The sequence below is a fragment of the Apium graveolens genome, chromosome 3 (assembly GCF_009905375.1).
Source record: "Apium graveolens cultivar Ventura chromosome 3, ASM990537v1, whole genome shotgun sequence".
Classification (NCBI taxonomy): Eukaryota; Viridiplantae; Streptophyta; class Magnoliopsida; order Apiales; family Apiaceae; genus Apium; species Apium graveolens.
Window position 1 is genome coordinate 20594712 of NC_133649.1, and position 72089 is coordinate 20666800.

The following is a 72089-nucleotide window of genomic DNA, read 5'->3' on the forward strand; positions in this document are numbered from 1 at the left end:
AAATGAAGAAAGTAAACACAGAAACTGCACCAGAAGAATTATCTATGGAATTTCAAAAGTTGGAATTGGAAGTCAGAGTTTATAATCCAAAAGGAGCAAGAATAGATAGTATGACCTTTTAGTCAAAGTTGTTAAGGGAAAGATAAGGAGATGTTAAGAAAAGATAACGGATCACGATGTAAGCAGTTAGTAAGAGGAAATTTATGTGCCCAGGAGAACGATCACGATACCCCCGGGTTTTCTTCCAGCACTTGGATCCTACAAGTAGAAGGACTAAGAAATGAGATCCCACAGGGAATTCACAATATAAAGTATTTAATTTATTGAAGAAATGCCAAGATATGCGGAAATTTAAAGAAAAATAGTGATAACCAGGTATAAGAAGGAAATTTCAAGATGGATTAGGAAGTGTTGGATATGTCAAAGAATTAAGGCGAAGTATTGGAGGCCTAGTGGATAAGGTAGACCCAGGGAGTGGTTTTACAAGAAGTGAATCGTGAAGGGTACTAGTGATGTTCATGGAGAAAAGGAATAAAATTATAAGAGTATGTACTGATTATCGGGAGTTTAGCAAAACAATGAATAAGAAGAAGTGAGACCCTATAAAGAATTAATTACATATGAGACCTAATTCAAGAAGTGTGTTATGTATCGAGAATTAACTTAAGATCCGACCTGAGGACATAACAGAGATTACGATTAAAATAAGTTACAAGCATTGCAAGCTCTGGTGATATTATGTGAAATAACAAGTGTATCAGTTGTCTATAAGGAATTAAGGGACATGGTATATAAGGAGTACTTGGATAAGTAAATTGTATCTATTGATAACATCCTCAGCTATTCAAAGAATAAGAAAGTTTGTGTGGAATGCCCAAAGATTTTTCCCCAAAGATTAGAAGGAGAGAAACTATACATTGAGCTCTCAAGTATGAAATTTTGACCGAGGTTAACAAAAGATTCCGGTTAATCCATTAACAACTACCTAAACAAAGCTGAATGGTAACAGATGCCTTGTACAGAATGAAGGGATTGGATGTAATTAAGATCACTGAGGAGTTAATAAACGAATTGGAAAGAGTGGAATCTGAAGTTTATATATGAGATTACTTTTCAGCCTTAACTGATGAAAATAAATAGGAGATGTTTAAATGTTTGGAAACCAAGTTGAAAATGTGCACCGCTTACCATCCTTAAGCGAAGAGTCAAAGTGAGGAAGCGATTCAGGAAAAACAAGATATGTGGAGAGGTTGAGTTTTAAGGAAAATTGGGATGATTATTTATCATCAATGTTAGCTTTAGAGTGCTACTTTACCAAGCCTTAGGTGGACGCAAGTGTAGGTCCCCACTTTATTGAGATAAAATGGGAGAAAGGAAGTTGTCAAATTCTACGTTAATTCAGCACACCAAGGGCGTAGTGATATTGATTGAAACAGTTTGGGATAATCAAAGCACGAAGGCGGATTTGTATCGAGAGAGTGTATGGGTATAGAAATAGGACTAGTAGTGTTAGTAAAAGTTTTACCTTGAAAAAGGTTGGATAGATCCGAATAGAGAGGACAAGTTGAATCCTAAGTTTAGTGAACCATTTGAGGTATTGATAAATATAGATAAAGTTGTTCATGATTTGATGTTACCGTCACAATAGTATGTACATATAATGTATTTTTCCTGTCAAGGTTAGGGCGATAAGTATCTGATTCGAATCAAGTGATTGATCAGGAGCCAATGGGCTCATGTCCAAGTTTGTTTTGCATATAGTGATCGATCTAAATTCTTAATCGTTAAAGGCAAGTCATTGGAAATAAGTGTATATCTATAGTAAGTACGTTTGAAATCCTCGAGTAGAAGAGTCTACTTGGAAACTAGAGTCAGATATGCTTGACAAATATCCTCACTTATTTAGTTAAACCAGATTCTGAGGACAGAATCTTTTTAAGGGGGGAAGGATATAACGACTCGTGTATTTTTGAATTATTTAAATATGTAATAGTGGAAGTATTAATTAAATAAAATATGTGTCTTGGTTTTGGTAGCAGTATGTTGATATATACTATTTTTCTGTGATTTATTTGTGTAAAGGATTGGAATGTGTAGTTAAAGATTGAGTTATATTACTCTGTTTTATTTTTAAAGGTGATTTTATTAGAGTTTTAAACCCGTAAATATTTAGATTGTCTCTAAAATTAGTTTCATGATTTTAAAATTTCAATCATTATATTTGGGATTTTATAAAATTTAGAAATCAATATTTTATCAATTATTTAACCCTGTATGATTTTCTGATTGCATTTAATTGTAAAATCTGTATTTAATTCCAAAATTCTTCAAAAATTATGAAACTCATATTTATTTAAGTTTGGAGTATTCCGAGAATTTTAAAATTTTTGGGAATTTTTTAGATTAATCTCACCCGCGCGTTGTTTCATTTATTCGATAAAAGCGGGTATAAATTGCATTTCAGAAATTATTTTAAAATTTCAAAATTTATGTTTTTATAAACTTCGGGATATTTGTAACATTTTAAGACTATTTTCGTGATTTTTTTGATTTTGTTTTAAGTGCAACCCGGTTCGTTAATTGCGAAATGCGGGTATGAGTTGCGTTACAAAAGTATTTTAAAAATTATGAAAATTTTATTTTATTACTTTCGGGATTTTTAGAAAATTTTAAGACTGTTTTTATGAGTTTCTGAAACCATTTTAAGTGTGCTTTGGTTTGTTAAAATGCAAATAGCGGGGCAGAATCGGGCCGCGCGGGGGTACGTGTCAATTCATTTGACACGCGTCTAATTCTCAGAATTTGTAAATATGTGGCAATTGCAGGGAAAAAGGAAAAAAACTAAACTGAAAATACCAACCCTGTTCTTATTCATCGATATCAATCTCTATACTCTCGATCTCCTGATTCTCTCCATTTATCATATCTCTCATGTCTCTTCTCTCTCTCTTTCATCCCTCTATTTCCGTTTTCCCCCTCTGTTGCCCAGTCGCCGTCGCATTCATCTTTTCCGGTTCGTTTTCCGGTGATTGTTCCGGTCTTGTTCCTACTTGTTGGTCTATCTATATATATGGGTGTGTTTTATTTGTGTGATGGTGTGTCTGATGTGCATCGATTTTTTTTCCGGCTTGTTGTTTAGTTCCCGGCTTGTTTCCGGTTACTGTTGCGATGTTGTTGATTTGGAAGTTTGTTGTGTTATTATGAATGTTTCGAACCATTATTTCAGGTTATCGGAATTATTTATGTGATTTTTGAGGAAATTCGATGAGGCTTTCGTGATTATTGAATTAAATGTTCTGTTTTACAGCAATATCGGTGAAATTGGTAAGGGGACACCCGAAATAATCGGGCACCGACGAATTTTGCCGCCGTCAACGGTGATTTTCGATGAGTTGACGGTGGACTGTGATGAATTAATTCTGAGTCCTATAATTATAAAACAATATTTAATATTTGATTCGTACTATTATTTTCGAATTGTAAATAGTCGGATATAATTATTAAGGTCCGAACTGGAATGCGAATAATAGTAATAATAAAGTAGTTGAATCGGTGATTGGGATTTGTGACGTGGATTCGGTTATGGTATCGGTTGAAGTAATTATTGGATTGTTTGTTGTTGAATTGACGTCGATTGATGTTTCGACGGGTAGTCCGATAAACAAAGGAGATGCTGCCCGATTTTCGGGAAATCAACTATGGAAATGTGGGAGCGTATCCGGTAATTACTGGGACGTCGAGTGAATATATATAATTATACATTAAACTTGATTGTATGTTGTGGTAAATGTTCTGTCCAAAACTCAATAACCCTAATTTCATACAATGACAAGTATACGTATTTTCTGAAAACGAACACTGAACCGATTTTGAGAACGTGAACCCTAGTTGTGGTTTGTCTTATTATAATATGAATAATTACGAGTCGGAATATGCTATCGTATGGGTGGGTGGTTAGCGAGGATATGTCAAGCATAACTGGGTATCTAACATAGAGTATTTCGACCCAGTAGGTTCTAGTCGGAAAACCGAAAGTGGACAATGGACTAAAGATAACCTAGTGGTCAGTCGACGAGACGAGCTCAGTAGAATTTCAACAGAAAAACCTGAGTGTCGAAGTCGAATCCAATGGGATCTAGTGGTTGGACGTTAAAGCCTGAGCGATAGAGTCGGCTCAGAATTGATCAGTAATAATTATAAAGCCCTGTAACACTACTAAAAATATGGCATCAGACATCGGTTCAGAATCGATGTTAAAAATAATCTGAACCGATGTCTTCGCGTGTGATCTTAAATGTCATCAGCCTTTTACATCGGTTAACATCCGATGTCTATTACACTGCTATACATCGGTTTTAAGATTAATTATGATGTCTTTGCGACAAATTTTAGCTTATATTACAGTATTTTTATGTGAATATGAGTATATTATGAGGTATTTATCCATTAAAACATGAAACCTACAAGTTCTAAAAGCCATTTATTAAAATTCTTTCGAACAAACCGATATGAAATGCTAAACCAGACATCGGTTAGTTTAAGTGACCGATGTGAATAGCTGGATCAGACATCGGTTAGTTTAGATAACCGATGTGAAATGTTAGATCAGACATAGGTGAGTTTAGCACACCGATGTGAAATGCTGGATAAGACATGGGTTTCTTTTTCGGAAGTGATGTTAAATCTTGTTGTTTAACATCAGCATGTTTCTCTAACCGATGTTATAGACTCTTATAAACATCATTTATGTTGTAGTAACTGATGTTATATATTCATATAGACATCGGTTCCCATCAACTGATCTATAAACATCAGTTCACAATAACTAATTGATATTAAATTCACTCTTTTTAAATAATATTTTTGCATATTTATTTATACAACCCAAAATTGAAACCATGCAAAAAAAAATCCAACCCAAAAATCAAATCATGACCAAAAAATATGTTATATCTTAGCTATTACTAATATTTCATTTATTTAATACAAAAATATCCAAACTTGTAAACAATATGTATATGGTTACAATAAACAATCTATTTTCCTACTGGGATCATTTCTCTCGTTGCTACAAAAATTACAAAAAGAAGTGTTCAGATGGGTATATAATTACTAGGCTCCCATTCCAACGAAAGGCATAATATATACTGATTAACTTGTATCAACCTGACCAAGCAGCAGTTCGTCTGAAACACACCCAGCAGAGCAGATGTCCAGATGTCTATGGCTGTAGTGTACTCTGTTGCACCAAATATAAGTTCTGGTGCACGATAGTATTTAGAGTAATGTAAGAAATATTTGGGTCTCCTTTTACCTGCATAATTTGACATGGAAATTAATAAATATTTAGCAAAGAAGAAATAAATTTATCCTAACTGGATTTATCAACACTAACTAGAACTTTTGCACTTCCAAAGTTCTTTTTAAAAATGCATATACATAAAAAGGAAATGAGAATGTGTATAAAAGTGGAACATCTTAGATATTAAAATAGAGGGAATGGATAAATATACATAAAGTTATGCAGAGGGAAGGTCATCCTGGTGGAGGGGTATGAGGAAGCATACAACTGTGACATTGTTATCTTTATAGATTTATGTATTACCTGTAATCACCTATCTTCCATCCTATCACAAGAAACAAATTGGAGTTTCCTAGAAGTTGCAGTTTCTTTTGGACCAATTTTAGATTAGGGGGTTGACATACCCAAGTTTAGATCAAGATTGTAATTACTGCCTGCTATAGAAAACAGAGAATGTATCGTCGTTCATCCATGTTAATCAATACTCAGATTGCAGTGAGTTTGCTAGATAAGGAAAAACAAGGATGTTTTTGATGATACTCAGTTGAGGACGAGTGTAAAAATTTCTATAATCTGAAAGATTACCTTGCAGCTTCAACTTCACTGTCAAATAGTCCAAGATAGATATACCTCAGTAGAAGAAATCTTGGTCTCAATCATATCCTCTTCTTACTGGAAGCATAGATTCAAGATTACTAAACATTATTATCAAACAATGCTTATAGGTGGTGTAGTAATCAATGTCCAGGAGTGCCAAGGTGGTTTAAATAATGTGAGATATATAACAATTTCTCACTTCTTGCCATGAAATTAGCCCATTCGAGCTTCCCATCTACCACATTTGTAGCCTCTTGCGAAATCTGTATTTTGGCGTCAGAGTATATGTATAAATTCTTATTTGCCTAGACTCTTCATCTGCAAATAGATGAAATAAGAGTCCAATATCTTACTCATTAAGTGATAAAAGGAACAAAAATTAAACTCTAAATAAAGTGCTAGTGGTATTAGTCTATTACCTCAATGAAAAACTTAAAGATATTGATATGCATTGTGCAACTAACCTGTTTCATATCATCATCATAATCGCTAAGGTTAAAATTGATGTCTGCATCAACACCCCGGAATTTTATTGCAGCACGATCATAAGCTCTAAACATTTAACACGGACAACCACTATTAGTTAACTCAAAAATAACAAAAACTAAGCAAATAAGATCACATAAAAAGGAACCATGGTTAACTAGTTGATAAATAAAAAAGATTACCTAGCCACAGAATGAGCAGTGTCAAATCCACCTAACATTCAAACATACATCAGTGTCTTCTAAAAATAAAAAACTAACAATGAAAATTAAAATCGGCTTGCCTCTTTCTTTTCTGATGGTTTCTCAATGTTGTACCTTCATACACCACTTCACAATACCACTGTAAATCTAAAAGAACCAAAAGAACATGAAGAAGATCCATGCCTTTGTATCATTCTTTATTTTTTAACACCTAAACTTAATAGCAGAACATAATAGAATAAACAAAACTGAACATACAAATATAAATATACACCGACAGATCTATATAAATACACAATGGATATAAATAAAGCCAAAAGAGAAAGAGATATGTTACTGATTGAGGGTTGGTTTAAAGCTCCAAAGCTTTAGACCTATAAACAAAAGCTTCATTAAAATCAAAAAGTAAAATTTTGAAACAAAGTTAAAATTTACATAATCAAATCAAACATTTGCTTTCTCGGCTCAATTTTAAGCTACTAAATTAAATAAGACCACCAATTTCTAGCCCGATTTGTAACGGAAAACTCCTTCACTTTCTTCAAACCATCGTCAATCGCTTTCATCGTGACCAGAATCTAACCTTCACCAATCGATTTTACATAAATCGAAGCTTCCACCAAGATCTAGATAGGGAGACGGAAGAGAGAGGAGAAAGAGATAGTAATAGAGAATACAAAGGTAGAGTGGAGAAAGAGAGAGACAAATCTCGATTCAGTGATTTCGTATTAGGTTTAAATTGGGTTTTACAAGAAAGGAGCGGTAAGAAAGGAGACAGAGAAAGACAGAGAGGGGGAGAGAGAGGGGGAGAGAGAGGAGAGCTGAAGGAGATGAAGCTCGATATTTGAGAGAGAGAATCAGGGTTTTTGAGATAGAGCGGAGGTTTGAGAGAGAATTGCAATCGTGGTCTGAGAGATAGAGCAAAGAGAGAGAGCCGCGAGTTTGAGAGAGAGAGAGAGCCCTGATGTATGAGTAACTAGTGAAGATATTTTTGGAAAGGGGGGAATTAAAATGTGTTAAGGGGGAAATAAATTTTTTGGCAAAAGGGGGGAAATTTTGAGTAGAAAAACAGGGGAAAATGATGAGTTATTTGGTATTTTTTAAAAATTGGTTATAAACAACGGTTAGTATAAAAAACCGATGTCAAAGTGAAAAATGTTTATTTGACATTTTTTGAAAATTGGACACAGACAATAGCTAGTATACATAAACGATGTCAATACTTGGATTTAACATCGCTTTACGAGAAACCGATGTTAAAAGAATTTTTAACATCGGGTGCATTACGTGCCGATGTCTAAGTACCGATGTCGTATGCACTATTTCTAGTAATGTAAGGCAGGTACTCCCGAACTTTTCTTCAAGATATATTGCAAATATTTTCGAACTATTTCATAACATGTTGCTATTATTCAAAATAACTCATGTTTTATATTCCAAGTGCTTTAAACTATTTACCCTTGAACCCTGATTTTTTTTATCTTGAGTCGTTAGCCTTATTCTTTGTAAACCATCCTTTGTTGATCCTCAGATACCACATCACACAAATATGATACTACTCCCCAAATGTATAACTACCAAACACCAAACGCTGGAACAAAATTGTTTGAAAACACAGAAACTTTTATACTCCAGCCATTATTTATAACATCAAAGAACTATACCTTGAAAAATCATTATTTGTCTCATACTTGATCCTTTTACAGACTGAAAATCTGTTTCTTATACATACCCTGATATCCCCTTGAGATATCCATGAGTTTCCTTACGTTCTTATTCAAGTGTTTAACCATCATTGATTATGATCTGGTTTTATCGAATTATATTATTTATCATATTGAACTGCTTTAGAATTGGATATTTTTTATATATATGTGGACCAGATTCGTGGTCAGACCAAATCAATGGTCAAATTAGGACAATGTGTGCCTTGGATCCAGTAATTAGAGCAGTGATGTGTGCTTTGCTCGAGGTTAGTGTGTGACTGATCAGCAGCTTAACCTTGGTTTTAAAACTTAAAATGAATATCCAATTCTAACGATTGCTTAACAATAAACTTGATTCTTCTGAATCATTACATATGAACATTGATTAACCTCAGTTATCACTATTATGACTTGCTGAGCTAGTTAGCTCACCCTTGCGATTCTTTTTATACATTTTACAGTTGAAAATGATATGGATGATAGTAGAGTTTCCCAGTCCAAAGTGCGGGCTAAGGTTCCAGTTTGAGTTGGATTGAGCTAGAAAGGAGCTTCATATAGTAGAAAGATAGTAAGATTGTAAGAATAATTTTGATATCAGTTGTAAATTAAATTAGTTGGGATTTGGTACGTTGTAATAAAAGTTAAGGTTGTGGCTTATTTTCATACTTTAACCTGTTGCGATCCGTATTTATGTAAAGCAGGGTCATTGCAAATAATATTTCTTATACATGTTTATATATTGTGTGTGTTGTGTACCCCAAACTTCTGACCCGGGTTTGGAGGGCGCCACATTAAGGCCTAGTGTTACACAAAATTCCAATTATGTGTGACAATACTAGTGCTATATCTATTGTGGCTAATCCAGTTAATCATTCTAGGACAAAGCACATTAATGTAAGGTGCCATTTTATTAGAGAACATGCTATAAATGGTACCATTGAGCTCATTTTTTTCCAACTGAAAAATAATTAGCTGACATTTTTACTAAACCTTTGGATGAAGCAACTTTCACTAGAGTTGTAGGTGAAATTAGAATGTTAAATTCTTCATCCTAAGGCAAGAACTCAGCTAATGTGTTGCAGCAAATTAATTTCTAGTAAATCAAAATTAATTTGATTTTATTAGAAATTAACTAAAATATGAATTATAGATATTTCGTAAATCTCTGCATATTTATTTTTCAAAAATAAAAATTTAGCTTGGAATTTTTCAATTCTAAGAAAACTGTCAAAATGTTACTTTATATCTTCAATATGTAAAATAAACACAAGACAAAATTAAAATAATCAAGAGCATATAGAGAACTGAGTTCTCGATAAGTCTAATTGACTTATCAACAAGTTATTTTAAGACTTCTCGAGTGAGTTCTCGACAAGTCAATTTCCTGACTTCTCGAGGGACTTCTCGATAAGCTCTATTATAACTTATCAATAAGTCATTGTAGAGTTCTCTATAGGTGTTAATTCATAGAGTTCCCTACAAAGTACATTTAGACTTAAAAATAATTCAGAACTGAAATAATTTAAAATTCAATAAATAATTTTGGTAAAAATGCTCTTGATAAATTCATTTGGATTTATTAAAATAAAACTTAGAAATAATTCAGTCCATTTTAGGAAGGAACTCCTAGACACTCTCGTCTTGATCCTTTATGACAGACTTTATGACAGATATGGGCTAAGTATTAAAATGACTTCTCGATATGTAATTCCTTTTTCAAAATGACTTCTCGATAAGTTTACTCCAAACGTCTATTTTTGAGTCCTCGATTAGTCATCCGCTTTTCCTATAAATATTCAGACATCTCGATACACATATACTTACACCTTCAAGAACTCTAAGTGACCTCATTTTTTCAATTCAAAACCGATTTCTCTCATTTCAAGTTCTTTCTAACCAATTTTTCTTACCCATTCACTCTTACTTAGCAACAATCACACTTAATATTGTTAGAGCTACAATCCCAGAGAAAGGAATCAACTATCTCGCTTTTACTGATGCTAATCAAGCCCCTGGCAGTTTCAAGGGGTTTTTGAAATATTTGTCTGAATCCTATCTTGCAGGTGCTTTAACTACTAACCCGGTCATGTACTTGGATGTTCTGCATGAATTTTGGACAACAACTGTGGTGAGAACTGTTATGAATGACAACTCTGTGTCTTTGGTGGTAACTTGCACAATTAGAGGCCAACAGATAGAGTTCAATGATAAAGATGTGAATTCAGCTTTGGGTCTTCCAACTGCAAATCTAGTGGAGATGCCAACACAAGATGAGTTAGCTGAGTTCATAGATTTCATCAATTATGATGGAAGAATCAACCTGGTCAGTTTGAACAGAACAAACCTAAGCAAGGAATGGTCCTTTGTGTTTGATTCTACAGTAAGGGCCTTCACATGCAGGAAGACAAGATATGACAACATCCCAAGTGTGGTGCAGAAGCTGGTGTTCTCAATAGCCCACAACAGATACTTGAATGTTGGTCTATTGATCCTGAAAGAACTTCCCAGCAGGATAACTATGCCCCAATCTGCTAGAGGTAAGGAAATTTTATTTTCTAGATTTATTATGTCTACTTTGAATCATAAAGTATCAGACATATATTTGTTGAATGGTATAGACAGCTCTAAAATAGGCAATTATAAGCAAGTGTCCAAAATTATATTTGGTTCACTTACTACAAAGAATAAGGTAAATGTGAGTCTGAAAATCACTCCATTCATGATGGAGAGGTTTAAGACTTACCCTTACCTTATGTCTGACATGAGATCAAATGCACAATCTAGTATACAGCTATGGTCCCTGAACCTGTAGAAGCTCAAATACATGAAAACCAACAGGGCTTTCCCAAGCTGAGACCACTTCTTCAAAACTAATAGCAGCTAGGAAACCAACCACTTCATCATCTCAAAAGGGTGAAGTAAATAAAAAGAAGAGAACGGAGATAACCCTTACTGTAATGAATGAGAGTGGTGAGGTTCTAATACAACCTGAGTCACCCTTGGTCAGAAAAACAAAGAAGGCTAAACGAACTGAGTGTACCACTCAAGACACCTATGTATCCTCCCAAAAGGATGCAGTTGTAAAAATGGGGTTAAAATATATTCTAGAGACATCCTCTCAAAAGGATGTTTCTATTGAAAATAGCATTCTCCTCAATGCATCTTGTAATGAGTCTGCACCTGCACTAGATCCAATTCTAGAGTATGAAAGAGGAAATAAGGATGACACACACAATGAGAGCACATCTTTTGAAGCTCCCTTATTCACTCAGGGGGAGCTGCCAACACTCACTCATGATCAAACTCTACTTATCTCACAAATTTCTTCTTCTCATAATGTGCTTGAATCTAATTCTCAAGTACAACCCCATTCAAGTGACTTGGTTCAAGAAATCTTGATCACCACCCGGACACCTCATTCAGATGGTGAGAGGCTACTAGTTGGGGTAGACCTTGATGACACCATCAAAACCATGGAGGATTCATCAGTTTTTACTAAAGACCCTATGGAGATCACAAATGCACCTTCATATGCAAATACGCCTTCACAGGATGTAAGGTTTGAGGGTTGTACTCCTGAGGAGGAGCGATCTAAATCCTCTCCAATTCAATTGGAGGTTCTTATTTCAGGAACAACTCCTCTCAAAACCCTGGCTGAAATTTCTCTGACGATTGAAGCTGAGAGTACAATCGCCAATGATCCTGTCATATAGGAGGCAAGAATAACACATTTAAGTGACAGTGTGGTGCAAGACACACAAGGGTTTGAAGTTGTTGCAAATGGCAGTAGCACATTCAAATCCCTACCAATTCAAATGGAGGTTCCCACAACTGGTGAGGTACAACACCTTGTCATAACCAAAGTGCAAACTGCGAGTTCAACTGTGACTCCTGTCACAGGTGTTCCTGGCTCCTCACATATCCAAACACCTGAACCCTCAACTTCTCAACCAACTCATATAGTCTCTAACTGGCTACAAGAAGATACACCTCAATCTAGTCATGAAGATTTCAGGGTTGATCAACTAGCAGGACTTGCACAGATCTCTCAACAACTCCTAATTTTAGATATGTCTAACCAGGATTACCAGGCCATAATGCTCTCATATCAAATAGATGTCCAAGAATAAAAAGATAAAAATTATTAATGAAGCTGAACAAGATGGCAACTGTGATGCTTGGCTGAACAAGGACTAAAATCTGGAGATGGAGGCTGTTTTATCTAAATTCAGGGAGGATTATCTAACCATTTTGGGAAGCAATGCTAAAGCCTTAACTCCTGTTGAAGGTTATGATGTAATCAATGAAGTTTCCAAAGCCCAACTCAAAAATTTCCATCTCTTTGGAAGAGCTCCAACTTACAGTCTTCCAATGAATCACTCACAGCTCAAGTGCATGCTCTCACCTCATTGGTGCAGAGTCAATAGACATATATTCAAACCTTAGTAGACTCCCACAAGTACTTACAAATACAAAATGTTGTGGCTTTGGGAGCTATCATGGGCAAGCTTAACATATCACTTCCTGCACTTCCAGAAGCCGTGAGGCCTAAAATTCCTACTCCCCTTCTCATGCCTGCCAACAAGACTAAGGGGGAGATAGAGGCTAGGCTATTAAGATCATCTACTCAAACTATCCAAGCTACTGAAAAGAGCAAATCTCAAGAAATTGATATTGAAATAGAGAGGCTTATTAGAGCAACTGGGGACCTAGTCTGAGCAGGGAATTTGATGAATTGCTCAAGGCTCTCAGGGCTTCTCTCAATAATAATTTCTTCACCTATAAAAAGGCCTTGGACAGGATAATAAATTCTATAAGGGTGATATTAGTGACAAAGGATAGTTTTCAGGAGAAAATAATTGTGATCAACATAAATGACTCAGGGGTAGACATGCGTATGCAGGTGTCCCTTAACTATCTTTCAAGAAGGGCATCTGAGTTGGACATTCTGATTAACAAAGTCAAAAGAGTGATTCCTGAAGACACTCTCTTGTTAAATGAATTGAAAAATACTCAAGTGGCTGCTTTTCCAGAAACATATTTACAGCCAAGCAAGGGAGTGACATACATTTGTCCTATCACCAAATATTGCAAACACTTTCAGATCCCTAAGCAATGTGTCATGGCCAACAAAAAGCTAATCATGATTTTGGAGACTGAGTTAAAAGTAAAGCAAAATAAGACTGTTGAAGATGAAGAAATGATTAAGCTGTTGGGGAGATATCTGAGAAATCCTGAAGCCAACTTGCCTAAAACTCAAATCAATAATGATAACTTGGATGATGATGAGCAGAAGAAAGATGATCAAAAACCTTCTGACTCAAATCCAAGTCAATCCTCTAAGGCAGCTGGAAGTAAAGATAAGAAGAAGGAGGAGAAAAAGAGAGGTGAGGAGAGAAGAAAAAATAAGAATGAAGACAATTCAGGACCACACCAACAACCCTAAAAATCCAAATTAACCAAGCTCAACCCTCTATGCCAACAAACTCAAACGTCAAACCACCTTAAACCTCTAAGCCTAAATATGTGTACAAACAGATTGCTAACTCCTTTCTAAAAATACCAATCACCTCAAGCCAAATATTTCTCAAGAAAATTACAAAGCTACCTTATGTCAAGCCATCACTCAAAGTTCATTACAAGTCTATTAGGAAGAAACCTAAGAAAGTTCAAGTTACTGAGAGGGCCATCTGGAACTATTTCAAGCAAAGTGATTTTCTACCTCTAAATTGGTGCAACTCAAATGAAGACTACTTTCAACAACTAGCTGAGAAAATAGTCAGAGTTTGGGTAGTAACACTAAGAGAATTAAGAATCTAATATGAGGATGGGTCTTTCACATTTCTTGTCTGCAACTTAATGGATACATTTTCACCCACAAAAATCAAAAGAGTGATAAGTCTACTAAAGGACAAGAACACTGCAACCAGGGCATGGAGATTTATTTTAGCTGAATGGTTGATTGTGAGGGAGGAAAGGAGAGTAAGAAACAAGGCTGAATATGAGAAGAGGAAGATAAAGTATGATGAGAAAATTGAGGTGTACATTAAAAGATCAGAACAACTTAAGGCAAAAGGGATGAGCAAAATCTCCAAAGATGGAAGATTTCTAAATGTCAAAGATGGCACATTTTCAAAGTTTAGGATTGATTTGCTGAGTGACTATCAAAATCTTGACAGACTCAAACTTGTGGAAGCTCTAAGAGGGACACCAATAGTAGAGGAACTTAAAATTCTTGTATATTTAAAAAAGAGAAGATATGTGTGCCTGTTTAACTCATGAAATCATCTGAATGTATAAATTTTGTATTTGTGTCAATATTTATGTATTAGTTTAATTTTCCATTTTAGCTTGGGGTTAGTCTTGTTAATAAGCATGAATTTATGATAAACAATCTTCTCAGAAATTGGGGGAGATTGTTGTGCAAGACCAGTCTTGCTTTAAGGAGGACTGATCTATATAATGATGGAGGTGAAGTAGGCACTCCAAGTATAATCTTTGAATTTGATAAACAGATGAGGTGGAGCAGGCACTCTAAGTATAATATAATGATGGAGAAAATGTTAATGTAGCTTTAGATCCCGATGAGAATCTTGATGAGCTTTTCTTTCCTGAAGACATGCCTAAACATGAAAAACAAAAGAGATTAGCTAAGCTTGATATTAAGAAAAGTAGAAAGTTTTCTGATGCAGAATGGAATTCTAACTGGAAGGATGTTTCTTATCCTATCTCTGTTGTTAATGCTTCTCAACATCTGGAGAGAGCAGAGCATTGTAAATTCTGATATTCTGACACATATCAAGGCTTCTACATTATTGATCAAATTAGTTCTACATACTCAGTATTAGTCTAATACTCAACTTGGTTAACTCAAGGAATTCTTTCGTGAAACCAAGCTGACCACAACCAAGGAAATCCAGAAGCAATTAGAACCCATCATTGCTAGACAGGACAAAATGGAAGCCAACCAAGTTAAGTTGGAAACTACTCAAGCTAAAATGTCCAGTCAATTGGACAAGGTACAGAAGTCTATGGAGCTCATTGTTTCCCTCCTACTTGGTTATGAAGCCAAAGAGGGGGAGAAAGTGTTGAAATCTAAATGCAAGCAGCTCCAGTTAAAATATGTTGATGACAAGGATGGTCCTGGTGGTAATGGTAAAAAGAATGAGCTTGTTTTAAGGAAACAAGGTGGAGATCTGATTAGTTCTAGTGGTACATCTAAAACCACTAGTCAATTAAGACCAAGTGGAGAAAGGAGGAGATCTGGAAGAAAAGTCTCAAAGAGAGTGCAAAGTCAAGAACTGACAGTGGCTAAATCTCAAACTCTAAAAATCACAAATGTTGATGAAGACCAAGGCATTCCGGAGATAGAAGCTGGTGTTGAAGCAAGTCGGTATCTACACACTCTAAAAGTAGAAGAGAAGGGAAAAACTCTATTCTACAAGGATCCAAAGATTCAAACATTTGATTCTAAGGCAAGTAGAAGAATATTTGAAAGAGAAAATCCTGGAGTTGACATGGAACAGCTTAGGCTTTTAGAGGAAGAATACAAATCTTTGAAGTCAGCAAATACTGATGTTGTCTTACCTTATAAAGTATTCTTTGTAGCAGACCTACAAAAGGTGTGGTAATCAAGAAGGTCAGTCAAACTGATCCTGAAGGGATTTTAAGGTCTCAAGCAATTTTAAATGCTGATAGGAGTTATAAGGGGAAGGAGAAGATTAGTGAGAAGTCAAAGCAGAAGCCTAAAACTAAATCCAAGAAGAAATCAGCATCTAAGGTTTCAAATCTCAAATACTGATAGATTCAATCTATTCAGTAGTAGCAGCTCATGATCATGCTGATGATCAAAAGACTCTAGAAGATGAAGCTAATCAACTCTACAAAAGAAGAAAGATGATTCCTGGGGCTGATTGGGCTGAGAAATTGAAGTTGATAACAATCTCTGACAATGCTCAAATTATAGAAGAAACAAATGTTGAAGCTCAACCAGTCACAACCTCTGTTACTACTCAAGTTGTTGACATTTGAATTAAAATACAAGCTGAAGTCATAAATCCTGATTTAGAGGACTTAAACTCTGATATGCCAGAATTAACCTTTGAAGAAAAGAAGAAGCTACTATGGAGAAGCAAGACATCTGCACTAATAAGAGATTCTTCTGAGACTATAAATAAGATCTATAGTGGAAACTCCCAGTCTAGAAGAGCTGGTAGAAGAAGTAGCTTGGGTCTTCCAAATGATTAGACTTATATTTCCGATGCTTTGATTCTAAGGAACCCTGGAAATCTGACAGAGATTGGTGATAATACAAAGCTTGAAGATTTGAAAAAAATTAAATCAGTTCAGATTATAAATGATCTAGTTTGTGAAAAGCTGATCTATTTTCTGGAATCTGGAAGAAGGTTAAGGTTCACTCAAGAGCATCCGAAGAATGAACCATGGCAGGAATTGAAATTAATCACTACTTTACTCAAGGTAACCAACTCTATTACTGCTAGATGATCTGAATTTTTGAAGAACTTAGTATACATGAAGCATAGAGGAATGGCATACAAGTCTAATTATATTCCAAAATATAGTCATGAATATGGACATATTGTTGATATGCCTGTTGGAGGAGCCAAAGTGGTTAAGTCTCTAGGAAGAGAAGTTCATTATTTTAATCATGATGGAAAGAAGATTATATTTCTAGAGCTGGATAATTTGGCACTTGGAGAATCAAATCTACATGACCTCAGAGCTGTTGTGTATCAGAATGATGAATCTACAGAGGAGCTTAAGGATATCAAACATCAAATGTAAATGTATGTAAATGTTCTTGAAAGTCAACTATTCAAGAAATTCTTTGATGAAGCTACTGATTGTACTGAAGTTTAAGACTGAAGATAAAGTTTGGAAGCACTGATTGTAAGATAGATTATTTGTTTGTATTTCTGTATTTAGATAGTTTTGACATCTTCAATTTAGAACTTGTCCATATTTCATAATGCACAAATTGGGGGAGATTGTTAGAATAAATTGATGATATCGGCTTAAAAAGTATCAGAGTTTATTATCAGCATTTGATATCAGAGTTTAGCAGAAGGTGATGTCATCGACATATGTCATCAGTATTTGCTGATCAGTAAATGACATCAGTATTTAGTCACTACAGCTAAAGATCAGGAGATATCAAAGATGGAAAGGATTTGCAGAATACAAGCCAGTGAAGGACTTTACTTCTAGTAGCAATCAAATTAAGGATATGTTTTATGATTCTTTATTGTAATAGAATATGATCCTTATTTGATTGTGTAGTTGTGCAGTATATAAGCACATATAAGGTTAACACTTTATGTGTCACGTATTGATATATTTTTTGTGTAACCTAAAAACTCTCAAGGATATATGTTCATCATTTGAGAGATTAGTTTGTAAGCAGTTTTTATCAATCAATGGAAAACTGTTTATCCTGTTGAGTGATTATTTCGATTTATCTGCATAAACTGTATTCACCCCTCTCTATAGTTGTATTAAGTACCTAACAAAATGTATCCACATATACATACATCTTTTTTCATATTCTTTCTGAAAAGTGTCCTTCTTCTTCGCTTGATTGATTACACATTACAATTTTTACGTTGGAAAACCGTTAACACACCACCATTATAAAATTATATATGTTAATGGTATGTACATAGAAGAAAATATGTGAGATTTATTGTTAAGAAGGGATGTAAGAGGAAAAGGAGAAAGTATACATAAATATAGCACATTACACATTTGTTAAAAGGGTAACTAATTGGATAAAGTTAATCACCAATACTGAATATGGTTATTCTCGTTACTGTTAATTAAAAATCCAATACTTTTATCATTTTTTCATTCTGAATAGAGAAAAAGACAGAATCATAATTCGTAAATTGATTGAATTATACTGTATAGAATGTGACGGTTATTAAATTATGATTTAAGGTTACATGGTTACATACACATATTTTGTGTACGATTCGACTTTTTATGATTAAGATTATTGAATTAAAATAAATAGGTCCTTAAAATATTTCTTGTGCAGAAAGTAGTAGTATATAATATGTTAGTGGTTAAAAGAAGGAAGAGGTCTCCGTATTTTTCTTCTAATTATCAAAATTACGGGCCTAAAATTTCTTGTAATTTGATTCATTATCAATAATATATCCCTTTCGGTTTAAAAAAAATTGTATAGTCTGTGACTGATTTCCAATTAAAATATTCATGTATTAATAAATATTTTTAATTCGAAAATTTTATAATATACATAATATTAAAACACATAATTCACGTATTTAACTATAAATTATATAGTACCTTAGCTAAATGAATAGAAGAAGAATTTAAAAAGAAAAATTTTCAACAAAATATGATTAATGATCCAAGTTAAGGAATGATTTAAAATAATTTATAATTTTCTGATTACTTAACTGCATAATTTGAATATATTATATTAAAATAGTAGTTATTTTTATAACAAAATTATGATTTATTTTCAATATTTTTACAAAAAGTATGCTAAATAAGTAGAAATCAATGAATTAAAGATTTTTAGAATTTTAAACTTATTTAACAAACAAATTTGTAGTTAATAAAATAAATAGATATAAATTTATACCTAAATATAAAAGTTAAATCAAACTAAAACTAAATACTTATCCTTGAGTAACTTTTCTAACCTAAAACATATTTCCAAAATCTTTCCTAGGTAGATTTGGATACGAGTCTATGCATGCCTATATATAATGCAACTACGGTCTGTAATTTCTTGTTAACGTCTTCTTAGAGGCACCAAACAGTGTTCGCAGTCGAGTTTCTCTTGAAACGCCGTAAGTTAACCTAGTTTACCGTGAGCAGGTATTATGGTCAATATTTGGTTTGTACCCGGCTTTAAATTCGATCCGTCCGACAAACAGTTGTTGGATTGCTATCTGAAAGCCAAAGTTTTTGGTAAAAAACTTCCTATTGATTGCATTAAGGAGAAGGAAATTTACGGTCCAAGAGCCAATCCATGGGAGATTTTCAATGACTCATCAATTCAATGGATTACGGGAAAGCACGAGCTCGAAAAGGTTGTTTATATATTTGCTAGTTTGACAAAGATAGCAGCTAATAAGGAATCATCTGGTGTACAAGGGAATGAACATAATGTTAGGAAAGCTGGTTGCGGCTTGTGGCATGATGAAACAGGTCGTAGCCCGATCATGGAGGGTAAAAAACTTATTGGGCATAAGAGGATGTTAGTTTTTCAGATTAATGATATTAATGGTTTAGGTGATGGAGTTTGTTTGAATAAGGTTGGTTACTGGAAGATGCACGAGTACTTTTTACCCGGTTTTGAGAATTATGTGGTTTGTCGTATTACTTTTGATGGATCAAAAAAGACCAAGGTTATCAAAGCTGGTTCAGGAACACGTGGTAGTGGTACTAAGTCTAAAGCTGAAGCCAACACGAAAAACGCTACTTCTATCTGTACTACTAAGGATGACAGGGGAGAAGCCGTGTTGATTCAGAGTTCGCATATATTTAGAGGATCCGGAAAGGAGGTCCCCCCAAATCATGATTCAAAAATAGTCAATAGTAACTATACAGTTGAAGGTGGAAGAGACTTTAGTTCTGGATTAAGTTATGAGAATCAGAGATGTTATGAAAAGAATATGCTGGCCTCCATGAATTCTGTTTGTTGCTTTGATTCTGATGGTCAGGGTTTAAATCTAAACAAAGGCTTGCCACGATATGATGATGGGATCAGAGTTGAAGGACAACAATGTCAGGGATTTGCAGGTAACGATGATCAGAGACTCAGCTCTGAAGAAGAAGCCCAACCAGTGAAACGTACGAGCGGGGATTTTGGAAACCAGCTGGGGACAGCATCATCAGATTTCAACAGTGGGCCTGATGATGATGTATATTTGGACTTGGCTGATTTATTTGATGGTTATGACTTCTGGTCGGATATGGATAATATTTTGCAGAATGATGTATCTATGGACTTGGGGAATTTGGTTGATTCAGAAAAGGAAATAGAGAAATTTCTTGGGCAAGTTGACAACAATGTGTTGGAGAAGCAGCAAGAGCAGCAGCAGCCTATGCAAAACATGAGTTGCATGTTGGGGAAAAGGGAATCATTTGAAGCTCCAGAAAATTATTCAGGACCTAGTAAAAAGTCTCGCATCTGATTATTACTTGAGGTGGCTGGACGAATATGTACGTGCTGAAGAGCCTAATGATTTTCAAACTTGTGTACTGATTAATTCTCTCACTAGATTATGTACTTAATTTAGCCTGTTTTATATTTTATGACTAATTTGTTTATTTGCTTTCTAAATCAAGGGTACAAGACATTGTTACAATAAAGTTCTTGTATTATAAATATGAAGTTCTTGTATCATATGAAGTTAGATTTTGTTGTTTTAATTTCCGAGTTCTTATATTCTTGGTACAATTTTTTTATGAAACTATCAATTATTTCAGTAAAATAACTTGTGTAGATTCAGCTTGTAAAGTTACATAATTTCGAACACAGATAACTTGTCTAGAATTTAGCATGTTAAGTTACATAATCTCGAGACATCTAGCAAAACTGTATTTTTAACAATAGAGTTATCCTAATTAACTTTGAGCTCCAGAATACATATTGCAGCCTTGAGATATTTAGTTAATCATTTTAGTTCAAATATATAACTTATATTTTCTGATATAGAAGAACTTTTGATTCTCCTACATACTAAACCTCCATGGCTTCATACATCAGTTAAATACGAGTAGGAAGGTCTAGGAAATTTTGATAAATTTTTAGTAACAAAGATCCTTACTCTGAACAAATTAAACAGGATAGATAGATTACTTGAACACATTACACAAGTCCAGTGCATATGAAGAACTCAGCATGGCCTGAAGACACGGATAGGTCATTAATAGAACCACCGTCAGGTGGTCTGCTCTCCACATGTGAGTCACGGTAGACAAAGGTATGTATATATGAAGATTGTACCTTTTAATCGACTGCATTACTCAATGCTACTGGAGTACTGGTACTCCAATATTTTTATGCTTTTATGCGATTTCTGCTCTTACCTATTCTTGTTAGAACTAACTCATAGTTTTGATAGTTGCGTGAAGCTATAACCATTGCAGAATATTGTGCTTATTTGACTGTTGTTGGCAGCTTAAGAGCATTTATACATTCGTTGTTTTTAGAAACCATTATTTTTAGAAACTTCAATAGTAAAACACTTGTGTGTTTAGTTATTCGACCAGCAATCTATTTACTGATTGAAACATTTATTTTTGTGAGAAGAGTAGTCTTTGGACTAAAGCAAAAGATATGAAATTGAAACTAACGATGGGAACTTGTTTTTAGAACTGGGCAGCCCTTATTATTACGTGTTTCTAAAACCGGGCACCAGTTCATCAACACCATGTTGATTTATTATTATGATGATTATTATTTTTCTGGAAATTTGCAATAAGCTAAAAGTTATAGAAACTTTAACCAAGACTCAGCTGAAAAAAAACCCAAAAGGAAAATAAATTCGAACACTTGGCACTTAAGGAACATATATTACAATTTACTTGAAACTTCAAAAGAATACAACTCCAAGAATCAAGAATTCAACATGTAGATCAGGGGCTACAAGGCCATTAGCTAATTAACATTCTACATAACATGCTTATAGAAACGCAAATAAAACAGAAGTTTAAGCCATCTTCAATATCCTGTTGTTCATCATCACCGAGTTAAACTCCTGCTCCATCATCAACTCCGCAGCCTTTTTCAATTGTCGACAAGCCATAACAACAGCATCAGCGATGACAACAGCATCATCGGATTCGAAAAAGCTAGCAGGCTTCAAAACAGGACCAAGAAGCAGAAGAGTAGAACAAGGCTTGACTCCAAGTTGAGATATAGACAAATCATTACCATCTTCATCAAAATAATCTCTCATTCGCATTGAAGGATTACGAATAATCTCTTGATAGTCGAGACCATAATCCAGCCCAAGATACAACTGCTGAATCATGGGTACAATTACCCACTTCTTTCCAATCTCCTGTTTGAGTGCTGGTAATGTTGTACAAGTTGTATCAACATCCAGTTTCAAAAGCACATCATCCCACAATGTTTTGATGAAGACCATGATTGTTACCTTGAACAGAATATCTAAAATATGAAGATGAAAAAAAGAAAGGGTTTGCAGAGAGCAAGTGATAATCTGATGATGAGATAGTGATAATTCACTTTGTTAACTTGTGCTTATGCACCCATTATATAGGCATGACCTCTGTATCCTAAATCTAGTCGAATTTGTAATCGTCCTAAACCTCGGTCTGATAGGATAGGATTTATAATAGCTTACCGCTGATGCTTGGGCGATGCTTGGGCCCCAAGCTTACGAATATAAAAAAGTTAAAAACAACACCCGCCCGCGGCCCGTGTCACTTATTAATTAATTAAGGAGAAATTAATAAAAATACTATTTTTTCTAAATTTGTTTTATGATTTTATAATTTTTTAAAATAATTAAAAAATACGACTCACAACAAAAAACAACCACATATGCAACTTTTTTGAAAAAGTGTTGAATTTTTTTTGGTTGAATTTGAGTTCGTGTCGAGTTGCATTCAAGTTTGCAATGGGTTTAAAAATCGTATTTTTGTAAAAAAAAAATAAAAATCGTATTTTTGCAAATTAAAACATAAAAAAAATCATAATTTTGTAATTTTAAAAAAATACTTTATTTTTTGAAAAACCTCTTAATGAATCAGTGTAAGGGTGTGTTTGGTGTTGTTCCGTGAGTTTAATACATAACTATATTTTTTTTATAGTTACAAACACTAAGCCTCAGGTTCGAACTCGAGACATCTATTAGGGAGGTCAAGAACTGGAACCACTGTATCAACTCACGCACAATTGAATAACTATATTTAGTTTTATAGTTCTAATATATGTTTAAAAAAAACTCAACTCTAGTGCACAACTATAACCAAACTTGCTGCATCATCAAATAATTAATAATAAAATTCAAGATGATTCACTTTAAATTAATAATAGAGCTATAGAACCGCTAAGGGTAAAACCTGATATAGAACCAAGAGACTCTGATCCGGTCGAGGTGGTTTTCGGTTTAGCTGCTTAATGCCTAACCATTGAGTGCTCATGAACACCTACGTGTATATCGGAAATTATCCATTGAGTGCCTAACCGTTGAATGCTTAGGAGCAACATATAAGAAATTTCTTAAAATCTGGTTCGGTTCCATTATCACACTTTGGTGAATATGTGTCTAGTGTAGTGCAGGGAGGTTCATAAAACTTATCTCTAGCCTGTTGCAAGACAACAATATCATTTTTATGGTCAAATAACTTGAAGTACCGTGTAGTTAGCTATTATTGCAGCTTCTCATATCAGATTTTTTTTCTCTTCAAGTGTAGTATTCTAACATTTCCAACAACTTTTATAATTTACGGTAGGCCAGATAAATCCAGAATCCTCCGGAGTGAAGTATTCAATGAACTTCTAGGAGGTAGACTCCACCTGAAATTAAACCAAAAATTAAAAAAAAACTCAACTATAGTGCACAACTATAGCCAAACTTGTTGCATAATCAAATAATTAATAATAAAATTCAAGATGATTTACTTTAAATTAATAATAGAGCTATAGAACCACTAAGGGTAAAACCTGATATAGAACCAATAGTTTAGCTGCTTAATACTTAACCATTGAGTGCTCATGAACACCCACGTGTATATCGGAAATTACCCATTGAGTGCCTAACCGTTGAGTGCTTAGTAGCAACATATAAGAAATTTCTTGAAATCTAGTTCGGTTCCATTATCACACTTTGGTGAATATGTGTCTAGTGTAGTCCAGCAAGGTTTATAAAACTTATCTCTAGCCTGTTGCAAAACAAAAATATCATTTTTATGGTCAAATAACTTGAAGTACCGTGTAGTTAGCTATTATTGCAGCTTCTCATATCAGATTTTTTTCTCTTCAAGTGTAGTATTCTAACATTTCCAACAACTTTTATAATTTACGGTAGTCCAGATAGACCCGGAATCCTCCGGAGTGAAGTATTCAATGAACTTTTAGGAGGTAGACTCCACCTGAAATTAAACTAAATTGCATTGGCAAAAAGTTCATTACAGGGGCAATTATCAAATGCAAACTACATTCATTATTTAATATGCACAATAATTCCATCAACCATAGTTAATTAAGGATAACAAATGACAAAAAATCGTCACTGAAAAATAACAACTTAGATTAATTGCAAAGTCACTAACTCTGAAAATTTTATATATTAAATAAAATTTCACCAAAGCATAAAAGACAAAGAAAAGATAACAAGTTTTGTCCAAGGGATGAGGCATCTTGAACAATGAGCCATATCAAATGAATTTGAGGGAAAAGGAAAACGATGTGTGAAAGCAGTTTCTAGAATCGCAGGAATTCCGCGTTGCAGAATAAATTCCCTCAAACTCATCAAAAGCATGACTTGTGAATATCTGGTCAATCATTATCTGCACATTTGATAAAAATATGAGTTAACATTTGTTGCACTATACTATAAATCCAATCCTACAAACTCCCAAAATCAGGTACAACATAAAAAACAAAACAAATATATCCTGGATATATAATTTAACGCAAATATTTTGAGGAACATGTACTCATATGAAATATACAATGATAAAGTATAAACTACCTCATGCAGCTGAAAACCAAGCTAAGAAAACATCCAAAATTATATTAGGCTAACAGTTTGTTTTAAGAGAGTGCTTTAAATATGATAATATTTTAAAAGAACGCGTATCAATATATCATGCCTTGCCACACTGACATTTTCAAGTTTAGAAATAGTAATACTAACAGTTCTTCGACGTTCTTTTTTCTTTGTTGCAGCATGATTATCCAATATGCGAGCATACATATGTGTTTGATTGTTAGAGTAAAGAGTCTGAAAATTTAATAGCCTTAAAAATGACTATTCGAAGTGATATTGCTCCTGATAAAAATATTGGAATTTGATTTGCATGTTGAATTACATTAACAAAATTTATTATTTAGCAATCAAAGCAAATGAACATTTAAAATAAACATAATTGTAAACTTAAGTATAGTGATAACATATTATTGAATTTTGTTTCAACTGGTTATCTATTCGTACAAATTTGGTCAATCGAGCAATAAACTTAAATAAGATAAATACTACAAAAAATAATAAATCTTTTTTTATTTATACATAACTGTAATTTTCACACTATACTACTACGACCTTATTCAACAAATAAGCCAACGTAGTTCATGTGCATCAATAATCAACTAAAAGACTATAAAGAAAAAAACGATGATACTTGAATAAGGAGGTTAGGTATCACTACGTCATAGATTGGATTCTGCAACCTTTCACAGTGGGGTTGCAAAGAAAAGTGTAATAGTAGCCTTCAAAACTAATGTCTACCGCAACCCCTCTTTTTTTATGTTGCGGTAGAGTCAAAATGTGTTATCAAAATGACATATTTAAAGATGATTTTTTTGAATTTAACTAATTAGTAATTTTTACATAGAAATGAAATAATAATTGAAATATATATTTTATTTATTTTTAGAAGTTAATAATATTAGTGCAGTGATTTAAAATTTTATAATGATAAATTGAACGCTTTATAAAACTTAACAAGTCACTGGTAGATTTATTTACAATATTTTTATATTTTGAATTTCTTCATTTTTCATAAAGAAATATTGAATACAATATTAATTAGAGTAGTTATATTTGAAATACATATTTTATTTATTTTTCAAAAATAATAATATTTGTGTAATTGAAAGTTTAAAAACCTATCGAGTCATTAGTGATTTTATTTACAATGTTTATATATTTTTGACTTTCTTCATTTTTCATAAAAATATTTAAAATTATATTTATTTAAATAAAATATAAATTAATAATATAAATTTCAACAAAAAATTAGACCGGGCTATTTATTTTGATTAGAACTTGGGCCCAGAGATGAAATTGGGGGCGGGATGTGAAAAATGGGAAGTCGATGGTTAAAATTTTAACCCAAAAAAAAGAGGGCATCAAATTAGTGTTAAATGAAGCATAACTTTGACCCTCCTCCTTCCTCTCCCTCGACGTCTCTCTCAGTGTTTAGATATTCGTTTTTCTCTCTTTATTGTTAATATAGTTTAGATATGGATGTTTCCAAGAGGACTTCTTTGTTGAGGATGTGTTCCCGTGGTCCAAGAGGATACAAAATGGGTGTTTTTCTATCTTTGCTGCTTCTAATCAATTGAAATTGTATTTACCTTTTATTCTTCGAGACGATTGCGAGTGGGTAGTATTCTTGATCTCTGATAAAATATACATGTATATCAATTGATGTATATTGTCTTTTGCTGCAAATTGTTGTTGGTGGTCATGGCTGCTAGGAGGCTCTCCTCTTTTTTGCTATCTCGTTCTTTGTCTCTTTCATCTGCAACGCTTTTTTGGCCTTTAGTTACGGTTTCTTGGGGTTGCGGAATCCAATCTATGGCGTAGTATATAAGACGTTGATCTATTCCTCTGGATGGCGATGCCAGATGCTGCAACTCAGCAGATTGAAGACACCGTGCCATGACCGCATCTCCAGCATCAATCAAAGGCCATGCATTGGGAAAGGACCCACCAGCCATACTGGGTGATAATGCAGAGCAGTTTCTGCAATATTTCTCTATTGCAATCGTTGTTGGGCAGCCAAACTTTCAATATATCTATTCAAGCAATCTTACAAACTCCCAAAATCAGGTACAACATAAAAAAACAAAACAAACACAAACATTATGAATTATAAAAACCCGAAAAACTCACAATGTCAAAACCTTTAATTCCAAAGCAACACACGAGAATGAAAAAATACAGGTCTGTTTCCACTATGTTCAGTACATTCACAGTCCAATCCAATACTCTGTAATTTAATCCGAATTGAATCGATTAAATTGTACCATAATCTTCCAATCAATGAAACAAACAATAACATCAAACAGTGCAAGTTATACATCAAATATATAAAATGACATAACAAACACACACATTTATATACAAACAAATAATACAACAATGTAAAGGAAAATGTAGGGGAGAATGAAAAAACAGATACAGAAATTAATTATGACGACAAATGGATCTAATTATTACATAACTAAAGAAAAATGGTGGAATAAAAGCCATAAATTATGATTAACAAAAAGATGAAACGGTTGGTGAAATTGCCTGGAGTGATGACTTACCAGATCTCACTTGTAGAGAACAAAAATGAAAAACATGATTTGTCAATCAAGGGTAAGGTTTAGATGTAGTGGTTCCCATGTTTTTGGGAAAACTGGCTATTTGAAATTCAAGTTTACGTGCAGATCGGCGGTTAACATCGTTCCTTATTGTGGTAGTTAAGATCATTTGCTAAAATATAAAATCGGGTAGACCCGATAGTGCAAGTAAAAATAGCTTGAATATAGTTACGTGGGTTGACCCGTGTAAAAATTGGATGATCCATTTAATAGCAAAAAGGCAGTAAATGACATGATTTAGAATGTTGTGCAAAAGAGATATAAGGGTATTTTCAGTAATTTGCAAATGCTAGTGCTAGTAAAAATTAGGAATATATTGATATTGATACGAACTCGTATTGGAGATGTAACAATAGCAATTTCCCGTCTCCCGGCCAAAATAAAATGCAATAATCTTCGGTATATAATGAAAAAAGAGAGAAATTATTAAAAATACTATATTTTTTAAAAATTTATTTGCGATTTTACTACCTTTTGAAATATTTTACAAAAATACGGTTTAAAACAAAAAAACAACCATATATACAATTTATCTTACGTTTTTGAAAAATAACTTAAACTTTTTTATTGTATTCGAGATTGTATTTGAGGTTGCGTCAAGTTGTAAAATCATATTTTACAAAAAAATGAAAAATCGTATATTTACAAATAAAAACTTAAAAAGTCGTATATTTGAAAATAAAATTTCAAAAAGATACATTTTTCTCAAAAAAATCTCTAACAAAAACTATTCCGTAAAAAAGAATTAAAAAGACGCACGTAATTCTAGCAGAGATGCATAAAAAGTCCATCGGGCCGGGATTTATACGGGCTTTAAAATACCCAGTTTTTTTTAAAAGCGGATCGGACCGGGCTTTTTTAAAAATCGTGTCGGGCCAGGCTACCTAAGAAAGATCAGGCCCGTTTTAGGCCTGTGGGCCGGGCCGGATCGGGTCGAAACAAGTTTTATTCGGGCTTTTTATCTATATAATAAAAAATCTTTTTTATATTTTATAACTCGAACTATGAGTAGTTTAAATACCGGAGAAAATAATATCTTGATATATCAGATATAGTAGTTTATACACCAAAATAAATTATTATTTTTTAATATAATATATAAATAATCATATATATCTTAATTGCTTCCAGTATCATAACATAATAATTTATAAATTATAAAAAGTATTGCATATTTTCAAATTTTATATAAGAAAATCAATTTTTTAATCGGGCTTTTCAAAATACGAGTTTTTATCTGGGCCGAACCGGGCTCTTATCCGAGCTTTTTTTGATCCGGGTTTTGTTAAATTCGGGTTTTTATCCAAATTTTTTGGGTTTCTGGCCGGGCCAAATTTTTGAGAAAAAAAGGCCTATTTAAGACCTGCGGGTCGGACTTAACCAGACCAGGTTTTTTTCAAAATTGGGATTTTTGGGCTTTTTTCTAGATCGGATCAGATCGGATTTTGGAATTTAGATTTTTTTGAACCTTTGACCGTCGTACCCCACAGGGTAAAGTGGCTATTTGGTCACTGTAGTCACTAGTAACTTGTAAGTGAGTCACCAAGTTAAAAAAAGCTCTCAGTTGCATCATGAACTTGTAATTAACTTGCAATCACATCACTGAAGTTCAGAATACTTGCACCGCCGTTAAAAATGTATTGACCTTTAACGGAGACCGTTAAATTATGTAACATCATCTTTAAATTTTCAAATTCATGTGTTAATTTTTTATTAGGTAACTTACTGGGAAAAAAATTGAATATTGAAAATATAACAAACGTTTTTTTTCAAATTCATAACCGATATCAATTATAACTATCAAAAAAATTGAATTTTGAAATAAAATATTTTAAATGTTTTATCAATTCTAAATTTATTTATATTTTAATTACACAGAAAATATCAACACTATTAATGGAGGAAAAAATTATCGGGAAAAACATGTTATCTAAATTATATTATAAATGGTATAAATTTGTAAATCAGTTTTTAAAATGGGACTTAATAATTAAAAATACTTAAATTTAATATATTTTAAAACCAAATTTAGTTGATGACCAGATTGAAAATTGAGATGAACTTAGAGGATGACACGTCATTTTTTCGTTAGGGAATTTAACGTGATGAATTTGTAAGTTTTAAAATAATTCATGATTTTGACCGAAAACTTTTTTAACTTGGTAATTCAGTTGTAAGTTAATACTGATTCCAGTGAGCAAATGACTATTTTACCCGGGTTAAAATAGAGACGAAGAAATCAGACTTCCAATTTCCAAACCTTCCCACCGCTTCCAAGTCTCAACTCGCTCAACTCGGGGCCAAGTAATAGACGGGAAGAAATGAGGCGGTCATTAGTACTCATATATTCACTTTTATCTCGCCGGAGATTATCAGAATCAAGAAGAAGCTTATTCTTTTTCCCCACAAGCCTAGCTTTAGTTACATCTCTAGCCATCATTTTCTACATCTCTTCTACTTCTAATCTTTTCACTAATCAACACCCTCCTCTTCTTCTCAAACACACCATTTCTTCTTCTCTTAATTTCCCACCTACCAACTCTTTACTTACAGCTCCTCTCACTAACATTTCTTCTGATGCTGTTAATTTACAAGAAAGCCCTCACCTTTTCACTACCCAACTCAATTTTGATTCAACAGGTACTTTTCTTTTTCCATTTGCTATTTTTTTTTATATTTGACATTGATTTGTGTAGTTATGATGTGTACAATATTTTTATCTGTAGCAAGTTTGAATTTTTTTAACATGGGATGCAGTATTTACATGTATCAGTGTACTTAATTAGTAACTGTGTCGAAAAATTATTGTTTTATACTTGTGTACTAGCTCAAGATTTGTTTTGGTCCTTTTGGATCAAAGTTTTCTTTTTTGTCATAAGTGTGTCGGGAAACAATATTGAATGTGAATTTAGTGAAGGAAGCATATTATCATTGCAGGAATTTACATTTTTATTGATGAATCTTACATAGTTTAGTACTTGGTCAATTTATCAATTTAGTGGATGTTACTTCAGATATAAAGCTGCTTTTGGGTCTTTAAGACTTTTTAGGTCAGTTATTCGCAAGTGCTTAGCTTATTTGTCAAATACACTATATCCACATGGTTAATGTGATGTTTGTAAAGAGTAATATTCTTTTTTGGGCAAGAATAACGAGTATGTAAAGAGTAATTAGTTCATTATAATCATGTATCTTCCTATTTTAGTAATTGAGTTAGTGATTGGTAGTTGGCGAAGGGAATTATAGATTAATGGTATTCATTCATTTATTTTTTATGTATGCAATGCACTTCATTTCTTAACGTCTTGGTCCGGAAACGGAATAATTTTCTGTGCTAGGGAACAATGTACATAATGAGGTGTTTCATGACAGAGACATATTTATGGAAAACTACAAAGAGATGAACAGAAGCTTCAAGATCTATATCTATCCTCATTCGCAAGACGATCCATTTGCTAATGTGCTCTTGCCAGTAGATTTTGAACCTAGGGGAAACTATGCCAGTGAAAGTTACTTTAAGAAGGTGCTTGTAAAGAGCCATTTCATAACAGAGGATCCATTAAAAGCAGATCTATTCTTTCTACCTTTTTCAATTGCAAGGTTGAGGCATGACCCACGAGTGGGAATCAATGGTATCCAAGATTTTATCAGGGATTACATCTTCAACATTAGTCACAGCTATCCCTTCTGGAATCGGACTGGTGGAGCAGACCATTTCTATGTTGCCTGTCATTCCATTGGACGATCTGCTATGGACAAAGCAGATGAAGTAAAATTAAATTCCATTCAAGTTGTATGCTCATCAAGTTATTTCCTATCCGCGTATTTTGCTCATAAGGACGTTTCCGTACCACAAATTTGGCCAAGACAAGGGGAGCCGCCAAGAATTGCACCAACAAAAAGGTGCAACAATGTCTCAAGTCCCTTTTCTACTCTCGTGGCCCGACTGTAGAATCGTTTAGGTTTCATGAGCTTTACTACTACCACTACTACAAATTTAGATTTGAATTCAAAAATACCTTTTAAATGGTAACTTAATGCAGATTTGCATATGCAGGTATTAAATTGCTGATTCAACTTACGCTCGCCACTTTGCCTCTTATGTAGACTTGAACCTTTTAACCACTAGGATGAAGCCAGTGTTTAATAATAAAATATAATTTCTATTTTACATATCAACAAAACATAACCTAGAGTTCTGTTATTTATTTCAGGAAAAGGTTAGTCTTCTTTGCGGGATCAATAAACTCCCCTGTACGAGAAAAGCTTGTTGAAGTTTGGGGAAATGATTCTGAGATCTCTGTACATTCTGGTCATCTCAAAACACCTTATGCTGAAGAGCTTCTAAGGAACAAGTTCTGTCTGCATGTTAAAGGCTTTGAAGTGAATACAGCTCGCGTTGGGGATGCCTTGTATTATGGTTGTGTCCCTGTCATCATTGCCAACCATTATGATCTTCCATTTGCGGACATATTGAATTGGAAGAGTTTTTCAGTCATCATCGCTACCCTAGATATACCATTGCTAAAACAAGTCCTTAAAGGGATAACCTTTAATGAATATCTTAGATTACATAGCAATGTGTTGAAGGTTAGAAAACATTTCCAGTGGCATACGTCTTCTGTTACTTTTGATGCATTTGACATGGTCATGTATGATTTATGGCTCCGGAGAAGTTCTGTTAGGGTTCAGTTAGCCGTGTGATTTTGAATGCCACTAGCAGTAGATTGTCCATATTCTATACAGGGAATGTAATTTTTAGTCTATTCATAAATAGAAATATATTTTAAAAGCCTTTTGGAAATTACCTGCTCATTCTTTTTTAATTTCAAACGTGCGTTGCTTCTTGGGGCATATGTACTTTGACTAATATTTCCCAGGTTTACAGTTTCTGGCGCCTAAATGTATGTATGTATACACACATTTAGGGAAAGTTAAAAGATCTAATTCAGCTACAATTGACAAGGGCTTGCCAGCTTGTGCCTCACTTTCTTTTTAGGGCTTTTTTGAAAAATACCCAAATCTAAAAGTATTTTTGCAAAAATGCTGTCATTATTTTTAAAAATTTGCAAAAATACTTTTCAATTTGCAAAAATACTATTTTTCAAAAAAAAATTGCAAAAATACGGTTTTTTTGGCAACTGGAATCAACTACATGCAACCTTTGATGAGTTTCTGCAACTACATGCAAACTCAAATCAACCAAAAAAACTTTATTCAACTAGTTGCATATCTGGTTGATTTTGGTTTATTCCGTATTTTTACAAAAAAAAAAATCAGAACATAGTAAAATCGCAAAAAAAATAGAAAAGTTAGTATTTTTGGTAAATTCTCTTCTTTTTACTCATCTGATTTTGTACGCAACAAAGAGGAAGTAGACAGAGTATTAGTTAACAGCGTTTAATAATATAGCCTTTCAGTCTAGCAAGCACACATGGACGCTGTCTTTTGATAGGTATATTACATGACATACATTCTCAATTGGAATTTTCCGGCCAATTTGTGACAGGACAGAAGATAAATCTTTAATGTACAGTGAAATCTGAGAGGTGCTAACTTTTTTTCCAAGGGTGCAGCACTCCTACTACAACAACAATAACAATTAGCAGAATGAGGATTGCAATGCACATCCACTTTCTTGTACTCTTTCGTAAACTCTTTGCCTTCAGTAGGGCTTTGTTTCCAGACTGCACATGGTCTACTGCGTTAGAAACCTGAAATAATTGAACACCAAAATGACTTGTGGTAACATTCAAAGAAGTAAACAATTACCAGCAGTAAAATCACACATTCCTGAAGGTTCATTTACAAAATGCAATTTATTGTTGAAAATCCAAAATCCCTACAAGGTCAAAACTTTGTCAATGGTAATATTAAATGAGCGAAACTCTATGCTAATATTAAATGGTACACATCATTTTTATGAATTATAACTTCTACGACCTTATTAGGTCATGAAAAATAGCCTTCTCGAGTGAGGCGGCATTGTTGTTCTCTACATAGCATATGCTGTTAATCATCAAAGGAATGATAAGTTCTACTTACATGTGTCTCTATATTGTCAAGCATGTCCCCCTGAGAGTCTACCAACACTGCCATGTCAAGAAATATCTGCACAAAATGTATTACACATTAGTTCTTGAAATGATGCCCACTTTTTTCTCCACTAAAGTGCATGCTATCACCAAAGTTCGTCAATCATATTTATAAGAACTTATTAGTATCACATCTTAAATTAACATCACGTAAATACCTGTTGCAACTCAAGAAGTTTTCTCTCTATTTCCCTGACTGCATCGTGGCGTTCCTGCATTTCAGCGACAGTACTCATTATCTGCAAAAGAAAGACAAACACGCAATATACCATCAGGTGAAACAAAGATGTTTTCTGATACGGACCAGCCCTTTTCCATGATGGTAACAAGTCTCTCCCTCCCCCCTCCAATTCTTGGGATATGGCTTAGAAATTCTATCTGTCATCAAACCTCTGGTTGTATCTGGCCATTCCATCAGTAAATATTCAAAAAAAACACAAAGAATTAGCTATAAACCTGGCCTCGTCCTTGCTCCTGAATTGCTTTTTGGAATATCTGTTCGCTATCCCCAGTTTCAATCAGTCTATCAATTGTCTGAAATATATATCACATGTCAATAATTCGATATATCCGTAAACACATATGCTTATATATCATATATAAATAATGTACCTGGTCATCGGCTTTGTTACCAGTCACTGAAAGTTATAAAAAGCAGAAAATATATATTGGTTTAGAATCTAAAGCCACGGGACGTACAAGAAACTGATGTTGGTAGAAATAGATACAAACTTGAGAAAACCTGTAAACACACGCCTTTCAACAACCTCTCGATACTCTTGTTGAATATTTTGTCTAAGTTTCTGCAAGCATTAGAAGACACTAAGCACAAAATTTTTGTAAAGTATAAACAGGTTAGATAGGGAACATATACCAGCATATGCATAAAAATCAAAGAATAAAACCAACCTGAAATTCAGTGATCTTATCTTTAAACTTCTTTTTCAAGGAACTGCAATTAGCAATTGAAAGTTGGCATGTAGGTGTTAGCTGATTAGTTTTGTTATTCTATTGAAATTCTGCAACTTGCAAAATCTTAAACAACTACAGGAAAAAAGGGGGGAAACTTAACGAGTCTAATAACTAACAGTGATAAAAATTCGTTAAAATGGGTAAAACTTAAAAGGGATTTGAACTAATTGTTTTCTGGATGGATTTCTGAGCACGGGTTAAAACTGTCAAGTGTGCCTACCGTATCTATTTTTTGCATCATCCCGTTTGCAGAAGCATATCAGCAACTAATTATCATGCATTTACCAGAAGAACCCAAATTATCTATTCAAATTAGCCAATAGCAACTATCATGCATTTACAAGAAGAAACCAAATTATCTAATGATATTATTCCCTTTAAGCAAATAACTCCAACAAAGTTTTTGGTGGCCGTGCAGGATACAGATCAAGATGAGATTACTCATATTACACTGTTGTCGCGGTTCTTGATCGGTCTACAGCTGTTCCACTTCCACATCCAGGCTTCTGCCTGTTTGCCATATTCTGAATATGATGATAGGGGACATTTTAGAAAAAGAAAGCAGTCACTGTATCATGTAACATAATCAGAAGGATTTTTTTTTACTTCTCGATCTAGTGCCTCGATTTTTGATTTAATAAAACGAGCAATACGGCTGACTTCGTCTACGTCTTTCTCCATTTTCTGTTTAATTTCTGTGTATCAACAAATAGCTAATCATGGACCTTAATAAACTCGAAGTAAATGAATATATACACACAGTACGCCCATACTTTAATTTTAGATCTACAAAATGATTGCATTAATATTTGGAGCATAACAAAAAAATTGATTAAGATTTGTACAGAATTCAGCATAAATACACTTAGTACACGGATAAGGTCTGATTACCATGAAAGCATCATACCTTTCATTGAAGAAGCTTTTGTCACAGTTTTTGACTCCTCATTTGCTGTCTGCATAAGGTGATTTACGTTGAACAAAATAGTACATCTTTATTCAGTCGATGGAAGTATGGAACTATCAAATTCAAGCATTACCAATTTAATAGCATCATACTTCTTTGTAATTTTTTGATTTTACAATCAGAATACAGAATCATTCCATCCTAACCAGGACATCAGAGTTCAGATAAGAAATAGCTTGCATATAAATATCTTTTTTTTATAATAAAAATCAAAATACTACCTGTAATTTGTGGAGTAAAGTATTCAGCCTATCATATTGTCTATCAATCTCTTGAACCTAGCAAGAAATAAATATGACACTTCATGAGACAACAAATACATTAAAAATTTAATATGCAAACAGTAAAACAAGAAGAAGAAAGGAAAGATTGAGAAATAAGCTATAAAATATTTATTCCGTATATCTTTATAACAGTTACTTTGAGCCACCTGTTCAAGAAAGTTCTCCAAGCCTAATTCTCCTGAACGTTGTGTTCCCATTTCAACATCACGTCTTACATTAGATGGTTCCCGAGGAACCGCAAACGACTCCTAAAAAGCAAATCCAGTGAGTTAGAATCAATAAAAAAAAAAACGTCATCAAGCTTGTGCAACATCTGTAATCTGGTAGTAAGAATTGGATGCAATGTTAAAAATTATTTGTATCCTGAACAAGGGAAGCTTTGGTTTTATTTTCTGTCAGAAAGACAGAGAAAAGTAAGTGTAGCATAGAGAAACTGTCTTCTCTGGTACAGTTCAGTTCTAACGTAAGCTCAAAATGACAACATAGATCTGGAGACAAACATAAACCAATGGAGAATGATCATATTCTCTAGATTGTTTAAATTATGTCAATATTAGTCTAGTTCTGTAGATAACTTTAATCTGATGCTATTATATATTACTTCATTTTTCCCTATCCAGTGAAATAAACAAATCCGTATATAAAACAGAAAATCTGACAATGAAATCCAAGAAAGAACATACTCAGTATCAATATTTTGACAAATATATGACTACTACCTTTGTCGCAGCTGAACTGTAACGAAGAAACTAGGATACTACCACTACACCGCTCTGCTTACAACAGTATATTGAAGATGGAAGCTTAATATGCTTTCATCTATTTACTAAAAGCAGCATAGAATAGATAATAAAAGAATAATGCACAAGGTGTAAAATTGGAACTAGGTAAATACAACCAATGAAGTCATATATCCTTTGAGAAATCACTTTTAAAAAAAAGAAGAAAAATGGAAATATGATCTAATAAAACATTTATAACCAATATAAAACGATTTCTTTCTGCTTCTATCGTTCTTGAAGATTGGTCATAGTTAAATGCCCCAACCTTAAAAGTGAATTATATGCTTAACAACTTGAAGACCGGTCATAGTTAAATGCCCCAATGTTAAAAGTAAATTATATGTTTAACAACTCGAAGATTGGTCATAGTTAAATGCCCCTAACAACTTAAAGATTCGTCATAGTTAAATGCCCCAACGTTCTAAGTGAATTATATGTTTAACAACTTAAGAAAATACGCGATAGTAGCACTGTAGCAGCATTGCTATAAAACAGTACCATGTACAAATATTTACATAAAAAAGTGCATAACTAAAATATCACTAACAGAATAACGTGCAAGTAATCTTCCGAAGATAATTCAATATATGCAGAAAAATTAAGTACTAATCCAACCACCGATAAAATTTAACCATTCCGATCCAAATAACATACACAAGAAACAACACCATATGATAAATTACGGATACATTCCTCCTTGAATTATGTGATCATGAGAATATAAATACATATAGGAATCACAAATCGTTAGCTAATGAGCTGAGCTAAAAATATCAAACAGTGTAACTAAAAAAGTTAATATAACAATAGGGTTTTTTTTTAAAAATGCTTACCGTGAAAAGGTCATTCATGGCTGCAAAAAAGAAAAAAAGGGTAAAGAGAATGAAAATGAGTAGCAGAATAAAAGGATACAGAAGTGGGGAAAGTGTATAATGTGTTGTTTAGAAACCCGATAGACAGAGAGAGAGTTTAGAAACCAGAGAGAGAGAGAGCGTTCCACTTGATTCTGTTAATTTCATGAAACAGAAAGAGAGAGAGAGAGAAACGATCATCCAGTGAATACTCCGTGAAGACAGGCTTTTACTGGTTCAAGATTTCGCTTCTTTTCTCAATTTTGGTATGCGTATAATATATACATTATTTTTTTGGGAAAATTAATTGATAAGTTCCTAAATTATTTCGGTTTTATTCGATAGATCCCTGAATAAAAAATTTCGTAAATTGGGTCCTTAGATATTTTTAATTGTTTGAATCGAGTTCTTCCGTTAAGTAGAATCTGACAAACGTCAGTATCTGTCGGAATTGAGCTGATGTGGCATTCACTTTTTGACATGTCATAAGTTTATTTGTACGGAAATTAAAAATAAATAAAATTAAACTGAAATTAAAGTTAAAAAACACATGACCAGCACATGACTTTTAAAACGTATGTATCTCCATTTTCAGTCGATATTTTAATTACTTTCCATTTACAAAGGGGGTTAGGGTTCTATCAAAGATGGGGTTTATAAGTAGTGAATATATCGGGTATCTACAACTATCATTGATGCTATCTTCTATCTACAAATATCGTTGATGCTAATATTTATTCTCATATTTACATTCACAAATATGGAGGCCGAAGTTATGCTATATTTTCATCACGGAGGAGAATTCATTCAGAAGAGTGGTCTCAAGTACCACAAAGGAGGTAAGGTTGAGTTTGTGTTTAATCAGAAGTTGAATGGTCTGTTTCCATGTTTCAAAAGTTTGTTCGAATTGATCTTGGTTATAAAGGGTTTGGTATTTACTGACACAAAACGGGTTCTTTATTTAATGATATTAGCTGTAAATTGTTATGGAATGATACTAGTACAGAAGAATTGAAAGCTTATACTCTTAAGTCTGGTAGAGTAGATGTGTATGTTGACCATGCATGTGATAATGAGGAAGTAGATTTGAGTAAAAAAGATGAGAAATTAAAGGACGTTGATGGGAAGGGTGAAAAAGATGAGAAATTAGAGGACATTGGTGGAGAGAGTAAAAAAGATGAGGAGAATGAAGAACGTGAGAGTGATGGTAGGAGTGAAGAGAGTGTGGATGAGAGTGATGCAGAGGAAGATTGTGAAGATGAGGATTATAATGTAAATCTTAGTGACTGTGATGATGAATGTGATGAAGTAATGCAGAGAAAGAAGAAAGTATAAGCTTATAAGATCAATCCTACTCAAAGTACTATGAATGATCTAACAATTCCTTTAAGCACTCTTACAAATCAAGCAATGTAAAAGATAAGCAGAAGGAAGAAATGACTAAAGATAGCAAAGGATGGGAAAGTGAGTATGATTTTGATTCATACAAAATAGGGGGAAAGAAAGTAGTGACTCTAGTGAAAATGAGGCTGAATCTGTTGTCAAAAAGAAAAGGTCCAGAAATGTAGAGAGTGTACCCTTCATTAAATGTCAGAACTCCTATGTAGAATATAGAATTTGAAGTTGGATTGATGTTTACACATGTCAAGACTTGAAGGAATGCAATACTCTTGATTACATAGATGAACAGAAGAAGGAAATATGGTTTAAAAAGAATGACTTGCAAAGGTTACAAGCAAAGTATAGGGAAAATTGTCCATGCTATTTGTTTGCAAGTAAAATTGATGAGACGGGTGCTTTTCAAGTAAAATCTTACAATAAAGAACATAGTTGTATCCTTGTGTACAAGCATCAACTGGTGAAAGCAGATTGGTTAGTCAGAAATATTGGAAATAAGGTTAGAGCAAATTCAAAATGGAGACTCAGAGAAATTCAGCAACATGTGCATGAGATGCATGGTCTAGTAACTAGAAAAAAAAATTGTTGGAAAGCCAAGAAAAAAACATTATCTGAGGTAGAGGGAGAGATTGCTAAGAAATCCATGAGGTTATATGACTATGATGTTGAACTTATGACATCAAATCCTGGTACAACAATTAAAGTATATTCAAGCATATTCACATATGCTCAAACCTATGAAGGGTGTACTTTATTGGCCAAAAACTGGATTTCCTGACATCAAGCCACCAAAAGCAAGAAGGATGCTTGGGAAGCCAAAAAACATAGAAGGAGAGAACAAGGTGAGGAGGGAGAAGGACAAAAATTGGGAAAAAGGAGTGTTGATGCAGTGTAGTTAGTGTTTGAAGACCGTTCATAATAAAACAACTTGTAAAGCAACTGCTGAGGAGATTTCTGAGATACAGATAGCTATAGCTGAAGCTAAGAAAGCATAGAGTGATGCAGTAAAGACACAAGCAATATCTAATATAAGTTTGGTGTATTTTTTTTGAAGTTAACTTGTAAGTTTTCTTTTAACTGTTATTCATGTCTTGTAGAGGGCTAAAAGAGAAACAAGTCAAAATCTAAATCTACAAATGAAGGCCAGGCATCAGCTGAAGGTCAATAACAACCAAAGAGAAAAAGGGGAAGGCCAGCAAAGGCAAGAAATGTGCAGGTTGTGGAACCACCCCCAAACGTACAACCAGATGGTGTTGGTGTATACACAAGTGCTAGAGATGAGAATACATACTTCTCAACTGTTGGTGGCTCTACTATTAAAGTTTCAAGTTCAAATCCAACACCAGCTCCAAAGGCACCAGTTCAAGGTCCTAAACCACCACCTCCAACTACTCTAGTGTCAAATTCACAAACACCAATCCCATCCTTGAAGACTTTCAACATGAGTCAAAAATTATGCAGAGTTCCAGTCAGCCATGAGCTAATTTCAGTCTCTAGTATTGTTTGCACACAACTTTTGGTTTACTTTCAACTATGTTTGTGTAATCTGAGTGCTGCAATCTAGGTGTGAGGAACACATCTTGAATGTATGAATGATCTGTTTTGTACAAGTAATGCAATCATCACTTTCATGTTTATTTATGTTTCAATTCTTTCATTTCAGTTTTAATTCAATTTGATGCATAAGAAGTGTTAGATATATTTGATAATGTCATGACTAATATGATTTATGTTTAGTTTTCAGATCTTACTTAAACAGGATAAATCAGTACTTACTGAAAGTCAGGACTAAAGGATATCAGTACTTATATTATCAGGAGATAATCATCAGAAGATGGATATCAGAACTTAAGTGCTGAAGGATGTTCAGATAAGGACAGTAGCTGATTAAAGGAAAGAACATCGAGATAAACATAAGAATAGATATGCATGAAGAAGGAATTCTATGAAGAATAGAATACTTGGAAGAAAAGATATCTGATTGATATATTTTAGGAAGCAGAATTATATTCCATATCAATTAGTGATTATCTTGTAACTGTGTAGTATATAAACACAGACATAGGGTTTACACTACAAGTGTTATCATATTCAATAAGATTATTCATTGTAACCCTAGCAGCTCTCGTGATATTTGTTCATCACTGAGAGGTAACAGTTCCATACTGTAACAGAGTTTATTATTTCAATAAAGTTTGTTTTCTGTTACTTGAGATATTAAAGTTTGATTTGATTGTACTTTACATTGTATTCACCCCCTTTACAGTGTATGTGACCTAACAAGTGGTATCAGAGCCTATCTGTTAACGCACATACAGTTTAAGATCCAAACACAATCATGTCTGACACAGAAACTCCAACTAAGCCTACCAAAACTGAAGAACCACCAAAGACACAAATTCAAAGTCGGTATGAGACCATCAGAGTTCCCATACTGAGACCATCTGAATATCCCATATGGAAGGTAAGGATGACCATGTTCCTGGAAGCAACAGATCCAGAATATCTTGATAGAATCAAGGAAGGGCCTCACAAACCAACCAAGCTCGCAGTTGCAGTTGCAGGTGAAGCAGCAAAGACCGTACCAAAGGAGAAGAGTGATTATACTGCTGAAGATATCGCATCAATTGCTAAGGATGCTAAGGTACGACACTTACTGCATAGTGCCATTGATAATGTAATGTCAAACAGGGTAATTAACTGCAAGACTGCTAAAGAGATATGGGATGCTCTGGAAACAAGGTGTCAGGGAACTGATACAATTAAGAAGAACATGAAGACAATACTCACTCAAGAGTATGAACATTTTGACTCAAAGGCAAATGAGTCATTGACTGATTTATATGATAGATTTGTCAAACTCTTGAATGATTTGTCATTGGTTGATAAGGAGTATGATCTTGAAGATTCAAACCTTAAATTCCTGTTAGCTCTTCCTGAATGCTGGATTTGAAGGCAACAATAATAAGAGACAACTACAATCTTGATGAAACAACTCTTGATGAAATTTATGGAATGCTCAAGACTCATGAACTTGAGATGGAACAAAGAAGCAAGAGGAAATGAGGAAAGTCAAGGATAGTTGCTCTTAAGGCTGAAGAAGAATCCCCCAAGGCAGCTACCTCAAGGAAAGACAAGGGTAAAGCTCTTTTCTCAAAGTTTGATACTGAGTCATCAAGTTCTGAAAGTGATGATGACTCAGATTCTGAAAGCTTGCCTGAGACTGATGCTGATGAGGAGATGATGAAGCTGTGTGCTCTTATGGTGAAAGGGATCACAAAGATTGCATACAGGAAGTTCAGGAAGGGAAAAAAGTTTTCCAGGAAAGGCACAAGTTCTGATAAGAAGAATTTCAGAAGATCTGAGGGCAGAGGAGGAAAGTCTGATAGAGGAGATTATACCAATGTCAAATGCTATAACTGTGGTGAGAAAGGCCACATATCCCCTGATTGCAAGAAAGTGAAGGGTGACAAAGGCAAGGCTCTTGTCACAAAGAAGAAAAGCTGGACAGACACCTCAGACTCTGAAAGTGAGGAGAACTATGCTTTAATGGCAAATGCTGATAAAGAAAGTGCTGAGAGCATTTCTGAAGCTGCTGAAATAAAGGGCAACAGGAAAAATATTCTAGTTCTGGACAGTGGATGTTCAGGACATATGACTGGGAATAAGGCCCTGCTATCAGACTTTATGGAGAAAGCCGGCCCAAGTGTTTCTTATGGAGATGGTAACATTGGAAAAACATTGGGATATGGCAATATCAATCTTGGGAATGTCATCATTAAAGAAGTAGCTCTGGTCTCAGGACTTAAACACAATCTGTTGAGTATAAGTCAAATTTGTGACAGAGGTTATCATGTTGATTTCTTTGAAGAACACTGTGAAGTTGTAAGTAAATCTAAAGGCAAAGTTGTTCTGAAAGGATACATGCGTGGTAACATTTATGAAGCTAAGCTTTCAATAAGTACGTATGGTTTTACAATCTGTCTGATGAGTAGAGCATCAATTGAAGAAAGCTGGAATTGGCACAAGAAACTCTCTCATTTAAATTTCAACAATATAAATGAACTAGTCAAGAAAGATCTTGTGAGAGGACTGCCAAAGTCAGTATTTGCTCCTGATGGCCTTTGTGATTCTTGTCAGAAGGCCAAACAAAGAAAATCTTCATTCAAGAGCAAGACTGAATCATCAATTCTTGAGCCTTATCATCTACTACATGTTGATCTATTTGGTCCAGTGAATGTCATGTATATTGCAAAGAAGAAATATGCGTTGGTCATAGTGGATGAGTTCACCAGATACACATGGGTGTATTTCTTGCACACAAAAAGTGAAACTGCATCTATCTTGATTGATCATCTCATACATCTGGATAAATTGGATCAAAGATTCTGTGAAAACCATAAGGAGTGATAATGGCACTGAGTTCAAGAATTTGATAATGGAAGAGTTCTGTAAAAACCATGGAATTAAGCAGGAATTTTCTGCTCCTAGAACTCCACAGCAAAATGGAGTTGTTGAAAGGAAGAATAGAACTCTCATTGAAGCTGCACGTACAATGCTTGAAGAAGCAAAGCTTCCAACCTATTTCTGGGCTGAAGCTGTGCAGACTGCTTGTTTTACTCAAAATACGACACTCATTAACAAGAAAGGAAAAACACCATATGAGATGGTGAAGAAAAAGAAGCCAAATCTGAAGTACTTTCATGTATTTGGATGCAAGTGTTTTGTTCTCAAGACTCATCCTGAACAGCTATCCAAATTTGATCTAAAAGCTGATGAAGGAATCTTTGTTGGATATCCACTTTCCACAATAGCCTTCAGAGTCTATAATTTGAGAACAAGAGTGGTCATAGAATCTATCAATGTCTCTTTTGATGACAAGAAGATTACTGGTCTTGAAGATTTTATTGATCATGATCAGCTGAGATTTGAAAATGAAGACTCAAATTCTGATACTGAAAATCCTGACAGTCTAAGTCCTGATACTGTAAACTCTGATGGATTAAACTCTGATGTTATTGAAACTGCGGTAAATACGCCAAAGGAAGATGCACCTATGTAGGGGGAGCATACTCAAGAACATATCACATCTCAAGAAGCATTAGAACATACATCTGGCTCTTCAAGTTCTGATCCGTCAAGTTCTGATAAGCCAAGTTCTAATAGTTCTGAAAATCGAAATTCTGAAGAATCCAACTCAGAGAGCATAGTTTCAGGGGGAGCATCAGAAAATGAAAATGAAGACAGCATGGATCATGGGGGAGCATCCAGTTCTAGAGAAAACCTTCCATCTGCAAGGAAGTGGACTAAATCACATACACCTGATTTGATAATTGGAAATCCTGATGCAGGTGTCAGAACTAGAACAGGTACTTCAAACGAATGTCTTTACAATTCTTTTCTCTCTCAGACTGAGCCCAAGAAAGTGGAAGAAGCTCTTCAAGATGCTGATTGGGTGCAAGCAATGCATGAAGAGTTAAATGAATTTGAAAGAAACAAAGTCTGGACCCTAGTGCCAAGACCAAAGAATAGATCTGTTGTTGGTACAAAGTGGGTATTCAGAAACAAAACTGACAGTGATGGCATAATTACAAGGAATAAGGCAAGGCTGGTTGCAAAATGATATTCTTAACATGAGGGAATTGATTATGATGAAACATTTGCACCAGTTGCTAGGTTAGAAGCCATAAGGATATTTTTGGCTTATGCTGCTCACAAAAAGTTTACTATCTTTCAAATGGATGTGAAAAGTGCTTTTCTCAATGGAGAATTGGAGGAGGAAGTATATGTTGAACAACCTCCAGGCTTTGTAGATTCCAAACATCCAGATTATGTCTACAGGCTTGATAAAGCACTTTATGGACTTAAGCAAGCTCCTAGAGCATGGTATGAGACTTTAGCTCAGTTTCTTCTGGAAAGTGGATTTAACAGAGGAACTATAGACAAAACACTGTTCTACCTCAACCATGGAAAGGACTTACTTCTGGTCCAGATTTATGTTGATGATATCATTTTTGGGTCTACAAATGACAGACTTTGCAAGAAGTTTGCCAAACTGATGCAGTCAAGGTATCAGATGAGTATGATGGGGGAGCTTAGCTATTTTCTGGGCCTTCAAGTCAAGCAGAATGAAGAAGGCACTTTTATTTGTCAAACTAAGTACACCAGAAACTTGCTGAAGAAATTTGAAATGCAACATTGTTCAAGTGCATCCACTCCCATGGCCACTGCAACAAAACTGGATAAGGATACTGGTAAATCAGTAGATATTACTGATTACAGAGGTATGATTGGCTCTCTACTCTATATAACTGCTAGTAGACCTGATATCATGTATGCTACCTGTCTTTGTGCAAGATTTTAAGCAGATCCAAGTGAACCTCACTTAACAGCTGTGAAAAGAATTTTCAAGTATCTTAAGGGAACAGCTGATCTGGGATTGTGGTATCCCAGAGAATCAGATTTTAAACTAATAGGTTACTCAGATGCAGATTTTGCAGGTTGCAAAATTGACAGGAAAAGCACAAGTGGAAGCTGCCAATTTCTTGGAGGCAGATTGGTTTCTTGGTTTAGCAAGAAACAAAAGTCAATTTCCACATCAACTGCAAAAGCAAAATATATTGCTGCAGGAAGCTGTTGTGCACAGATTCTTTGGATGAAGAATCAGTTACTGGATTATGGGTTAACATATTTCAAAATTCCTATTTACTGTGATAATCAAAGTGCTATTACTATGACAGGTAATCCAGTTCAACACTCTATGACAAAGCACATCAGCATCAGGTACCACTTCATCAGGGAACATGTAGATGAAGGTACAGTGGAATTGCACTTTGTTCCAACAGATCAACAACTAGCAGATATCTTCACAAAACCATTGTGTGAGGCTACTTTTACAAGATTGGTAAATGAACTTGGAATGGTTTCAGGTTCTTTCTCTAAATCTGCTTAGTTTTGTTCTGTTGCATCAGACTTTATGATCAATATTTACAGAATTTAATCTCTTTGTGTATTCTGTGCTTAATTGAAAAATATGTTTAAGTACTGACTGTTGTCTGATCAATGTTTTTAAACTCTGATAGTGATATGTCTGTTTAGGTAACTATTCAATCCTTTGAGGATAACTGTGCTAGATGCTGACCTAGTAGTCTTCAATAAACAAGGGATCCGATGTAAGAAGTAATTATTTCTGTGGAAATCTATTAACACAAGAAAATTCTGATATTGAGCTTAGTTGAATTTACTTTGTCTATCTTATTACTAAGTCACAAACTAGAATAATGCTACTCATCTGTTAAGTCTAGATGCTAGTAAATCTGTTGAATGTACTAAGTGCTGATAAACCTCACTTATCAAAAGAAAAAGAAAGAGAAACAAGGATTAAAAATCAGGTACTCCTTTGAGATCTAGAGTAAAAATGTGGAAGGGAAGACCCAAGTGCATTGCTGGTATTAAGTAATATGCATCAGAAAAGCAAATAAAATATTTTCTTGGTGACTTTTCACACTCTATAATTACTGGAGAAATACTCTGATAATAGCATAAATTCTGATAAGCAGTCGTGACTCACTTACACTGAGAAGCCACTATAAAATAGAATTTAAAAAGATGCACAAAATTAGCATAAAATAGTTGAGGTGGACTCAAGCATGAACTCATTTAATAGTAGGTTTCAGAATAATGACAGGTTTTTAGTAAAGTTTTAGTTATGCCTTATTTCTAAGATGTACTGAAGTGAATCAGACTTTACTCTTTGTATGATATTTAGCTTAATGCACACACTAACCACTCCATATGAGTGATGAAAATCACTGTGGGGATCTATGTTATTTTAGATGAACAGTCATTGTGTCATATTGCACAAATTCTGAGGACAAGTTCTGATTGCATGTTCTGATGATTAAGTTCTGAAGAATATAAATCCGAATTTGTGTGAGGACTTACTAAAATAGGCATTCCTTTTTCGAGTTAAGAAATTATGTTCTGATGACTGTTAAGTTCTGATATAAGTCTAAGTTTTGATATTACAGTCTGATTCTTTACTTGACTTATTTTTGGATAAAATTTGACAACAGTCTCAGTTTAAACCAGAATAATGTTGAAGTGGAAGATTAATAGTCACTATAGTTAGGGATAGTGGTACTCGTACATGAACAGTCAACTTTTACTTGCTTCTTGTGCGCATTAAACCATGTTTTCTCTTTCCAATGAATATTTTTCTTTTTTCAAGTCTGGGGAGACGAGGTAGAATTAATTCTACCTGTCAGCATTAAGTTTCTTTGCGTCTCCTGGCATTCACTTGCCTATATAAGCAACCACTTCACATCAGCCTTCCCATCAATTCTTTTATCACAAACTCACCTTCATAATCTTTATATCAAAAACACCATGGTCAATTACAATATGTTTTTGAACTACGAAACATTCAACATGGAGCTGAGCTGTGCCGATTGGCAGCAGGAATGGCACGTTACTGCCATTCCTGATGAGATATGGGACTCCGTTCCCCAGGAGGTACTCACCCACCTCCTGTTCTTCTACATGGACTACCATCGCCATCTGGAGCGATTGGAGGAGGAAAGGCTGGAAGCTCTCCGCCAGCAAGAGCGAATCATTCGACTCGCTATTCTGTTTGTCGAGAGTAGGAAGAAGAAATGATTTATTTTCTTCTTCCTATTTTTCTTCATCATCAGCCTTGCCCTGCTTCTTGAGCTAGGAAAAAGGCTGTTGACGTTAGGTTTAGCAGCTTAGGGAAATCTTGTACAAGTTCTGATGTAATTTAAATTTCATGAATTTATTCTCTTGATATATTAATGAAATTTGTTTTTGTTTCAAGATCTTGTCTCTGAGATATTTTGTAATGCATTGATAAATCCTGATACATATTCATATTCTGATGACCATATAAATTTTATTTTAACTTAAGTTCTGATTTTATTTTATCAGTACTTGTTCGTCCAATTTATTATGGTCATTTTCACTCGATTTTTTTTCAGAATATTGATGTTGCAGTGAAAAATAATTAAATAAGTGGGAACAGTTTCAATTTTGAATTAAAACTGTTTCACCTTGATTAATGGAATAACTTGGTAAGTGGAACGGTTTTTTCTTGAAAAACTGCAAGTGGGTAAGTAATGATTACTGTTTTCTCGTGCCCATTAACTATTCATTTTTACTGCATGTCTGACAGGTGTCCAACGGTTACATTTTTTTTCAAAAGTATAAGTAAGACAGAGTGAGGATTTTTTAATCTTTTATTTCCTTTCATACTTTTACTCTCTATTTGCTTTTACTCTCTTTCTTCTTCTAACGTTGGTTTTTCATATAGACATTCTATCAAACACCTAACAGGCACTTATAAATCTCGATTAATTTCATGGCACCTAAGGATTTAATCATTGATGGAGCTAAATTTGTTCCAAACAACTATGCTGCAATTCTTGATAATGCTGAAGCTCCGTCTGAATTGCATTTTGTGCAAGATCTTCTTGCACACAGTGAAATCGGGTATGCATTGACCCAATCTTCCGTATTCTCAAGCCAACAAGTTCTGACACTTTGGAGGACTGGAAACTTTGATAATGGTGGTCCAAATGGTACTCTTAGTATTGTTTTCGAAGCGGGTGATTCTTCATATGCAGTCACTCCTGGTACAATACGCAAGGCTCTACATCTCCCAGAAGGATGTACTTTTTCAATTCCAGAGGAATCAGCTCTTCAGGAGTTAATGGCCAGTTTGGGGTATGAACAGAGTTTGGCAAAGCTTGGGCAGTTGAAACGGGCTCATATCAGAAGGGAATGGAGTTTCTTCTTCGACTGCATCACTAAAGCTTTTGGGAACAAGTGTTCGAATTTTGATGCCATCCCCATAATGAGTCAGCACATCGGGTATGCCATTATAAACCAAACTCATTTTGATTTTGCAACTGCTATAATAGGTTTTATTGGGGATAGGATGACAGAGGATATGAATGTTGTTTACTTTGCTAGATTCTGTCAACTTATATATACTTTTTGTACTGATGAACCTCGACTAACCAGTATCTTAACTCCACCTTTCAAAGTTGCAAAACGTTACTTTAATGACCTGGTAAATGCTGACACTAAGAAACCTGTGGTTAGACCTTTACAGATTCCTCAGTCTGTAAAATAGATCTTAGTAAATGCTGATCCTGATTCCTATAGATCTGTTTATCCTGATGTCCAACCAACAACCACCTCCCAAACACCACAACAACCATCAGAACATACCACTCATACTACTCAACCAACCCTCAGGCAATATATTAAATCCTATCTCTCCACTTCACAGACAGTTCAACCCTCATCCTCAGCTCCTACTGTGAAGCCTTCATCTTCCAAGCCTAAGAGGACAAAGACTGTTCCTCACACACCTCAAAAGAGAAGGAGGATTGCTTTGAGAGATGAGTCTGACAGTGAGGAACATGTTTCTACATCAGAACCTGTTATCAAAGAAGCTGAGAAAGTGACTTCTCAGAAGGATTCTGGACTTGGGGGATCTAGGCTTCTCAAGAGGCTTAGAAGAATGACTGTTCCTGACACTCCCAAGGAATCCATATCTACAAAGAGATACAAGAAACAGAGGGCAAAAAGGCCAGTTTCAGATGATGAAGAAGTTGCAGCTAAGGAAGGAGATCAGGAATCTCTAATCTCACAAGAAAAGGAATTTGCTAAAGTCACTTCTTCTTCATCAACTCCATCTCAGGAAGCTGTTCCTGACAAGGCCAACACACCATCTGTGTCTCCTGTTCGAACGTCTGTATCTCCTGTTGTTCCAGGCACAAGTACTGAAATTGATGTTCAGAACCTGGTTGTGCCTGAAGTAATTCTCTTAGAAGCTCCAACAGCAACTAATCCATCATCAACACCTGTTACTGATGCTGCTCAAAATCCAAACTTCTCTTCTACATCTTCTCTGCATCTAGATGCTGATGATCTGAATATAGGTGAGCATCAGGATATGGCTGTTGATCAGAACTTAGAACCAGATCAGCAATTAGAGGATGCTGAAGCCTCCATTGCTACTTACACTGTTGTTTTATCAGAAGATACTGATTCTATAAGTTCTGATGCTGTAAATGCTGGAGATACTGGTGATGCTGCTCCAAATATAGATGCTAATGAAGCAGGTCCTTCCGGACATACTCCTCAACAAACTATTCTTAAATCTGAACTTGTTAAGAAGTTTGTTACCAGAGAAGCACCAGTGCCTTGGAGTGAAACTCCTGCAGGACAGGAGTGGACTAAGAAATGGAACTCAGTTTCCTGTGTTCCAAATGCAAAGCATCTTACTGAGCACTTGACAAAAGCTGATGAAATGTTAAATTCTGATGATTTCAAAACCCAGCTTAGAGTCACTGCATTGAGTACTAAACATCTACAAGGTCTTCATTCAACTACTCATGCAGAGCTACACAAGATTCAGGAAGAATTTATTAAACAGGACCAAATTCAGAAAATTGACAAGAAAAAGTTCTTCCAACCTACCTTTGACAGGATTGCTTATATTGAGAAGACTCAAGAGAAACAACAAGCTCAGAATGATGATATTCTGAAAAATCAAGCTTCTCAGCAATCTCAACTTACTGAAATCCAAGCCTCAGTGGAATTGCATGTCTCTCTTCAACTACCTGTTGATGCCAAAAAGGGGGAGAAAGTAATTAAGTCCAAATGCAAGACTACTGACAAGACACTGAAAGGGAAGGATGATGAAAAGGATGATCAAGGAAACTCTGGAATGGGTAGAGGTCATAGTCAAGGTAGAGGTTTCTCATCAAGAAAAGCTGAAATCACAAGTCACAAGACAAGTTCTGATACTGAGAAAAGAATTAGTTCTGCTACTGGTAAAAGGATAAGTTCTGATAAACTTTTAGATCTTGATGAAGAAATGTCAAGACAGTTATTTCTTCAGGAAAATCCAGGAATGGACTTGGAGAGTTTAATGGAAGAAGAAGCCATACTTAAATCATAGAAAGTCACATCTAAATCTGAAGCTTCTGGTGAAAAGACACTTCCAAAACTCAAAGGCATTGTGATAAAAGAAAGGACAAATACTGAAGCAACATTGGCTAAATCACAACCGCAGATAGATCCAAGATCCAAGGGTAAAGAAAAGGTTGGTGAACCTATCAAGGTTTATGTGCCTCCTGAGAATGAAGAAATCACTGATGAAAAGGATGATCTTGCTCTGACTTCAAGAAAAGTTCTTAAAACAACCTCTGACATGGCTCAAGTTGTTCAGAGTCAAGAGACAAAAAGTTCTGATATTTCGAAGAAGCAAGTAACCTCTGACATAGCTCAAGTTAACTTGATATCAGAAGTTAGACCAAAGACACTCCTACCAGGATTCACTAAAGCAAAACAAACTCAACCTTTGAAGACTGCTGTAAGTGGTTTTAAAGCAAGAGTAGTTACTGGAAAGGAAGCAAGAGATAAAATTGGATTGGGAAGTGCTGATGAAAGAAGAATACAGAACACTACCAATGATCCAACTTCCTTGAGTGAACCAGGTATTGGAGCAACTCCTGAGAGATTGAATCAACTGGAATCTGTACAAATGGTTTACCATACCTACTTGAAAGAACACATCTTGTTGTACTTCATGACAGATGGTAGGGTTTATCATATAAGGCAAAATGCCATTCCATTGAAGTATTTTGAAGAATTGGAGCATGTACTATTCTTACTTCATGTGGATGACAGATTGACAGGAAGTGCTGCAAACTATTTGAAGGATCAGATTCAGAGACATAAAAGGCTTTATTTTGTTAAGTCTGACAGCACATATATTCTAAAGTACAGAGATCACAAGGGTGATATAGTTGAAATGAAGCCCAACACTGCTAAAATTATAACTACCTTTCTGGGTTACAGGGCTGTGGAATTCAATCTTGAGTCTGATAAAGCTTATTTGATCAGACTGGATCAGGATATAAGAAAAGCAAAGATTAATGATCTCAGGGCTGCAATCTTTCAAATTGGTGAAGATAATGCAGAGCTTAAAGATGCTAAAAGGAGGATGATTGATGAACTTAGATATACTGAGAGATGTTTGTTGAAGAACTATCTCAGAACAACTCCTGACATCAGAGAGATCAGAAGATGAAGCCAAGTCAAGATCTACAACTGCTTAAATTCTGATATTTGTACAGACTGAAGCTGTTATCAGAAGTTAAATATTGGTAAAGCTTTAAGGACTGTAAGTTGTAGTTATCTAGTCTAATTCTCATGCATTTGTACTTAATGTTTTTGACATCATCAAATATCTGTTAAACTTGTATATTATGCTAATTTACAAGTTGGGGGAGATTATTAGATATATTTGATAATGTCATGACTAATATGATTTATGTTTAGTTTTCAGATCTTACTTAAACAGGATAAATCAGTACTTACTGAAAGTCAGGACTTAAAGATATCAGTACTTATATTATCAGGAGATAATCATCAGAAGATGGATATCAGAACTTAAGTGCTGAAGGATGTTCAGATAAGGACAGTAGCTGATTAAAGGAAAGAAGATCGAGATAAACATAAGAATAGATATGCATGAAGAAGGAATTCTATGAAGAATAGAATACTTGGAAGAAAAGATATTTGATTGATATATTTTAGGAAGCAGAATTATATTCCATATCAATTAGTGATTATCTTGTAACTGTGTAGTATATAAACACAAACATAGGGTTTACACTACAAGTGTTATCATATTCGATAAGATTATTCATTGTAACCCTAGCAGCTCTCGTGATATTTGTTCATCACTGAGAGGTAACAGTTCCATACTGTAACAGAGTTTATTGTTTCAATAAAGTTTGTTTTCTGTTATTTGAGATATTAAAGTTCGATTTGATTGTACTTTACACTGTATTCACCCCCTCTACAGTGTGTGTGACCTAACAAGAAGGTTACAAATCCATATAGGATCAAAAAATGAAAAAATTCAGTTAAGCTTATCATTATAAAAGGCATTACAAATCCATTCAAAACCATAAACTTTAAATTTCAGTTAAGCATATCATTACAAACTCATTTGATTAGACTAATTACAAATCCACATAGAATCAAAAAAATGAAAAATTTCATCAATGCCAATTGAAACTCAAGTTTTTTAATATGTAAGTTCTTTATTTTTAACTGGGCTTTCACTTCTCCTACCTCCATTTCTTGACAGCTTCAATTTCTCCAATTTTGGCTTCCAACATAGCCATCTTCATATTTACAAAGTTTTCACTTTGTAATTCCAGAACTGAATTATCACCAGATTTGGAGGTTTTGATAGAATTATCTTCATCATACCACTGTAAAAAACCACAATACTTGTCTTTATCCTTGTAAGGTGGACACCGAAAAACCTGCGCCCTCGACTATTTGGTTTTTGAGACGTCCAAAGCGGACATTCAAATCCGCAATTGCAAACAAATGGTGCGTTCGAAACCAGCCTCGACTTCATTGTGCTGCTACTTCCGCTTGATTTCATCTTAGTCGACCTGTCAAATCTTTTTCCCCAATTTATGTTATGAACCCTAATCCAACATATAGAGATAGTTGTGTTTTATATATGTATTTAAACTTTGTTAACAGCTCTTTTTTGATTTATTTTCTGATTTATTTTCATTTTTTAACTCTCTCTCTCTCTTCATGTACAAATAAGCTGATGACATGTCAAAAAAGGACTGCCACATCAGCTCGATTCTGATAGATTTCGATGTTTGTCAGATTCTACTTAACGGAAGGACTCGATTCAAACAATTAGAAACGTTTAAGGATCTGGTTTGCGGAATCTTTTATTCAGGGACCTATCGAATAAAACCGGAATAGTTCATGGACTTATCAATTTATTTTCCCTAATTTTTTTGAGACATGTGCAACTAGTCTTTCTAGCTCGTGGATGTGTTTATTATATGTCTATCTTAAAAAAATTTACTATTTTTACTGATTGATTCATGATTATTTTTAACGAGATATATTCTCGATTTCAGTTAATTGTTATAATTATTTTTGATATAACGAATTAGATTAATGGATAAAATTTTATGATAAATCATTAATTATCAAGTTAATAATTGCTTTATATACCAGTCGATTGAAAATGGATAACAGTGATCGGTTTTATATAATTTATTGTTTCTAAATATTATTGATCATAATATAAATTTTAAGTTTAATTAATAATAAATGTTATTATTCTAAATACGTTTAAAAAATAAAACAAATGTGTTATGACTTACATAATTGTAACAATCATTTAGATTTAAGTTTTATTTTTATTTTGTAGCTACTTAATAGATGACATTTTTATGACTGTAATTAGGATTTCTATCTTAACTGTAAATCCATATTAATTGAATACATTTAATCCATCGATAATTTGTTATAAGACTTCGTGAAAATCTCAAGCACACGAGTCATTTGTTATTCAATTAGACTAATAATTAATGGATACGAAAAAAGGAAGGCAAATGGTAAAATGATTATATTTTATTATTAGAAAAGTGGGATTTTGTTCATGAATATATAATAAACACAAACTTTTATAAATTTTATTTTTATTGGTGGAATTGATTTAGTTTTAATATACTCTGCATTCACATTGTTGTAGCCAAAATTTGGCAATGCATCATCTCGGGTGAAAAACGGGTCAATTGAAGTTAAATTGAGGTAAAAGGATGAAGAATTAGGTCTTAGACTGCAATGCATGAGGAGAAGACGTGTCCTAGGGGTAGCAAGTGTCCTCATTGGGTGAAATGAGTAATATGAGTTATGTGGATAAAAAATTACAATACAAGGAGAAGTGTGTGCATTCCATGAGGTGAGTACGCGTTCTAACCTGGGGAGATGCATGGTTTTGGATTCATTTGGATAGTTTGGATTGTCCTCACCTTGGACATGAAATGCAAAGATAACCGCAGGACACGACAAATATGGAGAGAGCAATGAAGATTATTTTCACTAACATATTTGGTGTAGGTACTCTTTGAGGAATTCCCTCGTTAAGTCGTTTAAGGAGGGGATGTCCGTGAAAAGTTTGAAGGCCTCCAGGGGTATGCCTGATGATTGAAGGCCTCCTCATGTATTTAACGGATGTCCTCATTGGGGATGCGGGGTTAAAATTGGGGATCAAAGGATTTGACGTCACGATAAAACATTAAAATAAAACATCATGTTGAATCATAAACAATCACCATCAACAGTTCATCAACTGAAATATAACATTTGCGACCCCAAACTAAACCAAGATCTTTTAGGTTATAATTCTAGAAATAAGAATTCCAAATTCCATAATAAATTTCTTTCATTTAAAAGTCTTTTCAACAATTCTCAAACTCAAAACTTAACCCACTAGTATAACTTTGAAAAGAAGTATACTAGACTCAACTATACGATAACACAACTATCATATACATAAACACGACTTTATATAACATAACTTACTCTAGATCCGCAAACCCTGGATCAACCATCTTCGTCATTGTATCTTTCTATGCCTTTCTCAAATTACTCGGCTAAACAACGTTAGTCTACTTCTCTCTGGAAGGTTAAATATAAAACAGGAAAGTATGAGCTAAAGAAATGCTCAGCAAGTTCAGTGTAACTTATTAAATGGCCTATAGTTATAAAATTGACATCTACAATGGAGCAAAAAAATTATATACATAACTGCTGAACCAGAAAATTTGTTAAGGAATCCGATAATTGGTTCCTCAACTGTATTCAAAACAATTTTGATATATTTCAGCAAAATACTTCAACAATAATTTGAATCTCATTAAGATCAGAACTCATAAAATATCGTTTACATGAATATCGTAAATAGTAATATGAAACAGTGATTATGAACTGAATCATAAACTTATATCCATTTACCCGAAACCCCAATCATGATATCAATGCTCATTTTGATGTCAACGCTAAATTAGATAGAATTACTAACTTTGATGCTCACAACATCTCATACTGAAGTCAACATCAATCATATATATCAATATCAATTTTTGATATTTAAAACAAATTTAAATATCAACATCAATCATAAATTGAATCAAAACTGCATCTCACATTTTATCCAAAATATAAACACTTGATAAATCAATTATTATATCATTATCAAAAACAATTTAGTAATTTAGATTGAAATCCTCGAACGATGGAGTGTTGCCACCCGTGATCAACCGCAGAGCAACACCGATATGTCGAAGTATATCCAACAAAATAAAGGGGCACCCAAGGCATACATTGGCCTGTCAAAGTATTATAATCAAGTATAATACATAGCTCATACTGGACCACCGTCACGGCTTCTTACGCAACCATCCAATCAATAAAAACATTTTAATAAAGGAGCCGAACCAAGCGACATCCTAAATAACTCACTTCCACCATTTCAAATGGTTAGGAATAATCTCAAAACGAAATAATTTTACTCAAAGTCTTAAACATTTATAGATCCAGCATTTGGATACATAAAACACTTACTATTCTAAATATAGAATAGGAGAAGAGTACTTGTGTAATTAGAATCAATCATTTAGATGTATAAATCATGTAACTATTCTGAAAGTAGAATAGAGGAGTAATACTTGTATTATCATAACTAAGCAGTTTGATATGTAAAGCATTAAACTATTCTGGAATTAAAATAATGTACGAAAACTTGCCTCTGGTTAATAGCAGTTACGCACGGTCGTAATAACACTATTATCTCATCCTGACACCTCATGACATCACCAACTTTTATTTCAATAATTCTCTGATCTGCCGGTTCTGCAGTTGTTACAAACTTGATTTATAATACAATTCAACTTTAATCTTGATCTCACGTCTTGTCTTGATCGTCTTGAGCGATCCACATTTAAAATTGAAAGATAATACTTTAATCGTCTACACGATAATTACTCGACGAACTGCTCGTCTAAAACTCTTTATTCTATCCATACGATAACCCTTCATACAAGAATAACAAACAAACACAAAAATCTTGAACCACATAGATATATAATTCACATAATCAAATAATTTATGCAACACGTAACTTAGATTATCAAAAGATAGGCCTCAGTATATTTAAAATCAAAATCAGGTCAAAATATGACTTTCGGTCAACACGCTACTCAGAAACGAATCATTAAAGAAGTCACCTTTCGATACAAAAAGATTTATGTCTCAAAAATATTTTTAATCGAAGGAGAATATTTTGCTGAGTCTAGACGTGTTCGTTTCGTATTAAACGGATGAACGGTCTATTTTCAAGCAATTAAGTACAAATAATTAAAAATAATTATATTAATTGATTATTAAAAATATTTAAATTGAAGGTTAAAATAAATAATCAACTAAAACAATTACTAAATTATTTAATCAAGACAATAATTTAAAATTAAAATAAATATTTTATCAAAAACAATCGAAATAACGTCTTTGTAAAATAGACTTTTTTCTAGGATCAGAGCCCCTCAAAATTAATTCCAAACAGTACCATCCAACTATACAATAATAAAATTAATAAATTTAAAACACACAATAATTTATATCTGCACGTATAAACATGCCAGAAACGAAGAAGACAACCACCTGAACCAAAAATTCGAGTCAAAAGTGACTTATCCAACAAATTTTAAAAATTATGAAATAAATATATATACACTAACATGCTATAATGATCAACACAAGAGATTTTCTGATGTCCGGAAAATATTTCCAGAAAAAACCCAAAATTAATAGTCATAGACATACACACCCTGAAACGCCATGTAGAGTAATCAACATCGCTAAACTCCTTTTTTACGCGCCGAAAATTAATTAAAATGAAAATATGTCCAGAAAATTTTCTTCTCAAACCTTGCAATATATATACCTATGTGTAAAAATCGAAGAGCTGATCATTTATATTTATATAAATTGAAATTTGGATGGACGGTTTGTGAGTAATAAATTTTTGAAGGTTAAAATTTTATAAATATACACAGGAGGCAGAGAGCAAAGAGAGACATGGGGGTGACTGTGGAAAAAGATAGAGGGGATAGGGGAAAGTATACGAGATAAGGCTGAGAGAGAGTAGGGGGTGTACGTGGGTAGTTTTTAGGATTTTTTTGTTTCGTTTTTTTAAAGCTAAAATCAATTCAATAGAATTAATTAGCCCAGAACTAATAATTAATGGGAAATAAATATTAACAAATAAATAAAATAGTTATGCCAAAATTTTCCAAAAATTACGATCTTTCCAAAATGTGAGAATATAAAATATTTGAAAGTCCCCCAATTTTATGAAAATGAAAATACAAGGAAGTGGGATATGAGTCACACTAGAGATGCAATTAGTGGTGATCCTACTGCTGGTATGAGGACTAGGAGTGCAACTGCTAATGAGTGCAAACATGCATGTTTTCTATCTCAAGTAGAACCTAAGAAAATTGATGAGGCTCTTCAGGATCCCGACTGGATATCTTCCATGCAGGAATAATTGAATCAGTTTGAAAGAAGCAAAGTCTGGAAATTAATTCCTGCACCAAAGAATAGAAGCATCATTGGAACAAAATGGGTGTTCAGGAACAAGATGGATGAAAATGGTATAGTTACTAGAAACAAAGCAAGGTTAGTTGCAAAAAGCTACTCACAAGAAGAAGGAATTGATTATGATGAAACTTTTGCTCCAGTTGTAAGACTTGAAGCTATAAGAATTTTCTTAGCATTTATTGCACATTCAAACTTCAAAGTGTATCAAATGGATGTCAAAAGTGCCTTTCTGAATGGTGAGCTAGAGGAAGAAGTTTATGTGCACCAGCCACCTGGCTTTGAAGATCCAAAATTTTCAAATTTTGTGTACAAGTTACTCAAGGCTCTATATGACTAAAACATGCACCTAGAGCCTGGTATGACACACTATCAGATATCCTACTAAAGCATGGTTTTACTAGATGAACCATAGACAAGACTCTCTTCTACAAGAAATATGGTAAAGATATGATCATAGTTCAGATTTATGTGGATGATATCATTTTTGGTTCTACTAATGAGAAGTTTTGCCAAAGATTCTCCAAGCTTATGCAAAGTGAATATGAAATGAGTATGATGGGGGAACTGAGCTACTTCCTTGGACTTCAAGTCAGCCAAAGAAGTGATGGTATCTTCATCAGCCAAACTAAATATGTCAAGGATCTATTGAAAAAGTTTGGAATGGTTGATTGTTCACCTGCATCTACACCTATGTCTACTGCAACAAAGTTGAATTAAGATAAAAAGGGAAAGAGTGTAGATATCTCAAACTATAGAGGGATGATTGGATCATTGCTTTACCTAACAGCAAGTAGACTAGACATAATGTTTGCCACATGTCTATGTGCAAGATTTCAAGCCAATCCAAAAGAATCACATTTGATGGTGGTAAAGAGGATTTTCAGATACTTGAAGGGAACTCCAAACTTGGGATTATAGTATCCTAATGGAACTGGTTTTGAAGCTGTTGGTTACACAAATGCAGATTTTGCTAGATGCAGGGTTGACAGAAAGAGTACAAGTAAAAGCTGTCAATTTCTGGGACAAAGACTTGTATCTCGGTATAGCAAGAAACAACAATTTGTATCAACTTCTACAGCTGAAGCTGAATACATAGCTGCAGGAAGTTGTTGTGCTCAAGTGCTTTGGATTAGAAATCAGCTAATGGATTATGGCCTAGTGTTACACAAAATTCCTATTAAGTATGACAATACTAGTGCTATATCTATAGTAGCTAATCCAGTTAATCATTATAGGACAAAGAACATTGATGTAAGGTATCATTTCATCAGAGAACATGCTACAAATGGTACCATTGAGCTCATTTTTGTACCAACAGAAAAACAATTAGCTGACATTTTTACTAAACCTTTGGATGAAGCAACTTTCACTAGACTTATAGATGAAATTGGAATGCTTAACTCTTCATCCTAAGGCAAGAACTCAGCTAATGTTTTGCAGCAGATTAATCTCCAGTAAATCAAAATCAATTTGATTGAATTGGAAATTAACTGAAATATAAATTATGAATATTTCAGAAATCTCTGCATATTTGTTTTTGAATTCAATTAACTTGGAATTTTTCAAATTCTAAGTAAACTGCTCAGTTGCTGATTTACATTCTTAATATGTAAAATTAACACAAGGCAGAATTACAAAACCCCAAAAGTATATAGAGAACTGAGTTCTCGATGAGTATAAATAGACTTCTCGACAAGTCATTTTAGGAATTCTCGAGTAAGTTCTCGATAAGTTAATTTACTGACTTCTCGAGTGACTTCTCGATAGGCTTAAAAGTGACTTATCGATAAGTCCTTATAGAGTTCTCTAGTAGTGTTTATTCACAGAGTTCTCTAAAAGTATAATTTTTTGACTTATCAATAACTCAGAACTAAGATAATTCAAATTAATAAATTATTTTGGTAAAATACTTTTGGAAAATTTGTTCTAATTTTATTTTGAATTTATTCAAATAATAGTTGGAATTAATTCAGTCCACTTTTTGGACACACTGGGTATTTATTTGACATCTCGATAATCAAGTTTGAGTTCTCTAAAAGAGTAATTTAAAATGACTTCTCGATATGTACTTCATTTCTCAAAATGACTTCTCGATAAAATAACTTCAAATGTCTATTTTTGAGTTCTCGACAAGTCATTTACTTTTACTATAAATACCCAGACTTCTCGAATACATTTTTCTTAACTTGGAATTTCTCAAAATTCTAAGCAAACTGAATATTTATTAATTCATATTCTAAATATATGAAGTTAATAAATAACAGATCAAAAGAAGCAAAAAGTATGAAAAACTGAAATAATTTAAGTCATAAATTATGTTCGGCAAAATACTTTTGACATACTTTGCCTATAATTACTCAGTATTATTGACACATTTACGTGCTTTTGTGCAATTTTTTTTAAATATAGAATATGTTCGTCTAATGTAAGTAGACTAGTGCATTATATGTGATGTTTTACGAATGCTGATAATAGTTAAATTTATTTGACTATATGTTAATTATGTGTTTTAAATTTATTCAAAATAATTCCTTATCAGTATTTGTTTTGATGAGTTAGCTAGTGAAATATTTTGCTGATAGGAGGGATTACTTTTTGTGTAGGGAGTACTTGTTTATTTGCATGGGTAATAGTTATCCTAGAAAGTGAACTAAGATTCTTGAGTACTTGCATGGGGAACAGTAACTTGTCATTTCTAACTGTCTAGTTTCTCGTAAAGTATGCTTGTGTGATTATTACACTTATTAACCGGGTATTTCAAGAGTCTCTTGGTTTCTTTCTTTTTTCCCTCTATAAATTCAAACCCTTCACTCTTCTTTATCCATCACTACTCTCATTCTCAACAAACATCCTAATTTCAAAACTCACCTCTTGTTCATCTCTATCTCCAATGGATGCCCCAGTCTTCTACAGGCTTTTTAATGGAGTTTATCAACCAGTTCATCATCTGGCTGACGACCAAGTTTACTCTGATCCTATCGGACTTGGTGTCCATATCAAGGGGGTTGTTTGCAGCCCCTTTGATGTTCCACTAGAGGTCTTTGATGAACTCTCGTGGGACGATCAGATCAACTTCCTTTTCTTTGAGCGAGAAGTCTCTCTGGAGTAGGAGAGACGTGCAAGGGTGGCTGAGCAGCAACGCCTTGCTACTATGGAGTTGAATAAGAGGATTATCTCTCTTGCACACTCCATGTCCAGAGCTTACCAGCACCGGGAAAGGGGGATAGAGGCCGAGAAGAAGAAGCCAAAACTAGAGTAGTTAGGATTATGATTTACTTGATGTAATCTAAATCTTAGTGTACTCTGTGTTTACTCCTGAGGGGGAGCTATCTAAATTTTCTCCAATTCAGTTGGAAGTTCCTCATAAAGGAACAACTCCCCTCACAACTCTAGCAAAAGTTGCTTTAGCAGTCAAAGCTAGAAGTACAATTGCCTATGACAATGTAATGAGAAGGGCAAGTATAGCACATTTATGTGCCAGTGTGTTGCAAGACACACAAGGGTTTGAGGCTGGTGTACATGATAGTAACCCAGTCAAGTCCCCTCCAATTCAGTTGGAGGTTCCCACTACAAGTGAGGAACAACACACTGTCAAAACCACAGAGCAATTTGTGAGTCAAACTGTGACCGTAGTCACAGGTGTTTCTGATGATTCATTCATCTTACAATCTCAAAATGGTATTTATTTTTCTGATGAAATGAGTATGGTTAGACCTACATGGATTACCCCTAATCATATGATCACAAACAACTCTTCTCAACCACCTTTTATTTCTGTAAGTCAAATAGCAATTGAGCCTTTCATGTGAGAATGAGAGAAAAGATTGAGAGAAAAACAGAAAGTAAGAGAGGCACGATCCTTCCTGGAAAAAGGAGAGGTAGATGAGTGCCTGGATTTAGTAATCCTTGTCAGGAAACTCTGACTCTCAAAAGTCATGAGACTAGTGCAGTGAGAAAGTAGTGAGACTACTTCTTCAAAAGAACAGAGAGTTTAGGACTTTTGTTACTGACAGACTTCTTCTACAGATCTAAGTAAAACTCCCATTCTACTTGATAAACTTATCACCACAGATCTAACTGAAGCTTGAAGCTGCAGACAGTGCTCTAAATGGACAATGACAGCAGCTTTAACAATGTACATCTAGCTGGATCTTTCTACCTGGAGATAATGTCAAAAAGGGGGATAATATGTCTAAATGCCAAAATAGCTGATGGATGTTGCCAGATAATAAAATTCTATTATTCATAGGGGGAGAGTAGAATAAATCTAAATGCAACTCAAAAAGAAGACCAGATGGGGAGATTGAATTCTGCATTTAGCCAGAGTTTTGACATCATCAATCAGAACTTATGCATAATTCCATAATGAACAAGTTGGGGGAGATTGTAATATATAAGTGATGATGTCAAAGATCACTGGAGATAACAATATCATTACTGTCTCTGATCAAAGTATGAAGCAAGCCAGATGGACATCTGATCTAAGGAGGAGATTAATGAACTATTATTTTTGGTAATCAGTTAAATTTGGGGCCAACCCTAAGTAAGTTGTATTGTTATCTTAATTTATATTTTGTACTTGTAACACTTAAAGTCTGTAAAAATGCAAAGGAGCGGACTGGATTCTTTTTCCTGAAATAGTATCAAGCCTAAGGATTCTATCTGGAAGAAGATCAAGAAGATCATGCCTCAGAAGAATTTTGAAGAAGCTTGGAGTTGAATAAATCTGTTTGGAGAAAAATATTCTAAGTTAAGATCTCTACAAGTCACAGATTTAATGTTATAAAAAAGTCATTCGAGAGCTACAGAATGGCTTATCGAGAAGTCAGGATAGCTACTACAAAACTCAGGAAGATATCGACAAGCCAAATTGAAGAACTGAAGATTGGAGATATCGACAAGTCATTCCTTCACTAGAGAACTCAGAGTTATAGACAAGTCTACATTCAGTAGAGAACTCTGATTTATCGATAAGTAAAGTTCTACTAGAGAACTCAGAGATATCGATAAGTCAAAATTCACTAGAGAACTCTGAGATATTGACAAGGTGAATTTGACTAAGGAACTCTGAGATATCGACAAGTCAAGAAGCCACTAGAGAACTAAGACTTATCGATAAGTCAAAGTGTAGATGTGAAGACTAGAGATCTCGACAAGCTGAAGACCTCTACAAGTCAATCTAAATATGGAATGCTAGAGATCTCGATAAGCCTATATACTTATCGAGATGTCAAGTGTTCTATATACCTAAACTGGAGATCTCGATGTACAGTCTCAAAGTACAAGGTTGCAGATCAGTTCAATATCCAAGATAAACAATCAACAAACAATCCGACAGCTGGATTGACAAGTCTACAAAAATCAGCTTGAAGAGTGTGCAAGATCAATGACAAAGATTAACTGACAGAGGAAGATTAAAGTGAACACGGGATGCTAAAGATATGCTAAGCCAGAAATGGAAGATCTGCTTTTCTATAAATAGAAATGACAAGTGACAGTTTAAAAAAGCTAATAGCATGTTTTATTATCCATTGTGTAAACCAACAGTTAACTGAGTTATAATGTTAACACTGGTCCCTTGGTCAGTTGTAACAATTTAGATAAGATTTCTTGTAACACTATCAAGAAGAAGCTATGCTCTTTATCAACAAAGAGCCTAGAAATTTTGTAGCAAAACAGTCTTAATTTTAATATAAAATTAAGTGAGTTTTGAAGATATGTGTTCTTTATTTTTCTGCAAGTTTAAATTCTGCAAGAACATATTTCACTACAGGAATCAATTTACTTTTTTCAACCATAAAAATTCAAGAAAAGCTTAAAAACTGTAAAACACATTCACACCCCCCCCCACTCTGTGTGTTATTCATTTCCTAAAAAGTGGTATCAGAGCCAAATCTGAAAGTAAACAGATTTAAGATCTTGGAAGAATGAATACACAGAAAATCAGTAGTATCAAAATTCCTACCTTTGACAAAGCTAACTACACTCTTTGGAAAAAGAAAATGTTGTTGTTCATCAAGATGGCCAATCCACTCTACATTCAGATCCTCAAGGATGGATCTTTCATTCCTACTGTTAGAATTGAGGAATCTACAGATGGACACAGGATTATCCCAGCTCTTTATGCTCCAAAAGATCCTGCTGAGTATACTGATCCTGAAAAAAAGAAAGTCTCCCTGGATAGTAGCCTGCAATTAATATTGATTAAGTCACTTGACAATGTGATGTACAACAACATTGTCAATTGTGACACTGCCAAGCAAATATGGGAAAAGATTGAGATACTTTGTGAAGGAACTGAAGAAGTGAGGTCAAACCAAAAAAGAATACTGATTTCACTGTTTGAGGGTTCATGGCTAAGCCAAAGGAAAGCATTACTGATGTGTTTGAAAGATTCAATAAGCTGATAAATGACTTGCAACTTCATGACAAATACTATGAAGCTGAAGAAGTGAATCTAAAGTTCCTTCTTATTCTCCCTGATCGTTTGGAACAGAGAATCTCAGCAATCAGGGAAGGGAGAGACTTAAGCAGAATAACACTGAAAGTTCTATATGAAATTTTCAAAAGATATAAACTAGAGATGATTTAAAGACAATCATCAAGATCTGGTCAAGTATATGTTGTGGATGGCTCAAGTGCTTTAATTGTAAATGAAAGTTAAACATCCAATGATGAACCAAGATCTCAAACTCCAGTAGCCTCAGCAAGAGAGCAAAGAACAAATGATTCACAGGAACAATTTATTCTGGAATTGGAAAAAGATGAGTTCTATACTCTTGAAGAACTGGATGGGCTAGATCAGTCAATGGCTTATTTAGCTAGGAAATTCTTTAATTTTAGAGTAAAGAAGCCAAGATACTTCAAGAATAAAGGGTAGTCTTTCAACAAAGACAGCAACTGGAAGGAAAAAGGGAAGTACAATTCTGATAGCAAGAATGGCTACAAAACTGGATATGTTGACAGATCTAAGATAAGGTGCTTCAATTGTGATGAACTGGGTCACTTTGCTACAGAATGCAGGAAACCCAAAAAGGTAACAAAAGATAAAGCTTATCTTGAACTTGAAGCAAAGTATGAAGCTCTTCTAAAGAAACAGCAAAACAAAGCTTATATTGCAGAAGGTAAAAGTTGGGATGACTATGAAATTGATGAAGAGGAAGAACTTGGAAACTATGCACTCATGGCTTTGGAGTAAGGAGAATCATCATCATCTAAATCACAGGGCAAAGTGAAGAAAGTCATATGGATCATTGACAGTGGATGCTCCAGACATATGACAGGTGATAAGGCCCTGCTATCACGGTTAGAGGAGAAAGCTGGCCCATTGGTGACCTTTGGAGACAACAGCAAATGATTCACAATGGGATATGGCAAGATTATTTCTGAAAATGTTGTCATTGATGATGTAGCACTAGTAGCTGGTCTTGAAGTGAATCTTCTCAGTGTTAGCCAATTTGCAGATAAAGGGTTTGAAGTTTTATTCAACAAAGAAGAATGCACTTTTATCAGCAAGAAAACTGGTGAAGTTGCTCTGAAAGGAGCAAGGAAAGGAAGCTTGTTTGTTACAGATTTGGACTCAACAAATAAGGATGGTATTTGCCGCTTCTACACCAAGGCATCAGAAGAACAAAGCAAGCTATGGCATAAGAAGCTGTCTCACTTAAATTTCAAGGCAAATAACAACTTAGTCAAAAATGAGTTAATGAGAGACATGCCCAAACTGGAATTTGGTCAAATTGAAGTTTGTGAAGCTTGTTAGAAAGGAAAGATGAAAAGATCTAGTCACAAATCAAAAACTGTGAATTCAATCAATGCACCCTTGCAACTTATTCACATGGACTTATTTGGGCCTGTGAATGTTTTATCAATTTCAAGGAACATATATGCACTTGTGATGGTGGATGATTTCTCAAGATACACTTGGGCAGAGTTCATGTACTCTAAAGATGAAACTCCACACATCATAATTGAGCACATCAAGAAGATAGAAAAGCAGGCTGAAGATTATAATTGTGTGAAAAGATTGAGAAGTGACAATGGAACAGAATTCTGAAATGTTACATTAAGTGAATTCTGCAAAGGCAAAGGCATTGTTCAAGAATTCTCAGCTGCCAGGACACCTCAACAAAATGGAGTAGTTGAGAGAAAGAACAGAACTTTGATTGAAGTTGCCAGAACAATGCTGCAAGAGGCCAAGTTGCCAACAAGTTTCCGGGAAGAGGCTGTTAACACTGCTTGTTACACTCAGAACAGATATCTCATTAACAAGGCACATGGAAAGTCACCTTACTCAATCATGTCTACGAGAAAGCCTACTGTAAAGCATTTTCATGTGTTTGGAAGCAAGTGTTATATTTTGAAAGACAACTCTGAATATGTGGGAAAATTTGACTCAAGAGTTTTTGAAGCAATTTTTCTGGGATATTCACTGGAAAGAACAGCCTACAAAGTTTATGTGACTGATCAAAAGAAGATTATGGAAAACACAGATGTGATCTTTGATGATGACAAATTTCCATGCTTGAAATGCCTCGATGATAATGAAGCTGAAGCCCTGGCATTTGAAAACCTCAACATTGATAGTGACTCTGATGGAGAAGTTGAAGTTGATGCACATCAGACATTAAATGAAGAGACTACTCAACAGGAAAATCATGAAAATGGAAACTCATCTCAAACACCTGAATTTGAGAGCACAAACTCAGGGGGAGAAAGAGAAGAAGAATCCAGCAGTCATACCAACAATGAGGAAAATAATGAAGACACCAGTCAACAAACTCATACAAGGAAGTGGGATAGGAGTCACACTAGAGATGTAATTATTGGTGATCCTACTGCTGGTGTGAGGACCAGGAGTGCAACTGCTAATGAGTGCCTAAATGCATGTTTTCTGTCTCAAGTAGAACCTAAGAAAATTGATGAGGCTCTTCTGGATCCTGACTGGATATCTGCCATGCAGGAAGAATTGAATCAGTTTGAAAGAAGCAAAGTCTAGAAATTAGTTCCTGCACCAAAGAATAAAAGCATCATTGGAACAAAATGGGTGTTCAGGAACAAGATGGATGAAAATGGTATAGTTCCTAGAAACAAAGCAAGGTTAGTTGCAAAAGGCTACTCACAAGAAGAAGGAATTGATTATGATGAAACTTTTGCTCCAGTTGCAAGACTTGAAGCTATAAGAATTTTCTTAGCATTTGCTGCACATTAAAACTTCAAAGTGTATCAAATGGATGTCAAAAGTGCCTTTCTGAATGGTGAGCTAGAGGAAGAATTTTATGTGCAACAGCCACCTGGCTTTGAAGATCCAAAATTTCCAAATTTTGTGTACAAGTTACTCAAGGCTCTATATGGACTAAAAAAGGCACCTAGAGCCTGGTATGATACACTATCATATTTCCTACTAAAGCATGGTTTTACTAGAGGAACCATAGACAAGACTCTCTTCTACAAGAAACATGGTGTACATATAATCCTAGTTCAGATTTATGTGGATGATATCATTTTTGGTTCTACTAATGAGAAGCTTTGCCAAAGATTCTCCAAGCTTATGCAAAGTGAATATGAAATGAGTATGATGGGGGAACTGAGCTACTTCCTTGGACTTCAAGTTAGCCAAAGATGTGAATGTATCTTCATCAGTGAAACTAAATATGTCAAGGATCTATTGAAAAAGTTTGGAATGGTTGATTGTTCACCTGCATCTACACTTATGTCTACTGCAACAAAGTTAGATGAAGATAAAAAGGGCAAGAGTGTAGATATCTCAAACTATAGAGGGATGATTGGATCATTGCTTTACCTAACAACAAGTAGACCGGACATCATGTTTGCCACATGTCTATGTGCAAGATTTCAAGCCAATCCAAAAGAATCACATTTGATGGCTGTAAAGAGGATTTTCAGATACTTGAAGGGAACTCCAAACTTGGGATTATAGTTACCTAAGGGAACTGATTTTGAAGCTGTTGGTTACACGGATGCAGATTTTGCTGGATGCAGGGTTGACAGAAAGAGTACTAGTGGAATTTGTCAATTTCTTGGACAAAGCCTTGTATCCCGATATAGCAAGAAACAACAATTTGTATCAACTTCTACAGCTGAAGCTGAATACATAGTTGTAGGAAGTTTTTGTGCTCAAGAGCTTTGGATTAGAAATCAGCTAATGGATTATGGTCGAGTGTTACACAAAATTCCTATTAAGTGTGACAATACTAGTGCTATATTTATAGTAGCTAATCCAGTTAATCATTCTAGGACAAAACACATTGATGTAAGGTATCATTTCATCAGAGAACATGCTACAAATGGTACCATTGTCCTCATTTTTGTACAACAGAAAAACAATTAGCTGACATTTTTACTAAACCTTTGGATGAAGAAACTTTCACTAGACTTGTAGGTGAAATTGGAATGCTTAACTCTTCATCCTAAGGCAAGAACTCAGCTATTATTTTGTAGTAGATTAATCTCCGGTAAATCAAAATCAATTTGATTAAATTGGAAATTAACGGAAATATGAATTATGAATATTTCAGAAATCTCTGCATATTTGTTTTTCAAATTCAATTAACTTAGAATTTTTCAAATTCTAAGTAAACTGCTCAGTTGCTAATTTACATTCTTAATATGTAAAATTAACACAAGGCAGAATTACAAAATCCCAAAAGTATATAGAGAACTGAGTTCTCGATGAGTATAAATTGACTTCTCGATAAGTCATTTTAGGACTTCTCGAGTGAGTTCTCGATAAGTTAATTTACTGACTTCTCGAGTGACTTCTCGATAGGCTTAAAAGTGACTTATCGATAAGTCCTTATAGAGTTCTCTAGTAGTGTTTATTCACAGAGTTCTCTAAAAGTACAATTTTTTGACTTATCAATAACTCAGAAATAAGATAATTTAAATTAATAAATTATTTTGGTAAAATACTTTTGGAAAATTTATTCTAATTTTATTTTGAATTTATTCAAATAAAAGTTGGAATTAATTCAGTCCACTTTTTGGACAAACTGGGTATTTATTTGACATCTCGATAAGTCAAGTTTGAGTTCTCTAAAAGAGTAATTAAAAATGACTTCTCGATATGTACTTTATTTCTGAAAATGATTTCTCGATAGACTAACTTCAAATCTCTATTTTTGAGTTCTCGACAAGTCATTTACTTTTACTATAAATACCCAGACTTCTCGAATATTTTTTTTTAACTTGGAATTTTTTAAAATTCTAAGCAAACTGAATATTTATTAATTCATATTCTAAATATATGAAGTTAATAAATAACAGATCAAAAGAAGGAAAAAGTATGAAAAACTGAAATAATTTAATTCATAAATTATGTTCAGCAAAATACTTTTGACATACTTTGTCTATAATTACTCAGTTTTATTGACATATTTACGTGCTTTTGTGTATTTTTTTGTTTAAATGTGGAATATGTTAGTCTAATGTAAGTAGACTAGTGCATTATATGTGATGTTTTATGAATGCTGATAATTGTTAAATTTATTTGACTATGTGCTACTTATGTGTTTTAAATTTATTCAAAATAATTCCTTATCAGTATTTGTTTTGATGAGTTAGCTAGTGAAATATTTTGCTGATAGGAGGGATTACTTTTTGTGTAGGGAGTACTAGTTTATTTGCATGTGAAATAGTTATCCTAGAAAGTGAACTAAGATTCTTGAGTACTTGCATGGGGAACAGTAACTTGTCATTTCTAACTGTCTAGTTTCTCGTAAAGTATGCTTGTGTGATTATTACACTTATTAACCGGGTATTTCAAGAATCTCTTGGTTTCTTTCTTTTCTCCCTCTATAAATTCAAACCCTTCACTCCACTTTATCCATCACTATTCTCATTCTCAACAAACATCCTAATTTCAAAACTCACCTCTTGTTCATCTCTCTCTCCAATGGATGTGTAATAAGCTCAATTTTTGGAAATTTTTGAAACCCGGATGAATAGTAACGTTTGCTGACAATGCTGATTAAGAAAAATTATCAGACCACGATATATAGGAGTACTGTTATGGAAATTCTAAGATCGTATTAGTATTCCATAAAGAAAATAAGTGTATGTAAAAGCCATCGGATTTCGAAAACGAGCACTTTTATTTTTCCCCGAAGATTTCCACCAGACATTAAGGGATTTAAGAAATTAATATTAGGATGAAGGATTTTAAATTCAAGGATTATAAAGGAGAATTAATTTAGGTATTAAAAATACCAAGAAGATTTTATCAATAAAACCATTAAGGTATTTAACCAAACGATCAACGAGATTGAGTGATAACCGGACAAAGAAATGAATAATGACTCTTGTAAATACCTATGCAAGTGGCAAGGCAAGTGGATGGTTGATCAAACAAGAAACTAAGTGATAGTTAGGAAGGAATGGCTAGTTAATTATATAGTTAACTAGGGATGATCTCATCTCACCACAAATCACCAACACATGGCAAATGGTGAGATCATCTTCCACTAACTCCTTTGTTTATTATTAACCTAGCAAAATATCAAGACAACCCATCATTATCCACCACATTATTCCACCAACACAAGAAAGCAAAAGCATTTCCTCCCCCATTTCCATTGCTCTCGGCTAAAACAGAACCAGCACATTAAAACTGCTGTATCTCCTTCATTTCTCACTCAAATGTTGTGTTCTATAGCTCGTTGGAAAGGTATTGAGATGACCTACAACTCTTGTTCACAAGTCTTGTCCAGATAAGCAAGGTAAGACCCTCAGTTTTACAGTTATTTCAATCGGACTTTTAGAAACTTCAAAGCCTAACTTTGTGTTCTTGATTTCTTTGGAAAGATCAAGCTTGTAGGAGGCTCCCTAAGGCTTCCTAGCAACTTAACACCTCCCAAGGAAGGTATAAAATTCAAAACCTAGCCTTTAATTTATTTGTTATTAAGTTTAATGGTTGGTTTTGTGAAATGAGAAGCATGGATTGTGATTATTAGTAGTTTGGTTTGATTTGGAAGTGTTTTGGTAATTGAAGCTTGATTATAGTTCATAGGTCTTGATTGTGGTTATTTGAGTAGAAAAACTTGGAGGTTATGGACTGATGTAGTATGGTTTAGGTGAAGTTTTGTTGTATTGATGGTTTTGAGTTGGTTGGTGGTTAATTGGAGTAGTTTAAACATTGGTAATCGCGTAAACATAGTCGTCGTAATGACCATTTTTATTCAACTCCTTGTTCTTAGTGTTCAGGAAAGAAAACTTAACAAAAAATCTGTAACATTTCCATGTTTAGCTAGAGATTGTCGTAAGCTTCATTTTGATATGTGGATCGCTTGGTTCCGATGTACGGTTTAGGAGAAACGACCGTTTTAAGTAACGGCGTTTCGCGAACGAATCTTTACCCCTCGCTTTACTTTGAGACCTTGTTTAAGTCCCCTAAAAGACTAATTGGATTACGAAACAATTATGTAAGGTAGATTAGGAAGTTGGTAGAGTACTCGCGAAAGATTCTCCTTAAAATTCGTAACGATTAATTTATTAAAATTGGTGGAGCCGAGGGTGTGCGAACGATTAACGTAAATCGTTAAGCG

At 34.2% G+C, this 72089-nt stretch overlaps 2 protein-coding genes and 1 long non-coding RNA gene across 9 annotated transcripts; 1 reads left to right on the forward strand and 2 right to left on the reverse strand.

The window, feature by feature from the left end:
- Positions 1 to 4959: 4959 nt before the first annotated feature.
- On the reverse strand, positions 4960 to 7583 carry LOC141711932 (uncharacterized). Of its 3 annotated transcripts, none has more exons than XR_012571485.1 (7): positions 6669 to 7583; positions 6568 to 6598; positions 6364 to 6451; positions 6099 to 6217; positions 5888 to 5974; positions 5606 to 5736; positions 4960 to 5314 (listed from the first exon to the last, which is right to left on the reverse strand). It is a non-coding gene; the product is annotated as an uncharacterized LOC141711932 (long non-coding RNA). The 3 variants fall into 3 exon arrangements; XR_012571486.1 differs by having other exon boundaries at positions 5606 to 5739; XR_012571484.1 differs by lacking the exon at positions 5606 to 5736 and having other exon boundaries at positions 6669 to 7578.
- Positions 7584 to 29887: 22304 nt separating this feature from the next.
- Positions 29888 to 32438, forward strand: LOC141711934 (putative glycosyltransferase At5g03795). 2 transcript variants are annotated; one of them, XM_074514658.1, is made up of 3 exons: positions 29888 to 30285; positions 30984 to 31548; positions 31860 to 32438. In XM_074514658.1, the coding sequence occupies exons 1-3, from the start codon at positions 29967 to 29969 to the stop codon at positions 32347 to 32349; spliced, it is 1374 nt and encodes a 457-aa protein (XP_074370759.1). In that variant the 5' UTR covers positions 29888 to 29966; the 3' UTR covers positions 32350 to 32438. The 2 variants fall into 2 exon arrangements, with proteins under 2 accessions (XP_074370759.1, XP_074370760.1); XM_074514659.1 differs by having other exon boundaries at positions 30149 to 30285; positions 31018 to 31548.
- Positions 32439 to 33031: 593 nt separating this feature from the next.
- LOC141711935 (syntaxin-132-like) lies at positions 33032 to 37839 on the reverse strand. Of its 4 annotated transcripts, XM_074514661.1 has the most exons (15): positions 37723 to 37839; positions 37579 to 37598; positions 36110 to 36211; positions 35901 to 35957; positions 35620 to 35668; positions 35319 to 35407; positions 35163 to 35236; positions 34650 to 34692; positions 34483 to 34543; positions 34353 to 34378; positions 34197 to 34274; positions 33899 to 33979; positions 33691 to 33756; positions 33418 to 33487; positions 33032 to 33332 (listed from the first exon to the last, which is right to left on the reverse strand). In XM_074514661.1, exons 2-15 carry the CDS (start codon positions 37594 to 37596, stop codon positions 33106 to 33108), a joined length of 1041 nt encoding a protein of 346 aa, XP_074370762.1. In that variant the 5' UTR covers positions 37597 to 37598; positions 37723 to 37839; the 3' UTR covers positions 33032 to 33105. The 4 variants fall into 4 exon arrangements, with proteins under 4 accessions (XP_074370762.1, XP_074370761.1, XP_074370764.1 ...); XM_074514660.1 differs by having other exon boundaries at positions 37579 to 37839; XM_074514663.1 differs by lacking the exon at positions 33418 to 33487 and having other exon boundaries at positions 33032 to 33359; positions 37579 to 37839.
- Positions 37840 to 72089: the final 34250 nt, after the last annotated feature.

What these genes read in the sequence shown, in the direction of transcription:
- LOC141711934 (XM_074514658.1), top strand. Translation starts at nt 29,967, where the DNA reads ATGAGGCGGTCATTAGTACTCATATATTCACTTTTATCTCGCCGGAGA. An exon ending in ACTCAATTTTGATTCAACAG is followed by an intron (nt 30,286 to 30,983) that starts GTACTTTTCTTT and finishes TTTCTGTGCTAG; the next exon opens with GGAACAATGTACATAATGAG. An exon ending in AGAATTGCACCAACAAAAAG is followed by an intron (nt 31,549 to 31,859) that starts GTGCAACAATGT and finishes TATTTATTTCAG; the next exon opens with GAAAAGGTTAGTCTTCTTTG.
- LOC141711935 (XM_074514661.1), bottom strand. An exon ending in AGGAGCAAGGACGAGGCCAG is followed by an intron (nt 33,980 to 34,196) that starts GTTTATAGCTAA and finishes TTTCTTTTGCAG; the next exon opens with ATAATGAGTACTGTCGCTGA. An exon ending in AATGTGTGATTTTACTGCTG is followed by an intron (nt 33,333 to 33,417) that starts GTAATTGTTTAC and finishes GACCATGTGCAG; the next exon opens with TCTGGAAACAAAGCCCTACT.